This window comes from Arachis ipaensis, chromosome B5, assembly GCF_059453495.1.
Source record: "Arachis ipaensis isolate K30076 ecotype BB chromosome B5, ASM5945349v1, whole genome shotgun sequence".
NCBI lineage: Eukaryota > Viridiplantae > Streptophyta > Magnoliopsida > Fabales > Fabaceae > Arachis > Arachis ipaensis.
The window spans coordinates 89489573-89561661 of NC_142440.1; the positions used below are offsets into that span (position 1 = coordinate 89489573).

At 38.6% G+C, this 72089-nt stretch overlaps 1 non-coding gene and 1 pseudogene across 1 annotated transcript; both read left to right on the forward strand.

Annotated features, from left to right (window-relative positions):
* The first annotated feature begins 22776 nt into the window (after positions 1-22776).
* On the forward strand, positions 22777-22880 carry LOC148564907 (small nucleolar RNA R71). The gene has a single exon (XR_015885261.1). It is a non-coding gene; the product is annotated as a small nucleolar RNA R71 (small nucleolar RNA).
* A 6027-nt stretch (positions 22881-28907) lies between these two features.
* Positions 28908-30009, forward strand: LOC107640741 (pentatricopeptide repeat-containing protein At1g71460, chloroplastic pseudogene; annotated as a pseudogene).
* Positions 30010-72089: the final 42080 nt, after the last annotated feature.

The window sequence follows — 72089 nt, forward strand, 5'->3', positions numbered from 1 at the left end:
GGGGACTTTAGCAAAGCTGAGTCACTATCTGAAAAGGTTCACCCAGTTAAAGTGTATGTAGCATGAATGTATCCGGTGGTAATACTGGAAAACAGAGTGCTTAGGGTCACGGCCAAGACTCAGAAAGCTGTGTTCAAGAATAAAAAAGAACTTAACTAGGAAAATCAATAATATCATCTGGATTCTAAGTTCCTAAAGATGTCAACATCTCTAAGTTTCAATAGATAGTGAGATGCCAAAACAATTCAGAAGCAAAAAGCTACTAAGTCCCGTTCATCTGATTTTAACTAAGCTTCATTTGAAACTTAGAAATTTATTGTATCTTAATTTTCTTTACCATCCTACTATGTTTTTAGTTGCTTGGGGACAAGCAACAGTTTAAGTTTGGTGTTGTGATGAGCGAATATTTTATACACTTTTTGCCATCATTTTCATATAGTTTTTAGTAGTTTTTATTTAGTTTTTATTAAGTTTTTAAAGGTTTTATTGTTAAATTCACGTTTTAGATTCTACTAAGAGTTTTCGTGTTTTTGGGCAATTTTAGGTATTTTTTAGCTGAAATTGAGGAGTTGGAGCAGAAGTCTGATTCAGAGACAGAGAAAGCATTGCAGATGCTGTCTAGATCTTACCTGCCTGCATTCGGAAGACTTCTAGAGCTTTTCAGCAATATATAATAGTCCATTCTTTACTTCGGATTAGAAGGCCCAAAACTGGCGTCCAACGCCAGCTTCCTGCCCCCTTCCAGACGTTCAACGCCCAAAGAGCAGAGCCCAGCATCCAAAGGCCCAGAGAAGACCCCCCTAGCTGGAATTCCACACCGAAGAGACCTCAATGCACATGGATCTCATCAAAGCTCAGCCCAAACACTCACCAAGTGGGCCCTAGAAGTAGATTTTAACACTAAATAGACTGTTTTATCCTTACTAGTCATCTGTTTAGTATTTAAGGGATTAACTTTATGTAAGTTAAGAGACTTTTCACACTTTTTTAGAACCTCTTGCTGAGGAAGGTCTGCCATATTTAAGTTTTTCCATTTTTTTTACTTCAGCATGAGTTTCTAAACCTCCTAGGTTGAGGGGAAGAGCCCTGCTGAGTCCTATGAATAAATAAAAGTACTATTGTTTCTTCTTCGATCCGTTTCTGATCTATCTCTAAGATGTATATCCAATCTTCATCATGGTAAATAGGATGATCTAACAAATTAGCTCTATTCATCACATTAAGATAACGTGCTTGACATACACCTGCGTCTACTTGGGTTCGTGTGAATACTCGAAAGGAAAAGCACGAGCCAACAACTATGTTTATACATCTCTCAGACGGTTAATCACGACTTCGTTAGGGACTTCTCAAGACACCAGTTCAGCTGATCTCTAGGGAGATTAGGGTCTCCGTGGTATAGGCTAGAATCCAAAGAAGTAGTGTTCTCTGATCCAGAAGATTCGACTTTGTCTGTGGCATTTTGAGTAGGATCACCAAGAGAATGGACTGCTATGCGCTTCACCCTTCGTCAGATTGAAAATCACGACAACTGGCCACGGCCGTGTTCATTCTGTAACAAAGGAGATCAATGACCACGGGCAATGGCTTTGATCACTTACAGCCTGCCATAGAAGAAGATCATTCACAAGCAAAGAAGACAATAGTACCAGAGTAACTTCAGAAAGACAAAGCAAGTCCAACTCTCAACTCTATTCCCAGCATATAATTCCCAATAGCTAACTTCTTAATCCAACAACTTCTGATTCCGCCTGACTAAGACCTGAAAGACATCCATAAGCTTGCTTCAAGCCATAATCCTCGTGGGATCAACCCTGACTCGTTCAGGTATTACTTGGATGACCCGGTGCACTTGCTGGTATTGCTGCTGTTGTATGAAATAGTGTGGGTTTTACATACATGCGCACTAAATGCCCAGCTCTTGCTCCTGGCTGGCGTTAAACACCAGCTTGATGCTCCTCTTCGGTATTGAACACCCATTAGGGTGTTCCTACCTAGCATTCAATGCCAGGTCTCTGCCTCCTGGCTGGCATTTAACGCCAGCTATGTGCTCCCTGGCTGGCGTTCAATGCCAGCAATACTGCTCTCTATGGGTGTTGAATGCCCGCTCTGGGTTCCCTGGCTGGCATTCAATGCCAGCAGGGTACTGGCCCCAGGGTGTTCTATTTCCAGCTCTGACTATTTCTGTTTCTGTTCTAACTACTGCACATGATCATAACTTAAAGAAAACATGAAAATTAAACTGATATACTTTAAGTAAACTTAATGAAAAATAGAAATAACTTTAATTATGGTTGGGTTGCCTCCCAACAAGCGCTTCTTTAATGTCACTAGCTTGACGGTTAGCTCCTTACGGAGATGGGTAGGGGCTCAGAATCTTGTTCACAGCGTGTGGAATAAGTGGATTGTCAGTGAAGATAACTCTCATGCCAGGTGAGAGGCCTTCAGTGGGGATTTTCTTATCCCTCCAACCCTTGGGTACTTTCTTCTTAGTACCATTATTTTTAGTGCTTAACAATGGATGCCCAACACCAAACTTATAGTTGGTGTCTGGGGGCTCTGTATAGCTCTGCACTGAGAGAGAGGGTTGGAACAATAAGTTTTGCACAACTGTCTCCTTTTTGTCAGAGGGAGAGTTGGGGTTAAGAATCTTGAACAAGATGTGGTCCTCCCAAAACTGTAGAATCAGTTCTCCCTTTACTACATCAATGATGGCATTGGCAGTGGCTAGGAAGGGTCTTCCAAGGATGATGGGTTCATCCTCTTCATCCCTAGTATCCAAGATTATAAAATCTGCAGGGATGTAAATGTTCTCAACCTTTACTAAGACATCCTCTACTAGACTGATGACATGTCATCTTGTGCATGTTTTTTATGCTTTTTCATACAAGAAATTGGTGATTAGTGCTTAAATATTGAATGCTTTTGTGCTTAAATGGTATATTTCTTTGATCTTTTGATTTTATAAACTTTGTAGGAAATAAGAAGAAAAAGAAGCAAAAAAGCACAAAATAATCTCAAAAGAATAAAAGAAGAATTTTGGGGCACACTTTGAAGTTTGAGCACGCTTTGGAGCCTTAGACCACACTTTAAAAGCGTGGCCCATGATTTAAACAAGGAGAGCGATCATTTGCAATTTCATTTTCATTTTGTAACGCCTATATAAAGGCATCAGTTTCATTTAAAAAAGGAGAGCTTGGACAATAAGCCGCAGTAGTAGTAGACAGCAGTAGGAGTAAGAGTAGGAGTAGAATAGAAAGCTCTTAAAAACACTTTTACTTTTCTACAATTTCACATTTTAATATTGAATTCAGCTTATGGAATTTAAATTTCTGCAATCCTCTGCTACAATTTCCTTTTCTGCAAATTTTATATTTCTGTTCATGTTCATCAGCTTCATTTACTTTCTTACAATTTTAATCTTCTGCAATTGTTCTAAATTTTGATTTACTGCTTCATTTAACTTTCCAGCACCCAATCCCCTTTAAATTTACTGCAATTTACTTTTCTTGCTCTTTAAGCTTCTGCTAATTTACTTTCTGCAATTTAAATTCACTGCAATTTACATTCTATTGATTGAATTTTACTCAATTCACCACTGTTAGCTTAACTAAACTAATTACCTCACTAAATTTGCTTGATCCATCAATCCCTGTGGGATCGACCTCACTCCTGTGAGTTGTTACTTCTTGATGCGACCCGGTACACTTGCTGGTGAGTTTGTGTGGAATCGTTTTTTCCTCATCAAGTTCTTGGCGCCATTGCCGGGGATTGATTTAGATCGACAATGATTAAGTGGGTGAGAAGTCTAGATTAAGCATTTTCTTTGTTTTTATTCTTTTAATTTTCTATTTTCTGTAGAAACCAAGGTGTTTGTGTTATTGCCTCACTAAGCAAATCTCATCTGTGACATGAATTTTAAGTTTCATTGGTTGTGTGCTTTACAAAACTCAAATGGAGTTCAACTCATCTTTTGATCAAATAAATTTCATGGGATACTGCCTACCATCACATTATGATTCAATTCATTATCCTAATGGTGGCTGGGAATATCACCAAGAAACTACGAATTTTGAGCAATCAAATCATTGGGGATATGCTGCAGAGCCACAAGATTAGCAAGACAATTTCATGGGATATTACCCACCACCACAAAATAATTCATATCAATATCCTCATGGTGGCTGGGAATATCACCAAGGAATGAGAGATCATGAACAATCCAACCAGTGGGGATATGCTAATCAAGACAATTCCATGGAATACTGCCCAACACCACAAAATGATTCATGTCATTATGCTAATGGTAGATGGGAGTATCAACAAGGAATGAAAGAGTATGAACACCTCCCAGAGCCACAAGATGATTCATACTGCTATAACAACTACTCAGATTGTGATTGGGAGGGTTAAAATCAAAGAGATCTTGATGATCCATACCTTGTTCATCAAGAGACATCATCACTGGAGTGTGTTTTCAATAAATTCATACAAGATTGTCCCCCAATTCCACCAAATGATCCATACTGTGATAAATTCAACAAAGATTCAAGTTGTGGTTGGGAGGACCAAAATCAAAGAGCATTTGGCAATTCATACTCCACTTATCAAGAGCCATCATCACTTGAGCAAACCTTCGATTCATTTATGCAAACTTGTCCAACCTCACCTCCCAATTCCTCATTTGAAAATTCTTCATCACTTGATTTTGCCTCAACACAAAGTCTCCTTCAAGATCCATACAACTCATTTTACCAACCACAAAATTTATTCCATAATTCACAAAATTCACTCCATACCCCTCAAAATAACTTCACCACAATACATCCATGTCCACAAAATTACTCCCAACCTTCATCTCTTGGGCTAGTAGCTGAGGATCCCCTTCAAAAATCTAAAGAATTATTGGAAAGGCAAGAACAATCCTGGAGAGAATAAGACATCCTCTTCCAAAATATGGATGAGCACTTGGAGAAAATAAGGAAACACTCAGAACTGCTAAGCAAGGAAGATGAAGATCAATCTGTGGGTGTAAAGGAGGAAGTGGAAGAGCAAGAAGAAAAGGGCCCTGTATCAAGTGAAACTTCAATGGAGAATGAGGTGATGGAGGTATATGAGCCAAGGATCTCATATCCACAAAAGCTACTTGAGGTGACAAAGGAAGATGAAAACCCACAACCCACACAAGAGCTTAAGTTTGTGATTAAAAGATATGAAGAGAAAATGAAGAAATCTTGGGAAGATCAATAAAACTCTTCCATAGAAGTATTGTTAAACCAGATGTTGAGTGCAAGGAAGGAGGTGGTGGAGGTATTTGAACCCATAACTTCATATCCACCTAAGCTATGTGAGGTGACAGAGGAACATGAAACTTCACTCCCAAAGAACTTAATAGAAGAACATACAGAAGAAAGGGAGGAATCCAAACAGGGAAGTCCACACTTAAGTGAAGCAGAGAACTACATAGATGAAGGGCTCATTGAACCATCAATTCAAAATGCTCTTGATGAAGATAAAACTCCAATAATCACACAGCAACCAAATCTTGACATCCAATAAGTGAAGGCAACTAACAAGAGCACCGAGAATGGGATTGTGACCAATATACCAAGGACAACATTCAAGAAAAGGTCAAATGCAAACAATCCTACCCCTGATCCAGCAAGCAAGTTCAATCCAGCCATTTATAAAAGGAAGCTTGCTGAGGAGAGACCAAGAAAGGGGACACTGACTGGCTTTTCTCTTCCCTTGAGGTCATTCCTCTTAATAAACTGGAAGAAAAGGAAGAAAGTGAAGAACAACATGTCAAACTAATGACACTAAAAGAGCGCTTGTTGGGAGGCAACCCAACCTTAGGTAACATTTCATTTCTTTGCTTTGTTTACTTTCTCTGTTTGCTTTGTTTAATTTCAATAAATTGGCATATGATTACATTCTAAGTTTGGTGTTGCCCTGTAAAAATCTGTTTTCAATCTCTCTAGATGATTGCATCAAATTTAAAATGAAAAGTGCCACACTAAGTTTCTAAGTTTGGTGTGCCACTTATTCTTCAATGCAATTTATCCAGCAACCCCACTTGTCTGCATAATCATAATGCCTTTGCAGTGTTATCTTTCTTTTGGTTTGTCATTTATTTTATTCTCTTTGTTTTAGTCATTTCTTTGTTTTTAATGCTTCCTTTCTTTTGTTCCTTAACTGTTTTTGTTAATACCTCACCAAGAAATCCTTAGTTGTGAAAATTCTTCACTTGGTGATTATATTTAACAGATAATAGTTTCATTTGCGTAGTTTTACTTCAAATAAATTGACATGTGATTGAATTCTAAGTTTGGTGTTGCTTTGCAACAAAATTTGTTTACAATCTATACTAGATAGTTGCATCAATTTAAAGTGAAAGTGTCACACTAAGTTTGGTGTGCCACTTATTCTTTATGCAATGTATTATGCACACCCTCTTATTTTTACAATCACAATGTCTCTGTTTCTCTGTGCCTTCATAGTTATTTTTCATTTTGCTTGCTACTAACATTTCATTGTGTAAGACACTCATGATCCATCTTAGTCCCATCACCCATGTTCTAATTGTTGCTTGAGGATGAGCAAACACTCTAAAGTTGGTATGGGAAGAGTAAGAATAGGAGGAAAAGGACAACAACAGTGAAGATGAATTACAAGGTGGTAAAGTTCCTTTTCCACTCATTTGTTTCCAGCATTTTAAACTGCATGATTGTCTTCTATCTTCTCTGTAGGCATGTGTGTTATGAATAAGCATAGTTCGATTACTAAATTGTAACATCTTGCTGTGACATTATGACTACCATCTTGAATTTTGTGAGTTCAAAAGCAATGAAGCATCATGATCATAAACAAACAAGGTTATTAAAGAAGAATTTAGCATGAGCATACAAGTACTGGAAGGCTAGTATGATTAATTGTTGCTCAATTGCATTAGATTTTATTTAACTGAAGTTTTCATCTAGGACATTTTATGAAATTTTTGAAATCATGAAAACCTTGAAGAAGCAATTGCAAATTAAGGCAAGAAAAAAAAAAGGGAAAGAATGAGAAAGCTGAAGGCTCTGAGTACCAATGACAATTCAATTGTTAAGTACTTGTGATGTTTATATATCGGGCAAAAAGTTTGAAAACAAAACACTTAGAGTCAATGCTAAGCTCAAGTGCAAAAGCACTCCCTCAAATCTCAAGGCTCTAAGCATCAATGATTAGAGAGTAAAGAAAAGAAACAAATGATGCTTAAAGAAGTCCTCTAATTAAATGCTTGTGGTGCTTATGTATCAAGTGGTAATACTTGAAAACAAAGAATTTAGAGTCATAGTTTTGTTATCAACTCTTGGGGCAAAGCACCCAAAAGGAGAAGCTAATAGGTAAATGAAAAGCTTGTTTCAAGGAAGAAATATAAGGAAAAGATTTCATAAAATGAGCTAGATAGAAGCATCAATCATTACATTTCTTTTGTGATTGTAGTATACATAGAAAACTAGCCAACCATGAACATCAACTTACTACTCTTCTCACCCTAGTTTGTCAAAACTTACTGCATGATTATTTTCTTGCTTGGGGACAAGCAAGGTTTAAGTTTGGTGTTGTGATGACATGTCATCTTGTGCATGTTTTCTATGCTTTTTCATACAAGAAATTGGTGATTAGTGCTTAAATATTGAATGCTTTGTGCTTAAAAGGTATATTTCTTTGATATTTTGATTTTATAAAGTTTGTAGCAAATAAGAAGAAAAAGAAGCAAAAAAGAACAAGATAAGCTCAAAAGAAGAAAAGAAGAATTTTGGGGCACACTTTGGAGCCTTAAGCCACGCTACTAAAAGCGTGGACCATGATTTAAACATGGAGAGCGCTTATTTGCAAAAAGAGCGCTACGTTGGCTAAAGGAGAGTTTTCGGACAAATCTGAATTTGGGATTGAAGAATTGGTATCGACGCGCATGCGTACATGACGCGCACGTGTCGAAATTGCAACTTTGGAAGGCCACGCGTACGCATGCATGACGCGTATGCCTGGAAGTGGCATTTCAGAAGACCACGCGTATGCGTAGGTGACGTGTACGCGGGGGACAGCGTTGTCAAAGCGAGCGCTACGCTAACAAAGTGAACGCTAATATGGCCGCGCACGCGTACAACACGCGTACGCGTCACAAGCTCAAAATTTGAAGGTCACGCGTACGCGTGGATGGGCAAAAAATTCAAAAGCACGCGCAAGCATAGAGGACGCGTACGCGTGGGTGAATGAACGCTGAGCTCAATTTGAAAATGCTCCATTCTCCTGGAAGCTACAACTCTGGCTCAATTAATCTGATTCAAAGCCCATTGAAAACTAAAAGCAAGTAGAGCCTATTGATATCACTCAAAGGCACAAGACACAATTAGAATAGGAATTTCATTTTATTTGTAATTTGATTGCAATTTCATTTTCATTTTGTAAAGCCTATATAAAGGCATCAGTTTCATTTCAAAAAGGAGAGCTCGGACAGTAGGCTGCAGTAGTAGTAGGCAGCAATAGGAGTATGAGTAGGAGTAGAATAGAAAGCTCTTAAAAACACTTTTACTTTTCTGCAATTTTACATTTCAATATTGAATTTAGTTTATGCAATTTAACTTTCTGCAATCCTCTGCTACAATTTCCTTTTCTGCAAATTTTACATTTCTGTTCATGTTCATCAGCTTCATTTACTTTCCTGCAATTTTAATCTTCTGCAATTGTTATGAGTTCTAATTTACTACTTTATTTAACTTCCCAGCACCTAATCCCCTTTACATTTGCTGCAATTTACTTTTCTTTCTCTTTAAGCTTCTACCAATTTACTTTCTGCAATTTAAATTCACTGCAATTTACATTCTGTTGATTGAATTTCACTCAATTCACCACTGTTAGCTTAACTAAACTAATCACCTCACTAAAGTTGCTTGATCCATCAATCCCTGTGGGATCGACCTCACTCATGTGAGTTATTACTACTTGATGCGACCCGGTACACTTGCCGGTAAGTTTGTGTGGAATCATTTTTCCCTCATCACAGACCATATGCCTTCTTAATCGACTTTTTTGCCATCTCTAGCGAGATTCTTATAGCTTGTACCTCAAAGATTCCCAGCTTCTCTATTACAGAGAGTGGCATAAGGTTTATACTTTACCCTAGGTCACACAGAGCCTTCTAAAAGGTAATGGTGCTTATGGTGCAAAGAATCAGGAAGCGTCCAGGATTCGGCAGCTTCTGAGGTAGTTTTTGTTGAACCAAGGCATTGAGTTCCTTGGTCAGTACTAGAGGTTCTTCCTCTAATGGCTCTGTGCCAAACAACTTGGCATTTAAATTCATCAGAAGCCCTAGGTACCGAGCAACTTGCTTTTCCCTAGTTTTCTCTTCCTCATTAGAGGAAGAGTACCCTTCAGATTCTATGAGCTTCAACCAAGCATTCAAGGGAACTTTAATGGGCTCCTGGTGCACGAATTTGTATATGTCAATGTCAATATTACTATTTCTTACAAATTCGCACAACTAACCAGCAAGTGCACTGGGTCGTCCAAGTAATACCTTACGTGAGTAAGGGTCGAATCCCACGGAGATTGTTGGCTTGAAGCAATCTATGGTTATCTTGTAACTCTTAGTCAGGATATCAATTATATTCATCAGTTTGAATTGCGAAAAATAAGAGAGCATGAAATAGATACTTGTTATGCAGTAATGGAGAATATGTTGGAGTTTTGGAGATGCTTTGTCTTCTGAATCTCCGCTTTTCCCCTGTCTTCTTCTTCACGCACGCAAGGTTCCTCCTATGGCAAGCTGTGTGTTGGTGGATCACCATTGTCAATGGCTACCATCCGTCCTCTCAGTGAAAATGGTCCAGGTGCGCTGTCACCGCACGGCTAATCATCTGTCGGTTCTCACTCATGCTGGAATAGGATCCATTGATCCTTTTCCGTCTGTCACTACGCCCAACCCTTGTGAGTTTGAAGCTCGTCACAATCATTCAATCCCTGAATCCTAATCGGAATACCACAGACAAGGTTTAGACTTTCCGGATTCTCAAGAATGCTGCCAATGGATTCTAGCTTATACCACGAAGATTCTGATTAAGGAATCCAAGAGATACTCATTCAATCGAAGGTAGAGCAGAGGTGGTTGTCAGACACATGTTTAAAGGTTGAGAATGGTGATGAGTGTCATGGATCATCACATCCATCATATTGAAGCGCGAATGAACATCTTAGATAGAAACAAGCGTGTTTGAACAGAAAATAGAAATAATTGCATTAATTCATCGAGAGACAGCAGAGCTCCTCACCTCCAACAATGGACTTTAGAGACTCATGCCGTCAAAAAGTACAAATTTCAGATCTAAAAATGTCATGAATTACAAAATAAATCTCTAAAAGTTGTTTAAATACTAAACTAGTAACCTAGGTTTATAGAAAATGAATAAACTAAGATAATTGCTGGAAAGCCCTGGATGTCTACTTTCCAACGCAATTGGAAGCACACCAATTGGACTTCTGTAGCTCCAGAAAATCCATTCCGAGTGCTGAGAGGTCAGAATCCAACAACATCAGCAGTCCTTTTTCAGCCTGAATCAGATTTTTGCTCAGCTCCCTCAATTTCAGCCAGAAAATACCTGAAATTACAGAAAAACACACAAACTCATAGTAAAGTCCATAAATATGAATTTTACCTAAAAACTAATGAAAATATACTAAAAACTAACCAAATCATGCTAAAAGCTATATGAAATTAACCCCAAAAAGCGTATAAAATATCCGCTCATCACAACACCAAACTTAAACTGTTGCTTGTCCCCAAGCAACTAGACAAATAAAATAGAATACAAATAAGTCACGCAGCAATAATATCTCAGAGTTCTTGAGTGAAGCTCAGATTCTAATTAGATGAGCGAGACTAGTAGCTTTTTGCTTCCGAACAGTTTTGGCATCTCACTTTATCAATTGAAGCTCAGAATGATTGGCATCTATAGGAACTTAGAATTCAGATAATGTTATTGATTCTTCTAGTTCAGTATGCTGATTCTTGAACACAGCTACTTTATGAGTCTTGGCCGTGGCCCTAAGCACTTTGTTTTCCAGTATTACCACCGGATAAATAAATGCCACAGACACATAATTGGGTGAACCTTTTCAGATTGTGACTCAGCTTTGCTAAAGTCCCCAATTAGAGGTGTCCAGGGTTCTTAAGCACACTTTTCTTTTTGCTTTGGACCTTGACTTTAACCGCTCAGTCTCAAGTTTTCACTTGACACCTTCACGCCACAAGCACATGGTTAAGGACAGCTTGGTTTAGCCGCTTAGACCAGGATTTGATTCCCTTAGGCCTTCCTATCCACTGATGCTCAAAGCCTTGGATCCTTTTTATTACCCTTGCCTTTTGGGTTTAAGGGCTATTGGCTTTTTCTTCTTGCTTTTTCTCTCTCCTTTTTTTTTCTGCAAGCTTTGTATTCACTTCTTTTTCTTTCTTCAAGAATCATTTTTATGATTTTTCAGATTATCAATAACATGTCTCATGTTCATATTTCTTTCAAGAGCCAACATATTTAACATTCAAGAACATCAAATTCCAAAGACATATGCTCTGTTCAGGCATTCATTTAGAAGGCAGAAAGCATTGCCACCACATGTAAATAATTAGAATTTCTTTTATTAAAATTTCAAAAAATATTGCCTCCTTATTCTAAAGAAAATCTTCTATTTTATTCATGTTTAATGATGATGAGAAAAATAAATTATAGCTTAATTGGAGATAAAATAACTACTAATTACTACTATAACTTCTAAGGTAAAACTCAAATAAGAACAATTATCACAGAGTTAAGGCTAAGATTAGAACTCAACAACCTTGAGTTTGGGATGTGGATGTTCCTCTAGTCTATGGGGTGCTTGGTCCTTCAAGAGATAACTTCTGACGCTTCAGTTCCTTTAAGTCACGCCCTTGCTCTTCTTGTTCCCTGAGCAGTTTGCAGAGCATATTGTTTTGATTTTGCTGTTCTTCCTTTATTTGGTCCATAGATTCTTGCAACTTAGTAACAGATGCTTGAAGCTATTCCCAATATTCAAATTGAGGGATTTCCGGTAGAAATTCTTGCGCCCTCCTCTTGATGGGGTCATCATGCACTTGTTGTTTTTCCATTGTGATTTTAGTGATTGGTTGCTCCACTGAGATATACTCTGTTATTCCCATCCTTACTCCAGCATCCTTGCAGAGCATAAAGATTAGGCTTGGATAAGCCAACCTGGCATTTTTGGAATTCTTATTTGCAAGTATGTAAAATTCAGATGGAATCAGTTGGTGAACTTCTACTTCTTTTCCCAACATAATGCAATGGATCATCACTACTCTTTTAACGGTGACTTCAGAACGGTTGCTAGTGGGCAATATAGAACGCCCAATGAAGTCCAGCCATCCTCTGGCGACTGGTTTGAGATCTTCTCTCTTGAGTTGATTTGGGACACCCTTGCTGCTGGTGGTCCACCTGGCTCCAGGGATGCATATATCCTCTAGAATTTTATCCAGGCCCTTGTTTGTTCTCACCATTCTCCTATTGAAGGAGTCTGGGTCATCTTTCAACTTAGGTAGCTTAAAGATCTCCCTGATTTTGTTAGGGTGGATGTGAACAATCCTTCCTCTGACCACAGTCTGATAGTCATAGAGGGCAGTTCCAGATATTCTCTGCCTGTCTGTTTGCCATAGATTAGCGTAGAACTTCTGAACCATATTCCTTCCCACTTTTGTTTCAGGATTAGCTAGGATTTCCGAGTTCCTGTTTCGAATTTGCTCTTGGATCTCCGGATATTCATCTTCTTTCAGATCGAACTTGACTTCCGAGATCACTGATCTTAGACCCATTATTTTGTAGTAATGGTCTGAATGTTCTTTGGTTAAGAACTTCCCTTGATTCCAAAGTGGTTTTGGAATACTCTCTTTCTTGCCTCTTGGAGTGGGTTATTTTCCTTTAGGAGCCATGATCTTAGTGGGTATGGGTTAGTGATCACGGATAAACACACCAAACTTAGAGGTTTGCTTGTCCTCAAGCAAAAGAAAAGAAAGGAGAGGGATTGAAGGAGCTAGTGTCGAATGGTGGATGAGAAGAGGGAGGCCGAATGTGGCTTTAAAAGGGAAGGGGTGGGTTTTCGAAATTTTTTTAAAAAGATAAGATAGAAGATATTATTTATAAAAAATAAGTATGATATGAAAAGATGTGATTTAAAATTGAAAAGATATAAAAGATATTTAAAAAAGATAAATTTGGATTTTGAAAAAGATAATGTGGATATTTGAAAAAGATATTAATGAGTTGAAAAGATTTTAGAAGGAAAAGAGATAGATTTGTTTTGGAAAATTTGAAAAAGAGTTGGATTGGATTGAAAAAGAATTTGTGTTTATGGATTAAGATACATTTGATATTTTTAAAGTAGGGTTTTTAGAAATTAGGGTTTGTAACATGTTTATGCAAGAAATCATGAATCGAAACATGAAAATTAAAATTAAAATAAAAAATGTGAAATAAAAACGAATTTACCTCCTCCCCACCATCCTGGCGTTAAATGCCCAAATGCTGCATATTTTGGGCGTTTAACGCCCAAATGCTGCTTCTCTTGGGCGTTCAACGCCTAGATGTTGCTTCTTTCTGGCGTTGAACGCCAGGAACTCCTTTGTCACTGGGCATTTTTCTGAACGCCCAGGATGCTGTCAATCTGGCGTTAAACGCCCAGAAGCTGCTTCTTTCTGGCGTTTAACGCCCAGATGGCTATCATTACTGGTGTTAAACACCCAGTAGATGCTCTTTTTGGGCGTTTAACGCCCAGTTGTGCCTCTTACTAGCGTTTTCTTGCCCGTGAGCTCTTTTTCTGTGTTTTGTGTGCTGAATCCTTCTGTAACCCTGTGAACCTATGCAATTGACTTATTACCTTATTAATAGTGAACTTTATATAAACAAATAAAATCAAGAATAGGGCAAAACAACAGAAAAGGTTTTCCCAATGGCTTGGTTGCCTCCCAGCAAGCGCTTCTTTATTGTCTTTAGCTGGACCTTGCTAAGCTTTTAATCTAGATTCAGCCTTGAGCACTCTTGCTCAATATTACCTTCAAGATAATGTTTGATTCTCTGTCCATTAACAATGAACTTCTTATCAGAATCAATGTCTTGAAGCTCCACATAACCATATGGTGATACACTTGTAATCACATATGGTCCCCTCCACCGGGATTTCAGTTTCCCAGGGAATAGCCTGAGCCTAGAGTTAAACAACAGAATCTTTTGTCCTGGTTCAAAGACTCTTGATGATAGCTTTCTGTCATGCCATCTATTTGATTTTTCCTTATAAAGCTTGGCATTTTCGAAAGCAGTGAGTCTAAATTCCTCTAGCTCATTTAGCTGGAGCAATCTTTTTTCTCCGGCTAATTTGGCATCAAAATTCAGGAATCTGGTTACCCAGTAGGCCTTATGTTCCAATTCCACGGGCAGATGACAGGCCTTACCATATACAAGCTGGTATGGAGAGGTCCCTATAGGAGTTTTGAATGCTGTTCTGTAAGCCCACAGAGCATCATCCAAGCCTCTTGTCCAATCCTTTCTACGGGTACTTACAGTCCGTTCCAGGATTCTTTTTAGTTCTCTATTAGAAACTTTAGCTTGCCCATTTGTCTGTGAATGATATGGAGTGGCCACCTTGTGGTTAATCCCATACCGGACCATGGCAGAGTAAAGCTGTTTGTTGCAGAAGTGAGTGCCCCCATTACTGATTAGTACTCTAGGGACACCAAATCTGTTGAAGATATGTTTCTGGAGGAACTTCAGCACTGTCTTAGTATCATTAGTGGGTGTGGCAATGGCCTCAACCCATTTTGATACATAATCGACTGCCACCAGAATATAAGTGTTTGAGTATGATGGTGGGAAAGGTCCCATGAAGTCAATTCCCCATACATCAAACAACTCAATCTCCAAGATTCCTTGTTGAGGTATGGCGTAACTCTGAGGCAAATTACCAGCTCTCTGGCAACTGTCATAGTTACGTACAAACTCTCGGGAATCTCTGTAGAGTGTAGGCCAGTAGAAGCCACATTGGAGGGCCTTGGTGGCTGTTCGCTCACCTCTGAAATGGCCTCCATATTGTGATCCATGGCAATGCCATAAGATCCTCTGTGCTTCTTCTCTAGGCACACACCTACGGATTATTCCGTCTGCACATCTCTTAAAGAGATAAGGTTCATCCCACAAGTAGTACTTTGCATCAGTAATTAATTTTTTCTATTGTTGCCTGCTGTACTCCTTGGGTATGAACCTTGCAGCTTTATAGTTTGCAATGTATGCAAACCATGGTGTTTCTTGAATGGCAAACAAATGCTCATCTGGAAAAGTTTCAGAGATCTCAATAGAGGGAGAGGACGCCCTTTCTACTGGCTCTATCCGGGACAGATGGTCAGCCACTTGGTTTTCTATCCCCTTTCTGTCTCTTATTTCTATGTCAAACTCCTGCAGAAGCAACACCCATCTTATGAGCCTAGGTTTTGAATCCTGCTTTGTGAGTAGATATTTAAGAGCAGCATGGTCAGTGTACACAATCACTTTGGATCCTACTAAGTATGACCTAAACTTGTCAATGGCATAAACCACTGCAAGCAACTCTTTTTCTCTGGTTGTGTACTTTTTCTGGGCATCATTTAAAATACGGCTAGCATAATAAATGACATACAGAAGCTTGTCATGCCTCTGCCCCAGTACTGCACCAATGGCGTGGTCACTGACATCACACATTAGCTCAAATGGTAATGTCCAGTCTGGTGCAGAAATAACTGGTGTTGTGACCAGCTTAGCTTTCAGAGTCTCAAATGCTTGTAGGCACTCTGTGTCAAACACAAATTGCGTGTCAGCAGCAAGCAGATTACTCAGGGGTTTTGCAATTTTTGAAAAATCCTTTATAAACCTCCTGTTGAATCCTGCATGTCCCAGAAAGCTTCTGATTGCCTTAACATTAGCAGGTGGTGGTAATTTTTCAATTACTTCTACTTTAGCTTGATCCACCTCTATTCCCTTGCTTGAAATTTTATGCCCAAGGACAATCCCTTCAGTTACCATAAAGTGACATTTTTCCCAGTTTAAAACTAGGTTGGTCTCTTGGCATCTTTTCAGAACAAGTGCTAAATGATTAAGGCAGGAGCTGAATGAGTCTCCAAATACTGAAAAGTCATCCATGAAGACTTCCAGAAATTTCTCTACAATATCAGAGAAGATAGAGAGCATTCACCTCTGAAAGGTTGCAGGTGCATTACACATACCAAAAGGCATCCTTCTATAAGCAAACACTCCAGAAAGACATGTAAATGCTATTTTCTCTTGGTCCTGAGGATCTACTGCAATTTGGTTATAACCTGAATAGCCATCCAAAAAGCAATAATATTCATGACCTGCTAGTCTCTCTAGCATCTGGTCTATGAATGGTAAAGGAAAATGATCCTTTCTGGTGGCTGTATTGAGCCTTCTGTAGTCAATACACATGCGCCACCCTATAACTATTCTTGTAGGAACCAGTTCATTCTTTTCATTATGAACTACTGTCATACCCCTTTTTTTGGGGACAACTTGAACAGGGCTCACCCAGGTGCTATCAGAAATAGGATAAATAATCCCAGCCTCTAGTAACTTGGTGACCTCCTTCTGCACCACTTCCTTCGTGGCTAGATTTAGCCGCCTCTGTGGTTGAACCACTGGCTTAGTATCATCCTCCAATAGGATTTTGTGCATACATCTAGCTGGGCTTATGCCCTTAAGGTCATTTATGGACCACCCAAGAGCTGTCTTGTGTGTCCTTAGCACCTGAATTAGTGCTTCCTCTTCCAGTGGATTTAAAGCAGAGCTTATGATCACTGGAAAAGTGTCATCTTCTCCCAGAAATGCATATTTCAGGGATGGTGGTAATGGCTTGAGCTCAGGTTTAGGAGGTGTTTCCTCTTCCTGAAGAATTTTCAGAAGTTCTTTTAATTCTTCTGAATCCTCCAAATCAGGTTGAACATCTTTAAAGATGTCTTCCAGCTCTGATTCAAGACTCTCAGCCATGTTGATCTCCTCTACCAAAGAGTCAATAAGATCAACTTTCATGCAGTCTTTGGGTGTGTCTGGATGCTGCATGGCTTTGACAGCATTTAACTTGAACTCATCCTCATTGACCCTCAGGGTTACTTCCCCCTTTTGGACATCAATGAGAGTTCGTCCAGTTGCTAGGAAAGGTCTTCCTAGAATGAGAGTAGCACTCTTGTGCTCTTCCATTTCCAGCACCACAAAGTCAGTGGGAAAGGCAAATGGCCCAACCCTAATAATCATGTCCTCAATCACGCCTGATGGATATTTAATGGAGCCATCAGCAAGTTGGAGACATATCCGGGTTGGTTTAACTTCTTCAGTTAAACCAAGCTTTCTGATGGTCGATGCAGGTATTAGGTTGATGCTTGCCCCAAGATCACATAAAGCTGTCTTAGTGCAATTACCTTCTAATATGCATGGTATCAGAAACCTCCCAGGGTCTTTAAGCTTTTCAGGAACGCTTTTCAGAATAACTGCACTGCATTCTTCAGTGAGGAGAACTCTTTCAGTTTCTCTCCAATCCTTCTTATGACTCAAGATCTCTTTCATGAACTTGGCATAAGAAGGTATTTGCTCAAGTGCCTCTGCAAACAGAATCTTTATTTCAAAAATCATGAGATAATCTGCAAAGCGAGCAAATTGCTTATCCTGCTCCTCTTGGCGGAGTTTTTGAAGATAAGGTATCTTGGCTTTATATTCCTCAACCTTAGTTGCTGCAGGTTTATTTCCTACAGAGGTGGTTGGAGAAGCCTTTTTAGAGGGGTTGTTATCAGCATTTGTGTATGTCTGATCCCTCACTGGCATTTGAATGCCAGGATTAGAAGCTGGAGTGACGTTGGATGCCAACTCCTCACCTGTTCCTAGCATTTGAACGCCAGAACTGTGCATCTTTTGGGCGTTCAACGCCAATTCCTTGCTTGTTTCTAGCATTAAACGCCAGGACTGAGCATGGTTTGGGCGTTCAAAGCCGGCTTTCCACCCAATTTTTGGCGTTTGATTGCCAGAATTATTCCTCTCCGGGCTCTTACTGTCTTCAGATGGATTTTGGGTAGTTTGCTCATTTCTTGACTTCCTGCTACCTTGAGGTGGGGCATCTAATGTTTTTCCACTTCTCAATTGAACTGCTTGGCACTCTTCTGTTATTTGTTTTGACAGCTGCTGCTTTGTTTGCTTTAATTGTACTTCCATGTTTATATTAGCCCTTCTTGTATCTTGTAATATCTCCTTGAATTTGGCCAACTGTTTTGTTAGAAAATCTAATTGCTGATTAAATTCAGTAAGTTGTTCTGCAGGACTAAGTTTAGCAGTTACTGTTTTAGCCTCTTCTTTCATGGAAGATTCACTGCTTAGGTACAGATGCTGATTTCTGGCAACTGTATCAATAAGCTCTTGAGCCTCTTCAATTGTCTTTCTCATATGTATAGACCCACCAGCTGAGTGGTCTAGAGAAGTATGAGCTTTCTCTGTAAGCCCATAATAGAAGATGTCTAACTGCACCCATTCTGAAAATATTTCAGAGAGGCATTTTTTTAGCATCTCTCTGTATCTCTCCCAAGCATCATAAAGAGATTCATCATCTTCTTGTTTAAAGCCTTGGATGTCCAGCCTTAGCTGTGTCATCCGTTTGGGAGGGAAGTATTGATTCAGGAATTTTTCTGACAGCTGCTTCCATGTCTTTATGCTAGCTTTAGGTTGGTTATTTAACCACCTTTTAGCTTGATCTTATACAGCAAATGGAAACAGTAATAGTCTATAGACATCCTCATCTACTTCTTTATCATGGACTGTGTCAGCAATTTGTAAAAATTGTGCCAGGAACTCTGTAGGTTCTTCCTGTGGAAGACCGGAATACTGGCAATTTTGCTGCACCATGATAATGAGCTGAGGATTCAACTCAAAGCTACTGACTCCAATGGAGGGTATACTGATACTACTCCCATATGAAGCAGTAATGGGATTAGCATATGACCCCAGAGTCCTTCTGGACTATTCATTTCCACTTAGATCCATGATGGAGAAAGGGAGATGATTTAAAATAGAGAAAAAATATTTTTATTTATTTATTTATTTATTTCAAAAATAAAATTAAAATAGAATAAATAAAAATGGGTGAAGATTTTCGAAAAATAAAGAGAGAGAAAGAAAAAAAAATTGTTAGGAGGTTTTGAAAAAGATATGATTGAAAGGATTTGATTGGAAAAGATATGATTTTTAAATTTAATGACTAATTTAATGCTAATTTTTCGAAAATTATGAGTGGAATGAAGAAAAGATATTTTTTTTTTGAATTTTATGATGAAAGAGAAAAACACACAAAAGACACACAACTTAAAATTTTTAGATCTAATGCTCCTTGTTTTCGAAAATTTTGGAGGGAAAACACCAAGGAACACCAAACTTAAAAATTTTAAGATCAAAACACAAGGAAGACTCAAGAACACTTTGAAGAATCACAAGAACAACAAGAACATGAAGGTAGAACACCAAACTTAAAATTTTTAGAAAACCAAACTAAAATTTTCAAAAACCAAAGAAAAATCAACAAGAAAACACCAAACTTAAAGTTTGGCACAAGATTTAATCAAAGAAAAATTATTTTTGAAAAAAAAAGAATTTAAAAAGAAGATACCCAATTACCAAGAACATAGACCAACGCTCTAGCCAATTGGGTAGTAAATGTAACACTTGTTTTGAAGAAGTATTTTTTTTTTATAATTAAGAAAAAAAAAATTTTTTTTGAAAGCTGATGTTTTGAAAAAGCACAAGAAAAACAAGAAAAATCACAAAACAAGAAAAACTAAAGATCAAACAAGGAAAATAAACAAAAACAACTTGAAGATTAAGAAAGAACAAAGAACACAGTTTCAAAAATTTAAAAGAAAATAAAAACATGCAATTGATACCAAACTTAAAATATAAAACTAAACTCAAACAGAAAAACTCAATTATTAGTAAAAATAAAAATAAAATAAAATAAAATAAAAAATAAAGTTTCGAAAAATTTTTGAAAAAGAAAATAAGGATTCTAAAATTTTAACAAGAACAATAATAAAAGACTCTGACCCAAAAGACAAAATCTTCCTAATCTAAGCAACAGGATGAACCGTCAGTTGTTCAAACTCGAACAATCCCTGGCAACAGCGCCAAAAACTTGGTGCACGAATTTGTATATGTCAATGTCAATATTATTATTTCTTACAAATTCGCACAACTAACCAGCAAGTGCACTGGGTCATCCAAGTAATACCTTACCTGAGTAAGGGTCGAATCCAACGGAGATTGTTGGCTTGAAGCAATCTATGGTTATCTTGTAACTCTTAGTCAGGATATCAATTATATTTATCAGTTTGAATTGCGAAAAATAAGAGAGCATGAAATAGATACTTGTTATGCAGTAATGGAGAATATGTTGGAGTTTTGGAGATGCTTTGTCTTCTGAATCTCTGCTTTTCCACTGTCTTCTTCTTCACGCATGCAAGGTTCCTCCTATGGCAAGCTGTGTGTTGGTGGATCACCATTGTCAATGGCTACCATCCGTCCTCTCAGTGAAAATGGTCCAGGTGCGCTGTCACTGCACGGCTAATCATCAGTCGGTTCTCACTCATGCTTGAAAAGGATCCATTGATCCTTTTGCGTCTGTCACTACGCCCAACCCTTGTGAGTTTAAAGCTCGTCACAGTCATTCAATCCTGAATCCTACTCGAAATACCACAGACAAGGTTTAGACTTTCCGAATTCTCAAGAATGCTGCCAATGGATTCTAGCTTATACCACGGAGATTCTGATTAAGGAATCTAAGAGATACTCATTCAATCGAAGGTAGAATAGAGGTGGTTGTCAGGCACATGTTCATAGGTTGAGAATGGTGATGAGTGTCACGGATCATCACATCCATCATATTGAAGCGCGAATGAACATCTTAGATAGAAACAAGCGTGTTTGAATAGAAAATAGAAATAATTGCATTAATTCATCGAGACACAGCAAAGCTCCTCACCCCCAACAATGGAGTTTAGAGACTCATGCCATCAAAGAGTACAAAGTTCAGATCTAAAAATGCCATGAGTTACAAAATAAATCTCTAAAAGTTGTTTAAATACTAAACTAGTAACCTAGGTTTACAGAAAATGAATAAACTAAGATAATTGGTGTAGAAATCCACTTTTGGGACCCACTTGGTGTGTGCTGGGGCTGAGACTTAAGCTTCTCACGTGCCTGGGCAGTTTTGGGCGTTCAACACCAGGTTGTAACCTGTTTCTGGCATTGAACTCCAACTTGTAACTTGTTTCTGGCGCTGGACGCCAGACTGCAACATGGAACTAGCGTTGAATGCCAGTTTACGTCATCTATCCTTGAGCAAAGTTTGGACTACTATATATTGCTGGAAAGCCCTGGATGTCTACTTTCCAACGCAATTGAAAGCGCGCCAATTGGACTTCTATAGCTCCAGAAAATCCATTCCGAGTGCTGAGAGGTCAGAATCCAACAACATCAGCAGTCCTTTTTCAGCCTGAATCAAATTTTTGCTCAGCTCCCTCAATTTCAGCCAGAAAATACCTGAAATTACATAAAAACACACAAACTCATAGTAAAGTCCAGAAATATGAATTTTGCCTAAAAACTAATGAAAATATACTAAAAACTAACCAAATCATGCTAAAAGCTATATGAAATTAACCCCAAAAAGCGTATAAAATATCCGCTCATCAGCTCCTCATGAATCTTTGGTTCCATCAGTTCTTCAATAGGAGAGTTCTCTATGGGCTTGGGATACCCAACTACTCCTATTGTGGCATTTAATGCCATGACTTGTGTTTCCTTGGGCGTTGAACCCTAGCTTGAATACCTTCACTGGCGTTCAATGCCAGCTTTTGTGCTGCCTTGGGCATTGAACGCCCAATAAAGACGCCAGCGATGGTGGCTGGTTGGGCGTTGAACGCCCAATATGGACTTCCTTACTAGCGTTCAATGCCAAACTATCCCCTTCAGATTCGGCCTCCAATTCTACAGTGATGGCATTGCACTCTTCTCTTGGGTTCACTTCAGTATTACTAGGAAGAGTGTTAGGAGGGTCAAAGACTATGTTTGCTAAGTCAGAAAGGCTCTGCTTAGAAGTCTCCACCTGTTGCTGAGAAGGTAGGAATGGTGGTCTGTTATCAAACCTATTCTAAGTTCTTCCACCTTGATTATTGTTGAAACCTTGCTGAGGCTTCTGTTGATCCTTTCTTGAAATGTTAGGATGATTCCTCCATGAAGGATTATAGGTTTTTCCATAGGGTTCTTCCATGTAATTCACCACTTCCATCATGGGTTGATCTAGATCATAGGAATCTCCATCATAGGAGGTGTCTTGAGTGCTGCTGGTTGCAGCTTGCATTCCAATCAAATGTTGAGAGATCATATTGACCTATTGGGTCAAGATCTTATTTTGAACCAATATGGCATTTAGAGTGTCAACCTCTAGAACTCTTTTCTTCTGAGCTACCCCATTATTCACATGGTTTCTCTCAGAAGTGTACATGAATTGGTTGTTCGCAACCATTTTAATGAGCTCTTGAGCCTCTGCAGGTGGAGTATTCCACCAGCAGAATGATCTAAAGATATCTTGGACATCTCAGATAGACCATCATAGAATATCCCTAGGATAGACCATTCTGAGAGCATGTCAGGAGGACATCTCCTGATCAATTATTTGTATCTTTCCCAAGCTTCATAGAGGGATTCACCCACTTTTTGTCTGAAGGTTTGAACTTCCACCGTGAGCTTGTTCATCTTTTGAGGTGGAAAGAACTTGGCCAAGAAAGCATTGACCAACTTTTCCCAAGAGTCTAGGCTTTTCTTAGGTTGAGAATCCAGCCATATCCTAACTCTGTCTCTAACAACAAAAGGGAAAAGCATAAGCCTGTAGACCTCAGGATCTACTCCATTGGTCTTAACAGTATCACAAATTTGCAAGAATTCAGATAAGAACTGATGTGGATCTTCCAATGGAAGTCCATGAAATTTACAATTCTGTTGTATTAGAGAGACTAACTGAGGCTTAAGCTCAAAGTTATTTTCTCTAATGGCAGGTATGGAGATACTTCTTCCACAGAAGTCAGTTGTGGGTGTAGTAAAGTTACCCAGAACCTTCCTTGCATCTCCTCCATTATTCTGTTCGGCTGCCATGTCTGTACTTTTAGTTTCTTGTTCAAAAAGATCTATGAGATCTCTTCCGGAGTGTTGTGCTTTAGCTTGTTGTAAACGCTTCCTTAGAGTCCTCTCAGGTTCAAGATCAAGATCAAAAAGAGGTTTTTTATCTCTGTTTCTGCTCATAAATAAGAAAAAATTATGCAAGAAGAGAAGGAGAAAATGATTCTCTATGTCAAAGTATAGAGGTCCTTTATTAGAGAAAGATAGATCAAGAAGAAAAGAAAAGAAGATATCCCTTAATAGAGATAGTTTTCGAAAATTAATAAAGGAAAAGGAGAAGATATTTTCAAAAATAGAGAGGGAGAAGGAGATGGGATTTTCGAAAAAAGAAGAGAAAGAAAGTAGTTAAAAGGTTTTGAGAAAGAAGAAAGAGAAAGGAGAATAGAAAGAGAATAAGATAAACATGCAATTAGTTAACTAACAATATTTGAAAATGAAAGATTTGATTTTGAAATTCAATTAAAAAAGAAGGTTGAGATTTTAAAATTTGAAAGTTTTAAAATTTGAAATATGATACGTAAGTTTTGAAAAACAAGGAAGAGAAAACAATTAACTAATTAAGAAAGATTTGAAAATAAGATAAGATAGAAGATTAGAAAAAGATTTGATTTTAAAATTTTGAAATTAAAATTGGAAAGAAAAAGTCAACAAGATAAGATAAGAATTAAAAAATATTTGATTTTGAAATTTGAAATTTGAAATTTTAAAATTGAGTTTTAAAATTTTAATTTGAAATAAGATAAGATAAGATTTGAACAAGATATGGAAAAGATAATATTTGAAATTTAACTTTTGAAAAATATTTGATTTTAAAATTTGAAATTAAGAAAAGATAACATAATAATTCAAAATTAAAATTTGAATTTTGTTGGAATTTTCAAAAATATTTTGAATAAAGATAAGAAAATATTTTTTTTATTTTTTTGAATTAATGAAGAAAGAGAAAAACAACCAAAAGACACCAAACTTAAAATTTTTAGATCAAAAGACACTAGTCTTTTGAAAATTAAGAAAACAAACACCAAAAGACACCAAACTTAGAAATTTTAAGATCAAAACAAGAAAAGAAACAAGAACAACTTAAATACCAAGAAAGAATACTAAGAACAATTTCGAAAATTCGAAGGAAACAAAGAACACACAAAGGACACCAAACTTAAGAATTGACACTAGACTCAAATAAAAGACACTATTTTTGAAAATTTTTTGAAAACAAAGCAAGAAAGTTCGAAACTTTAACAAGAACAAAAACAAAAGACTTAAACAAAAGATAACGATTAATAAAAAAAAGAAAAGATTTTTGAGAATGGTTGAGACTTCAAAGATGGTTATCTTGCAGGTCATAGTTAGGAGGATAGAAAATATAGTTTGTCACAAAAAAGCGCATAAAATAGATAAATAAATAAAGCGTTACTCGATAGCTGTGAAATCAATGGTATGAGAATGGTTGAGACTTTGAAGATGCTTTGTCTTTTTGAATGAAGTTTTCTTACTATCTTCTTCAATAACTTTCTGATTCCGTCAATGGCAGCCGTAAGTGATTAACTCATGTCCTCTCATCAAGTTAACCTCCTCTACTGCAGCAATCCACCATGTTGAAGTGACTCATGTCCTCTCATCAAGCCACCTCTAGGTTTCTCACTATAGCAGAAGATGAAGCTCTAAGCAATCCACTCCCCTTCACGACCTTACTTAAGGTGCCACAGATAAGTGCTACTTCTCTGACTCTAGCCTTAACGCCACAGAGACCTCACTTACCCACGCTCAATGGAATTTTATGTCGCATATCCAAAGTTGCCCAGGTAGTCTATTGGAATCCACAATGCAATCTCTAGCTCTAGTTCAACACTATCCGGGTCAGGACTCGCACGGAACCCAAGTAGAACAAGGGTGATTGTCACGGGTCACCCTCAATTCATAAGATGAAGAATGAGGTTGCATAAGAGAATAGAACCAGACATATTGAGATAGAACAGTAATATTATTATTCCATGAAACTCAGCAGAGTTCCTAACCTTACCCTTAGGAGGTTAGTGACTCATACTGTACAAAAGTGATGTGAAATGTAAAGATATGCTGGAGAGATCAAAAGTTCTTAAATAAGGGTGATCTTCTCTTATATATACTAATCTGCTAACTAAGAATTACAGAAATAAGATAAACAAGTCCAGTAGTGCGAAAATCCACTTCTGGGGCCCACTTGGTGAGTGTTTGGGTTGAGCTTCGAGTGTTTCCACGTGCTAGGACTCCTTAGGGGCATTGAACACTGGCTACAGACTCCTTTTTGGGAGTTGGACGCCAGCTGCTCCCCTGTGGGCGCTGGATGCCAAGAATGGGGCTGGTGGCTATTGTTGAATGCCGGTTTTGAGCCTTCATTTTCGAAAAAAAGTATGAACTATTATATATTTCTGGAAAGCTATGGATGCTAGCTTTCCATAGCCATTAAAAGCATGCCATTAGGACTTTTGTAGCTCTCAAAAAGCTCCTTCAAGTGCACGAAAGTCAAATCCTGACAGCATCTGCACTGCTTTCTCTGTCTCTGAATCAGACTTTTGCTCAAACTCCTCAATTTCTGCCAAAAAATACCTGAAATCACCTTAAAACACACAAACTCAAAGTAAAATCTAAAAATGTGATTTTTTCACTAAAACCTATGAAAACATAATAAAACTTAAACAAAAACATAACAAAAATATATAAAAATGATGTCAAAAAGCGTATAAAATATCCACTCATCAAGTGACTTTGAGTAATGCTTACACCGATTTGGAGTTTCACCTAGGAAGGAATATTGTAGAGGAAGTTTTATAAAGTTGATATGGCTTCAAAACCTGAAAGATTGTTTAGATTTGACTGATAAAAATGGAATTCACAGATACGTAAAATGCTGCATCATGTTATTATTTAGGACAATCTTGTTTTTATAGATAAGTTGATGCATGAGCATCATTGGTATCCTTTCTATGTGATTTATATGATTTTTCTGTTGATTTGTTAGAAGATTTTAGTAGATTAGCCCCATTGGACAATGGACAATACTTTGAGTTTTGTGACTTTCGATAGATTTCAGGTAGCATTCTGGTGAATAATTGGTAAAAAAGGCATTGAGAAGCAAAAGAGGATCATGTATACACATCATCTATGCATACACATCACTAGAGCAAAAAGGGAGATCATGCATACGCATGACCACAAGAGCTTAATTGGATCAATTCTTCTCTGGATGCCTGGCACTAAATGCCACGACCCGGCGTTTAGCGCCCAGAGCTTCGTAAAATGTGCCTCGTTTTAGGAGACCTGGCACTAAACGCCCAGCCACCGTCATTTAGCACCCAAGCCCACAATTCACTTGAAAAGCTCACTGCTTGGGTGGAGCCAATGCCCAAAACCTGGCGTATGGCGCCGAGTACGTGCAAAGGAATGGGGACCATATAGTGCAACAAATCAACAAGGATTTTGAAGATTTGATTTTGTAAATCACATGACTATTAGAAAGATCTCTTAGGGATTTGTTTAAGTTTTAAATCTATTTTAATTAGGACTATAAATAGGATTGAGATCCACCCACGCAGAGACTTCTCTTCTCCTAATTTTCATTCCGCACTTTTCATACTTTTTTTCTACTAGGGTTTTTTACACCATGAGCAACTAAACCTTCATTGTTAAGGTTAGGAGCTCTGTTTACTTGAATAAATTAATAAATATTTATTTTTGTACTCTTGATTAATGCCTTGATTATTATTTAAGGATTGGTTTCATTTTTCATCCTAGGGATTAGTGATTATTGGGAAATAACTCTAATTCTACTTGAATTCTATTTGAGTCTTGAAAATGTTATATCATTGGAATTATAGGTTGAAATCAATTTCTCAGAACTTCTAATTATCTAGACTTAGTATGGGACGTGACATATAACTACATTATGCTTTGGGATTCTTAGGGCTGTGTGGCGTGTAAACCGGATTTTGAACTTAACCCTCTAATACAATTGAGTGATCAAGGAATTGACGGTCAATTGGATTAGAGAAGATTGCATTTTCTAGGAGTAGGAATTTAATCATATGGGGTTTGCTATAAACATAATCATTGCATGATCAAAATAGTTAATAATTGATATTAATATGGACATTTAAACATCTCCAAAGTCTTAACTCTATTCTCATACCGTTTCCTCAACTGTTCATTGTTTGTTTTCTTAATTTGTTGCTTCTTATGCTATTCGAACATCAACCTCCTTATTTCAATTTGTCTAACTAGAATAGCTAATCAACCATTGCTTGCTTAGTCCATTAATCCTCATGGGATTGACACTCACTCATCTGAGTTTATTACTTGGTACACTCCGTTGCACTTTCCGGTAAGTTGTGGTTTTAGAAATTCCGCACCATAAGTCTTGAACAGCAGCGCACTGAAATTTTTTGCTGTTATTCCGCAACTTTGTCAAAATTAGAGAATTTCGTTAGAAATCGACATGCCTAACGCACATGTATAGAACGACATGCCTACTGTACTTGTATAGAATGTTATGTAGTACATTAAAATTAAATTTATTTTTAGAATATTAGATAGATTTTGAACTATGTTATTATTTGTTACCTTTATTATATTGCTTTTGCAAGCATATGTACATTATATATATATATATATATATATATATATATATATATATATATATATATATATTATGAAGGGCAAAATTTTTAAAATTTTAAACTAACAATGGTCGAGTACGATAAGAGTGACTTACATTTTGGTGTTTAATAATTTAAAAATATAATTTAATATGATTAGTGGTTGCTTGACTGGATCTTATTTTTAACTTTTTATGTTGATAAAGTGTCTTTAGTTTACTTGATTTATGATGAAATTAGTAACAATGGAATGATATGTTAAGAAATATGAAATTAAATATAATTATTTTAGGCTATTTATTGTGATATTAAAATTAACAATATAATTTCAATTTAGTCATGTTATGAAAATGTTGTATAATAATCTATTGAATTAATAAAAATATATGATAACAAATAAGGAACAAGATGAAACTTCAATCACTTGTGTTGATTGCGAAAGTCTTTGAATGATTTTTGGGGTAAACATCCATTTAACTTTGATAGAGAAGCCTCAAATCCAAAAGCAATGGCTATTGGGTGCATTGTTTTGGCTTTTGAAAATCTAACCGGGCTGGCTAGTAGAACCAGTTCAACTACGAATCAAAGCTTAATTTAGTTCGGTCACATATAAAAATTGAAAAAAAAAATTGGACTTAAACGGTAAAAATCGACCAAAAACTAGTGAACAGAAAAGAATTGAAAACCGGCCGATTTTCAGCTTTTTTTTTTTACGAAAAAAATCAAACTTCATCCTTTACCATTTATAAGAGAAGAAAAAACAATCCAAACAAAATATTGAAGAAGAGAAAAATACCAGTGGAAAGTTCCACATAGGGATGGCAAAAAAATCTAAATCTGCGAGTATTTATAGGGATTATTCTTGACGAGGAGAAAAATGAAGATTCGCTAACAACCTGTTTGGAATGCATCTGATTCGAAGTTATAGATGAATTGAATTCTATTCCTTGCTTTGGAATAGAAAAAAAACATGAAGTTGAATTCCGGTGAGAATTTCAATTCTCATTTTACCCCCATTTACAAATCAGACCTACTTTGGTCTGATTTCAAAATCAATTCTCACTTAAATCTCACTTAACTGTGCAATATCAAAAATACCCATGTCCAAATTATAATATTCCATAATCCCTTTTCAACCATGGCAGCCTCTCTCTCCCTCCAACTTCACTCGTTTCCTCCAAATCCCACCTCACCTTCGCCATCCTCCAACACCAAAATCACCTTCCAACTCTTCAACTTCAAACCACCACTCCCAAAGAAACCCACCACACAACAGAGCCGTCCCAAATCCCCACCACCAAGAACTACCGCCATCACTATCACCACCACTACAAGAAGCTAAAACATTTCAAAGAGAAAGATGCATTTCCATCCACCTTACCCATCCACACAAAAAATCCACGCTCCATCTACAAAGACATCAAACGATTCGCGCGCCAAGACAAACTCAAAGAAGCACTTACCATTCTCGATTACGTTGACCAACAGGGAATCCCTGTTAATGCCACCACTTTCTCCGCTCTCATCGCCGCCTGCATTCGCACTAAGTCGCTACAACACGGTTTCGAAAACAACGAGTTTTTGCGAACGAAGCTTGTTCAGATGTACACCTCTTGCGGCGCTTTGGAAGAAGCCAATCAAATCTTTAACGAGTTACTCTGTAACAGTGTGTACCCATGGAATGCGTTGTTAAGAGGGTCTATGATTGCGGGTAAAAAACACTACCTTGATGTGCTTAAAGCTTATACTGAGATGAGGGCATTGGGTGTTTAGTTGAATGTGTATACTTTCACCACTGTGATTAAGAGTTTCACCGGTGCACCTGCCCTTTTCCAGGGCCTCAAGGCTCATGGGTTGTTGATCAAGAATTGTTTGGTTGATAGTTCAATTATTAGGACAAGTTTGATTGATTTATACTTCAAGTGTGGGAGGATCAATCTTGCGCGCCGCGTGTTTGACGAAATTCCCAACAGGGATGTTGTGGTTTGGGGAGCAATGGTGGCGGGTTTTGTGCATAATAGGCTGCAGAGGAGGCGTTGGAATATGTGAGGTGGTTGGTGGACGGCATCTAGTTCTTCCTCTTGAAGATCTTATGGAGTGCTTGAGCTACTCTATGTCTTTTCCTTGCCTTTGTTGCTCATCCCTCATGGCCTTTTGGTCCTCTCTGATTTCATTGAGGATAATGGAGTGCTCTTGGTGCTCCATCCTTAGTTGCCCCATGTTAGAAGTCAAATCTCCTAAGGAAGTGTTGAGTTGCTCCCAATAGTTGTGTGGAGGGAAATGCATCCCTTGAGGCATCTCAGGAATCTCTTGATGAGGGACTTCCTCATGCTCTTGTTGAGGTCCATGAGTGGGCTCTCTTATTTGCTCCATCCTCTTTTTAGTGATGGGCTTGTCCTCATCAATGAGGATGTCTTTCTCTATGACAATTCCAGCTGAATTGCATAGGTTACAGATGAGATGAGGGAAGGTTAACCTTGCCAAAGTAGAGGGCTTGTCCACCACCTTGTAGAGTTCTAGAGGTATTGGTGCACGAATTGTGAATCACACTTTTCACAACGCGTACCACTAACCAGCAAGTGCACTGGGTCGTCCAAGTAATACCTCACGTGAGTAAGGGTCGAATCCCACGGAGATTGTTGGTTTGAAGCAATCTATGGTTATCTTGTAAATCTTAGTCAGGAAGTCAATTATGTTTATCAGTTGAATTGTGAATAACCAAGAGAACATAAATTAAAGATTACTTGTTGTGCAGTAATGGAGAATATGTTGGGGTTTTGGAGATGCTTTGTCTTCTGAATCTCTACTGTCCTCTGTCTTCTGATTCACGCACGCACGCCCTCCTATGGCAAGCTGTGTGTTGGTGGATCACCGTTGTCAATGGCTACCTTCCGTCCTCCCAGTGAAAACTACGCTCACGCGCTCTGTCACAGCACGGCTAATCACCGGTTGGTTCTCGATCCGGTTGGAATAGGATTTACTATCCTTTTGCGTCTGTCACTAATGCCCAGCCTTCAAGAGTTTGAAGCTCGTCATAGTCATTCAATCCTTGAATCCTACTCGGAATACCACAGACAAGGTTTAGACTTTCCGGATTCTCATGAATGCTGCCATCAGTTCTAGCTTATACCACGGAGATTCTGATTAAGGAATCTAAGAGATACTCATTCAATCGTATATAGAACGGAGGTGGTTGTCAGGCACACGTTCATGATTTGAGGAAGGTGATGAGTGTCACAGCTCATCACCTCCATCACAGTTAAGCGCGAATGAACATCTTAGATAGGAACAAGCGTGTTTGAATGGAAAACAGAAATACTTGCATTAATTCATCGAGACACAGCAGAGCTCCTCACCCCCAACAATGGGGTTTAGAGACTCATGCCGTCAGAGAATACCAAGTTTAGATCTGAAATGTCATGAGATACAAAATAAGTCTCTAGAAGTTGTTTAAATACTAAACTAGTAGCCTAGGGTTACAAAATATGAGTAGACTATGATGGATGATGCAGAGATCCACTTCTGGGGCCCACTTGGTGTGTGCTGGGCTGAGACTTAAGCAATTCACGTGCAGAGGCCATTTGTGGAGTTGAACGCCAGTTTTTATGCCAGTTTGGGCGTTCAACTCCAGCTTTTGATCCTTTTCTAGCGCTGGACGCCAGAATTGGGCAGAGAACTGGCGTTGAACGCCAGTTTACGTCGTCTATCATTGTGCAAAGTATGGACTATTATATATTGCTGGAAAGTCCTGGATGTCTACTTTCCAACGCAATTGGAAGCATGCCATTTCGAGTTTTGTAGCTCCAGAAAATCCACTTTGAGTGCAAGGAGGTCAGAATCCAACAGCATCAGCAGTCCTTTTTCAGCCTGAATCAGATTTTTGCTCAGCTCCTTCAATTTCAGCCAGAAAAATACCTGAAATTACAGAAAAACACACAACTCATAGTAAAGTCCAGAAATATAAATTTTTCCTAAAAACTAATAAAAATAGACTAAAAACTAACTAAAACATACTCAAAACTATATGAAATTATCCCCAAAAAGCGTATAAAATCCGCTCATCAGGTATGATCTCATGAACTTCTACTTCCTCTCCAATCATGATAATATGGATCATGATAGCCCGGTCTATTGTAACTTCAGACCGGTTACTAGTAGGAATGATAGAGCGTTGGATGAACTCCAACCATCCCTTAGCCACGGGTTTGAGGTCAAGCCTTCTTAATTGAATCGGCTTGCCTCTTGAGTATCTCTTCCATTGAGCTCCTTCCACACAGATGTCCATGAGGACTTTGTCCAACCTTTGATCAAAGTTGACCCTTCTAGTGAAAGGATGATGATCTCCTCTCATCATTGGCAAGTCAAATGTCAACCTCACATTTTTCGGACTGAAATCCAAGTAATTCCCCCGAACCATTGTGAGCCAATTCTTTGGGTCCGGGTTCACACTTTGATCATGGTTCTTAGTGATCCATGCATTGGCATAGAACTCTTGAACCATTAAGATTCCGACTTGTTGGATTGGGTTGGTGAGAGCTTCCCAACCTCTTCGTTGAATCTCATGTCGGATATCCGGATATTCACTCTTTTTGAGCATGAAGGGGACTTCAGGAATCACCCTTTTCTTGGCCACAACTTCATAGAAGTGGTCTTGATGGACCTTTGAGATGAATCTCTCTATCTCCCATGACTCAGAGGTGGAAGCAATTGCCTTCCCTTTCCTCTTTCTAGAGGTTTCTCCGGTCTTAGGTGCCATTAATGATTATAGAAAAACAAAAAAGCAGAGCTTTTCCCACACCAACTTAAAAGGTTTGCTCGTCCTCGAGCAAAAGAAGAAAGAAAGGAGTAGAAGAAGAAGAAATGGAGGAGATGGAGGGGAGTAGGGAATTCGGCCAAGGGGGTAAGTGTGTATGAGGTGTGAAATTAAAGGTTGTAAGGATGGGTATTTATAGGGTAAGAGAGGGAGGTAATTCGGTTATGAAGCGGTGGGTTTGGGAGGGAAATGGTTTGAATTTGAATGGTGAGGTAGGTGGGGTTTTATGATGGATGGAAGTGAGTGGTGAAGAGAATATGGGGAAGAAGGTAGGATTTCATAGGTGAATGGTGTTTGTGAAGAGGTATTGATGTGATTGGTCAAGGGTATTTGGGTAAGAGTGTTATGAAAAGGTGTGAAGAGGAAAGAAGAAGAGGTGGGGTAGGTAGGGATCCTGTGGAATCCACAGATCCTGAGGTGTCAAAAAATTCTACTCCCTGCACCATTCTGGCATTTAAATGCCCTCTGTGTGCCAATTCTAGCATTTAACGCCAGCTCTGCTACCTTTCCTGGTGTTAAACGCCAGTCTACTGCCCCTTTCTGGCGTTTAACGCTAGCCAGACACCTTTTTCTGGCGTTAAACGCCAGTCTGTCTACCAATTATGGTGTTTAACGCCAGCCAGACACCAGACACCCTTTTCTGGCGTTAAACGCTAGTCTGCCTGCCATTTCTGGTGTTTAACGCCCAGAATGCTGCCAGACCGGCGTTAAACGCCCATTCTACTATCCTTACTGGCGTTTAAACGCCAGTAAGCCTGTCCTCCAGGGTGTGCTATTTTTTATGCTATTTTTAATTTTGCTTTAATTCTGCAGCTGTTTTTATGACTTCACATGATCATCAACCTAAAGAAAATATAGAATAACAATGGAATATAAATAAATATAATTAAATAACATTGGGTTACCTTCCAACAAGCGCTTCTTTAATGTCAATAGCTTGACAGTGCGCTCTTAGAGAGCCTCACAGAGACTCAGATCATGATGATGGCCTCCCAACACCAAACTTAGAAGTTGAGTGTGGGGGCTCTATTTTACTCTGTATTGAGAGAAGCTTTTCATGCTTCCTCTCCATGGTTACAGAAGAAGATCCTTGAGCCTTGAACACAAGGTAGTTCTCATTCAATTGAAAGACTAACTCTACTCTGTCTACATCAATAACAACTCTTGCTGTTCCTAGGAAGGGTCTTCCAAGGATGATGGATTCATCTTCATCCTTCCAAGGGTCTAGGATTATGAAGTCAGTAGGGATGTAAAAGCCTTCAACCCTCTACAAGTCCATAAGCCTATTTTATTGATTTGTCTGCCATCTCTAGTGAGATTCTTGCAGCTTGTACCTCAAAGATCCCTAGTTTCTCCATTATAGAGAGTGGCATGAGGTTTATTCCTGACCCCAGGTCACACAGAGCCTTCTTAAAGGTCTTAGTGCCTATGGTACAGGGTATTAAGAACTTTCCAGGATCCGGTTTCTTTTGAGGTAATTTCTGTTGAACCAAGGTATTCAGTTCATTGATGAGCAATGGAGGTTCATCCTCCCAAGTCTCATTACCAAATAACTTGCCATTCAGCTTCATGATTGCTCCTAGATACTGAGCAACTTGCTCTTCAATAATATCTTCATCTTCTTCAGAGGAAGAATACTCATCAGAGCCCATGAATGGCAACAGTAAGTTCAGTGGAATCCATATGGTCTCTATATGAGCCTCAGATTCTTTTGGTTCCTCAATAGGGAACTCCTTAGTGGTCAGTGGATGTCCATTGAGGTCTTCCTTACTGGAAATTACTGGCTCTTCCTCCTCTATAGGTTCGGCCATGTTGGGTATATTTATGGCCTTGCACTCTCTCTTTGGATTCTCTTTTGTATTGCTTGGGAGAGTACTAGGAGGGATTTCAGTAACTCTTTTACTCAGCTGACCCACTTATGCCTCCAAATTTCTGATGGAGGACCTTGTTTCAGTCATAAAACTAAGAGTGCTCTTAGATAGATCAGAGACTATAGTTGCTAAGTCAGAGAGGCTCTGCTTAGAATTCTCTGTCTGTTGCTCAGAAGATGATGGAAAAGGCTTTCTGTTGCCAAACCTATTTCTCCCACCATTATTATTATTGAGGCCTTGATTAGGATTCTGCTGATCCTTCCATGAGAAATTAGGATGATTCCTCCATGAAGGATTATAGGTGTTTCCATAGGATTCTCCCATGTAATTCACCTCTTGCATTTCAGGATTCTCAGGGTCATAAGCTTCTTCTTCAGAGGAAGCTTCCTTAGTACTGCCGAATGCAGCTTGCATTCCAGTCAGATTCTGAGAAATCATATTGACTTGCTGAGTCAATATTTTATTCTAAGCCAATATGGCATTCAGAGTATCAATCTCAAGAACTCCTTTGTTCTGAGTATCCTATTATTCATAGGATTTATTTCAGAAGTATACATGAACTGGTTATTTGCAACCATCTCAATGAGTTCCTGGGCTTCTGTAGGCGTTTTCTTCAGATGAAGAGATCCACCAGCAGAGTGGTCCAATGACATCTTGGACAATTCAGACAGACCATCATAGAATATACATAAGATGCTCCATTCTGAAAGCATATCAGAGGGACACCTTCTGATCAATTGCTTATATCTTTCCCAAGATTCATAGAGGGATTCTCCTTCCTTCTGTCTGAAGGTTTGGACTTCCGCTCTAAGCTTGCTCAACTTTTGAGGTGGAAAGAATTTGGCCAAGAAAGCATTGACCAACTTTTTCCAAGAGTTCAGGCTTTCTTTAGGTTGTGAGTCCAACCATATCCTAGCTCTGTCTCTTACAGCAAAGAGAAAAAGCATAAGTCTGTAGACCTCAGGATTAACCCCATTTGTCTTAACAGTGTCACAGATTTACAAGAATTCAGCTAAGAACTGATGAGGATCTTCCATAGAAGTCAGAAATTGGTGCAGTAAAGTCACCAAGCATCTTCCTTGCATCTCCACCATTGTTATTTTCGGCTGCTATGTCTTCTACTTTTTCGAAAATTTCTGTAAGGTCCTCTCCAGAGTATTGTGTTTTAGCTTCTCTTAGCTTCCTCTTCAGAGTCCTTTTAGGTTCAAGATCAGCTTCAACAAGAATGTTCTTATCCTTGTTCCTGCTCATATGAAAAAGAATAGAACAGAAAAGAAGAGGAATCCTCTATGTCACAGTATAGAGATTCCTTTATGTGAGTAGAAGAATAGAAGAATAGAATGAAGAAGGGAGAAGAAGAATTCGAACACAGAGAGAGGGAGAGGGTTCAAATTTTTAAGAAGAGAAGTGTTAGTAAATAATTAAATAAATAGAAAGAGATAAGAGAGAGGGAGTATTCGAATATTAATTAAAATAAAATAAAAATATTTTTGTTTTTATTTTAATTATTAGTTATAGTTTGAAATTTAAGAAGAGAAATAAAATTAAATTAAAATTTAAAACAATTAGTTAATTAAAAGGAATTTTAAAAAAGTTGTTAGTAATTTTTGAAAATTAGGGAGAGAAAAGTAGTTAGGTGGTTTTGAAAAAGATAAGAAATAGTAAAACAAACAAAAAGTCAAATAGTTAATTGAAAAATATTTGAAAGTAAATTTTGAAAAGATAAGAAGTTAGAAAAAGATTTTGAAATTAAATTTTGAAAAAGATATGATTAATTTATTTTGAAAAAGATTTGAAAAGGAAATTAAAAAGATTTGATTTTGAAAATTAATGTTGATGACTTGACTAATAAGAAACTAAAAGATATGATCCTAGAATTTAAAGATTGAACCTTTCTTAACAGGAAAGTATCAAACTTGAAATTTTTGAATCAAAACTTTAAATGTTAGCCATGAATTCGAAAATTATGAAATAAAAATAAGAAAAAGATTTTGAAAATTAATTTTTGGAAAGTTTTCGAAAAAATGAAAGAAAAATGATAAAGATTTGATTTTGAAAAATATTTGAAAAGATAGAATTTTTAAATTGAAATTTTGACTTGACTAACAAGAAACAACTAAATTTTAAAAATTTTTGACTAAGTCAACCCAAAAATTCAAAATTTATGAGTGAAATAAGGGAAAGATATTATTTTTGATTTTTTTGAATTAATGCGGAAAGAGAAAAACAACAAATGACACAAGACATAAGAATTTAAGATTAAAACAAATAATGCATGCAAGAACACTTTGAATGTCAAGATGAACAGCAAGAACAGTTTGAAGATCATGATGAACATTAAGAACATATTTTTGAAAGATTTTAAGAAAAGAGACACATGCAAGACACCAAACTTAAAAATTTTAAAACTTTAGACACTATGAATTCGAAAATGCATATGAAAAACAAGAAAAGACACAAAACAAGAAAATTTAAAGATCAAACAAGGAAAATCATCAAGAACAACTTGAAGATCAAAGAAGAACACAATGCATAAATTTTTGAAAATTTTAAGAAAATTAAAACATGCAATTGACACCAAACTTAAAATTTGACACAAGACTCAAACAAGAAACATAAAATTTTTTTGGTTTTTATGATTTCATTAATTTTTTTTTGTATTTTTCGAAAATACTTTGGAAAAAGAAAATAAAGAGATTCAAAATTTTTAATAAGAATTCCAGGATTCGTGCAATGTTAGTCTAAAGCTTCGGTCCAAAAAAATTAGACATGGCCAAATGGCCAGCCAAGCTTCAGCACAGAATTTTATTTGAGAATCCAAAGGCTCATGCAATGTTATTCTAAAGCTTCGGTCCAAAAGATTAGACATGGCCAAATGGCCAGCCATGCTTTAACATAACACATACAAGCATGTCCTCTTTACAATGGAAAGTGGAAACCTCAGTCCAAAAGATTAGACGTGGCTTAACAGCCAGCCAGGTTTCAACATATCTCATGAAGCTCTAGAATTCATTCTTAAAAATTCTGAAGAACTTTTCTTTTGAATTTTTCAAAAATTAAAAATAAAAAGCTTAAACATTAAATAAAATTACCTAATCTAAGCAAAAAGATGAACCGTCAGTTGTCCAAACTCGAACAATCTCCGGCAAGGGCGCCAAAAACTTGGTGCACGAAATTGTGATTTACACTTTTCACAACTCCGCACAACTAACCAGCAAGTCCACTGGGTCGTCCAAGTAATACCTTACGTGAGTAAGGGTCGATCCCACAGAGATTGTCGGCTTGAAGTAAGCTATGGTCATCTTGTAAATCTCAGTCAAGCGGATTTAAATGGTTATGAGGTTTCGATAATTAAAAGATAAATAAAACATAAAATAACATAAAGTTACTTATGTAATTCATTGGTGGGAATTTCAGATAAGCATTTGGAGATGCTTTGTTGCTTCTGAACTTCTGCTTTCCTATTGTCTTCTTCCAATCATGTGTGCTCCCTTCCATGGCAAGCTGTATGATCCTCTCGGATGAAAAATACCAGGTACGATCTCTGCACCGCTAATCAACTGTCAGATTTTTTGTCTCGGATTAAAAATACCAAGTACAGCTACCGCATGGCTAATCATCTGTCGGTTCTCGCTAGCGTCGGAATAGTACCCTTGTCCTTTTTCACACTGTCACTGCGCCCAACATTCGCATGTTTGAAGCTTGTCATAGTCATCCCTTCCCAGATCCTACTCGGAATACCACAGACAAGGTTTAGACTTTTCGGATCTCAGGAATGGCTACCAATTGGTTCTAGCCTATACCACGAATATCCTAATCTTATGGAGTCAGTTCGTGTATTAGAGACCCAAGAGATACGCACCAATGACTACGTTGAGCTCAGATAGAACGGGAGTGGTTGTCAGGCACGCGTTCATAGGTTTGAGAATAATGATAAGTGCCACGGATCATCATATTCTCTATATTAAAGTACGAGTAAGTATCTTAGAATAGAATCAAGCATGATTGAATAGAAAACAGTAGTAATTGCATTAATTCATGAAGAACAACAGAGCTCCACACCTTAATCTATGGGGTTTAGAAACTACACCGTAGAAAATACATAAGTGAAAGTAGTCTAAGCATGGCCGTGTGGCCAGCCTCCAATGTCTAAGGACTAAACATCCAGAGATGATAAAGTATGATAAAGTCTGCAAATACAATAGTAAAAAATGCTATTTATATTAAACTAGTAACCTAGGTTTACAGAAAATAAGTAACTAAGTGCAGATAGTGTAGAAATCCACTTCCGGGGCCCACTTGGTTTGTGCTTGGGATGAGCATTGAAGCTTTCACGTGCATAGGCCATTCTTGGAGTTAAACACTAGCTTGGGTGCCAGTTTGGGCGTTTAACTCCAGTTCTGGTGCCAGTTCTGGCATTTTACTCAAGAAAAGGGTCTTAGGTGGGCGTTTGGACGCCAGTTTGGGCCATCAAATCTCGGACGAAGTATAGACTATTATATATTCCTGGAAAGCCCAAGATGTCTACTTTCCAAGGAAATTGAGAGCACGCCAAATGGGCTTTTGTAGCTCAAAAAAATCCACTTCGAGTACAAGAGGGTCAGAATCCAACAGCATCTGCAGTCCTTTTTCAGCCTCTGAATCAGATTTTTGCTCAGGTCCCTCAATTTCAGCCAGAAAATACCTGAAATCAAAGAAAAACACACAAACTCATAGTAAAGTCCAGAAATGTGATTTTTTCATAAAAACTAATAAAAATATAATAAAAAGTAACTAAAACATACTAAAAACTATGTAAAAATAATGCCGAAAAGGGTATAAATTATCCACTCATCAGTCGGCCAGTAAAAACCAGCTCGGAGTACCTTTTTGGAAAGAGCTTGTGCCCCAAGGTGGTTGCCGCACGTGCCATTGTGAACTTCCTCTAAGACTTCCTTTGTAGCGGAAGTCGGGACGCATTTTAGGAGGGGTGTAGAGATTCCTCTCCGATATAGGACGTCGTGCACTATGGTGTAGTACTGTGCTTCTCGTACTAGCTTTTTTGTCTTCTTTTTATCTCCGGGGAGTGTTTCAAACTTGAGGTAGTTGATTATGGGAGTCATCCACCCTTGGTTCTGACTTGATATGGTTTGGACCTTCTCTTCCTCCGAGGTTGACGGATTTTGCATTGTTTCTTGGATGAGGCTTCTATTATTGCCCCCGGTTTGGTGTTGGTAAGTTTTCAAAGTGCGTCAGCTCGGGCATTTTGTTCACGAGGTATATGATGGATCTCGTATCCCATGAATTTTCCGAGCTATTCCTTGGTCTTGTCTAAGTATTTCTTCATGGTGAGATCCTTGGTCTGGTAGCTCCCTTCTATTTGTGAGGTGACTACTTGCGAGTCGCTAAATATGATAAGCTTTTGAGCTACAATTTCCCTAGCCAGTTTCAAACCAGCCAGTAGGGCCTCATACGTGGCTTGGTTATTTGAGGCAGGAAACTCGAACCTTAAGGAGAGTTCGAGTTGAGTTCCCTAGTCACTTTCTAAGATGACACCCACTCCACTCCCAGCTTTGTTCGATGAGCCCTCAACGTAGAGGTTCCAATTAGTGGGGGTGCCTGGGGTATCGGTGTATTCTGCAACGAAGTCAGCTAAGTATTGAGACTTGATGGCAGTACGAGCTTCATACTTAAGGTCAAATTCAGACAACTCAATAGCCCACTGTAGGATTCTTTCAGCTAAGTCGGTTTTCTGTAAGATACTTTTTATGGGTTAGTTGGTCCGTATTCTGATTGTGTGGGCCTGAACGTATGGTCAGAGTCACCGGGAGGTAAATATAAGGGCGTAGGTGATCTTCTCTATCTTTTGGTAGTTTAGTTCAGCCCCTTGCAGAGCCTTACTGATGAAGTAAATGGGTTGTTGGCCATTCTCGTCTTCACGGACTAGGGCTGAGGCTATCGTCCGACTTTCCACGGCGAGGTATAGGATCAGTGCTTCTCCTTACCGGGGTTGAGTTAGGATGGGTGGCTACCCTAGGAATGTCTTGAAGTCCTAGAAGGCTTGTTCACATTCTGGGGTCCATTCAAACCTCCTTCCTTTCCTTAATGTTGCATAGAAAGAGAGGGATTTCAAGGCCGACCCGGCTAGGAATCTAGACAGGGCTGCTAATCTTCCATTTAGTTGTTGTACCTCTTTAACACAGGTCGGGCTTTTCATGTTGAGTATGGCTTGGCATTTATCTGAGTTTGCATCAATTCCTCTCTGGGTGAGCATGAAGCCCAAGAATTTGCCAGCTTCTACCGTGAAAGTGCACTTTGTGGGATTTAGTCTCATCCCATCCTTTCTTATGGTTTCGAACACTTCGTCTAGGTCAGGTAGTAGCGCTTCTTCTCTTTGTGTCTTTACCAACATGTCATCCACGTAGACCTCCATCAGCTTTCCGATGTGGTTAGCAAAAACTTTGTTCATCAACCTCTGGTATGTAGCCCCTGAATTTTTAAGTCCGAATGGTATGACTATAGAGTAGTAGTTTGCCCTTGGGTTTAGGAATAAGGTTTTCTCTTGGTCGGGTTGATACATCGGGATTTGGTTGTACCCCGAGTAACCGTCCATGAAGGAAAGGTACTGGTATCCTGATGAGGCGTCGACTAGGGTGTCCATATTTGGGAGTGGGTAGGGATCCTTTGGGCAGGCTTTGTTGAGGTCGGTGTCATCAGTGCACATCCGCCACTTTCAATTTGACTTTTTGACCAATACGACATTGGCCAGCCATAATGGGTACTTGACCTCCCTTATGAACCCCACCTCTAGTAAGACCTGTACCTGTTCTTCCACGGCTTGCGATCTCTTTGGGCCGAGCTTTCGGCGCTTCTATTGTACTGGTCAAGATCCTGGGTATACTGCCAGTTTGTGGCACAATAGTCCGGGATCTATGCCGGGCATGTCTGTAGCCTTCCAAGCGAAGAGATCGGAGTTGTCCTTTAGGAACTTTATAAGCAGCTCTTTTAGGTCTCCTTTTAGATTTGCCCCTATTTTTATTATTTTGTCTTGAGTATCTCCGATCTGAACTTCTTCGGTCTCGCCTTTTGGTTGGGGACGAAGTTCTTCATGAGCTCGGGTTCCCTCGAGTTCAATAGTGTTGGTTTCTTTTCCTCTGGGGTCGCCTTTAAGGCTCAAACTTTCGTTGTAACAACGTCGCGCGAGTCTTTGGTCTCCCTTTATGGTGGCGATCCCTTATGGAGTTGGGAACTTCATACATAGGTGTGGAGTGGAGACTACCACCGCGACCTGATCTAGCGTTGTCCGACCTATGAGGGCCTTGTACGCGGAGCTTACGTCGACTACGATGTAGTCTATACTTAGCGTTCTAGACCACGTTCCTTTTTCGAAGGTTGTGTGCAGTGCGATGTACCCAAGTGGTTGGATTGGGGTGTCTCCGAGCACAAATAGGCTATTAGGATATGCCCTGAGTTCTGTTTCTTGTAGGCCGAGGTTGTTGATGACTTTCATTATTTACCTCTTTTTCTTATCTAAAAGGACCATAAAAAGAGCATAATCTCATTGAATCAATGCAATTTCATGAACCAAATGATAGATATTATGGTACATTGCTTTGAAATAGGGTTGTGTTGAATTTCAGGTAAAAAGAGCAACAAAAAGGGAAGAAAACAACAAATAAGCCAAGGCATGTAAAGTTGGGCATGCCACTTGGAACAAACGCCATGAAAGTGTATGGGCGTGGTACGCCAGCATCAGGGCGTGGCACGTCAGTTGCAATTTCCAGAGAAGAATCCTTGAAGCCTTAACAAGGGCGTGGCACGCCAGGAGCCAGGCGTGGCATGCCAGTTACATTTTCCAGAGAGCAAGGTTGAAGGCCACAAAGGGGGGCGTGGCACGCCAGGCTAGGCGTGGCACGCCAACCCCATCACACACCCTAGGCGTGCCACTTGAACTTGTGGGCGTGTCATGACAGTGCACTAATTTAGAATGGGGATACATTGGGCGTGCCGCTTGGTATCGAAGGCGTGGCACGCCAACTATCAACCAATACTTGGGCGTTCCACTTGGGAACCTAGGCATGGCACACCAGGCCTGAAGGAGTGCAAACCAACATGGGCGTGCCACTTGAACACCAAGGCGTGGCACGCCAGTACAAATTTCCAGAGGAGGAGGCAAAGATTCAAGTCCTGGGCATGCCACTTGGTGTTGAAGGCGTGGCACGCCAAATACCAATCTTGACTTAGGCGTGCCACTTGAATCTTAGGCGTGGCACGCCAATGCTTGAAGAGGCCTAACCACTTACTTTGCGTGCCATTTGGTGTCGAAGGCTGGCACGCCAGCCTCATCAACCAAAGAAGAAGAAGACTGGGCGTGCCACTTGAGCTTTAAGGCGTGGCACGCCAAGGCCAGATAACCCTGGGTGTGCCACTTGAATGCTGGGAGTGGCACGCCAGCTACTGGGACAAGGAGACCATGCACACAATAGGCATTGCACGCCAGCCACTTGAATACATAGGCATTGCACGCCACTTGCTGGGCGTGGCACGCTAGCTATGTTTTCCAGAGAAGTAGAAAAGAGGCTTACCATGGGCGTGGCACGCCACTTACTGGGCGTGGCACGCCAGTACAAATTTCCAGAGAGGATGAATGAAGAGCACACTATGGGCGTGGCACGCCAGACCCTAGGCGTGCCATGCCAGTTCAAAAGTCCAGAGAAGAGGAGCAAGAGGGAAGAGCCTGGGTGTGACACTTGAGCTCAAAGGCGTGGCACGCCAGGCTAACCAATATTGAGAAGACCCTAGGCGTGCCACTTGGGTTCGAAGGCATGGCACGCTAGGGAGGTTAAAGCAGGAGGCGTGCCACTTGAGGAGTTGGGCGTGGCGCCTCAAGCCAAACTTAGTGGCTAGGCATGGCACGCCACTCAGATGCCAGCCACACGCCAAGCTTGTGGAGTCATGTTTATTGAGTTTTCTTTCCCTCCAGCTGTAATTTTCTTTCTCTTTTGTTTCTTAATTCTAGTGATAGGAGCAGTATAAATAATCCTTAGAAGTACTGAAAAAGGGGCTGGTTGTCAAGTAGTGGAGTTAGCTTTTGGATTTACAAGTTTTAGTTTTACTTTTCACTTCATCTCTCCCATCTCTTATACTTTTCTCTAAGCTCTGAGCAGCTAAACTCCCTCTCATTGGGAGAGGGAGCTCTATTGTACTTGATGGATTAATGATAGTGAATTTCTTCTTCTCTTCATTTTCTCTTTGATTTGATAGAAGGAATTTTGTTCTTCATGCTAGTATTCAATCATCTTGGGAAAGAGGTTGAATAAAAATTGGGTTTCATGGGAGCCTTGGAAAAGGAAACATGAAATCATACTTGAAATCACTTCTCACAATTGAGTACATATGGGTTTTGGTGATTGAATATGGTGACATATAATCCACCCACTATTTGGATCTATGAGGATGTGTGGTATAATCAGGGACCAAGCATATCTCTCTTCATGAGCAATTAAACCAAGGAATTGGCTGATTAACAAGATTTGAGATATTGAATCACCAAGGGATTGGGGTTCAATCAATCATGATTGCAAAGAGGTCAATGAGTTGTATGATTCAAGATGAGATGAGCTGGATTTAATCCAAAGAGAGCAACATCTCCTAATCCCAATGAATTTTCCCTATTCTTATCTTCCATATTCTTTATAGCTTTCTTTACATTCTGTCATTCCCTATTCCCATTTATCATTCAGTTATTTACATTTCAGCACTTTACATTCTTGCCATTTACTTTTCTGCACTTTACTGTTTTTTTTTTTTACTTTTGAGTCATTTACATTTCTGTTCATTTAGAATTTCTGTAATCACAATCTATATTGCTCAGCTTGACTAATTCACCCGTAAATTAAAATTTCTCAAATCTACCAATCTCTGTGGATTCGACCCTACTCCTAGTGGGTTATTACTTGACGATATTTTTGGTGCGCTTGCCAAAAGAACGGATTGATTATTTTATATGGGGAGTGAATTCCGGTCATCACTTGTCAAAGGCGGATTTGAACAGGATATCCGCATAGCTTCCTTGGCCTACCAATGTTCAATGGAGATTGGCATTGGCAAGTATGATCGTAACGACCATGGGGTCATCATGGCTCGGGATGATGCCTGCGGCGTCTTCTTGAGTGAAGGTAATAGTGGGGAGGTCGGGCGACTTGTCCCCTTCTCCGACATGGTACATGATAAACCACTATTTTATGGTTTATATTGTGTTTAATTGTGTGGTTTTATCATGATCCTTACCCACATATTCATTAAATTAGCATGCATTTAGATTTCCTTCCTAAATTTATTACATGTTTGAAAACTGCTTCCTAGAGACTTTAATTATTTATTTTTAATTCTCCTTTATTCCATTCGATGCTGTAATCTGTGTGTTAAGTGTTTCAGACTTTATAGGGCATGAATGAGTTGGAGATTGGAAAGGAAGCTAGCAAAAATGGAAGAAACACAAGAATTTTGAGGAGATAACTAGCGAGAAGTGACGCGGTCGCATGGCTCACGCGACCGCGCGAAGGAGAGCAAATCGCAGCGACGCGGCCGCATAGCTCACGCGGCCGCGCAGATTGGAGAGCCCAAGCGATGCGGTAGCGTGGACGACACGAACGCGTGGCGAGGAAAAAAACGCGAATGACGCGTCCGCATGGATGACGCGATCGCGTGACATGTGCGATCTGCAGAATTCGTTGGAGGCGATTTTGGACCCTATTTCGGCCCAGTTTTCGGCTCGGAACAGCAGACTAGAGTCAGAGAACATCCAGAAACAAATAACACATTCATTCAGAGACAGTTTTAGATCTAGTTTTTACTCTCTTAGGTTTTTCTCTCTAGGTTTTAGAATTTTAATTTTCAATTGGTCTTAGCATTGGAACATTGAGAAGAGTTATTTCCTCATCAAGACTTCGTCATTCTTGTTCGTTTTCTCAACTTGGTTTTATTCTTCCATGTTCTTTGTTTTGTTCAATTTTTCTATTTGAATACTTTTATGATTAATTAATGCAAGGATTATTTCTTTTTAATTCAATTTCAATTCCAATAATCATGTCTTCTTTTAATTCCCTTTCATATGCTATGAATTTATTATTTACAATGTGTGAGTAGTTTCTTTACTTGATGGGGAGTTGATTAAAAGGAACTCTTGAGTTGGAAGGATTGAAGGAAAAATTTGTAATTGGGTTAAATGTTAGATTGTTATCCTGTCACCAACGCCAATCCCTTTGAACTAAGTGGGTTGCAACTTGTGAACAGATCTGGCATTCCAACTTGTTTGACTTTCCCTTACCTAGTAAAGGATAACCAAACAGAACAACCATTAATTATAAATTAATCTTACAATCACTCCATCAATAGTAGAAATTCCAACCAATCAACTCCCAGTCAAGGCTTTTATTCATATTATTTAAATTTCCTCAATTTACATTCCAATTTACTTAGCTCAACTTCTTGGAACATCTGATTAATAAGATAGCACACTTTTCTGCAACTTGTTGGGAGACGACCTGGGACTTAAAACTCCCAGTAATTTTTAATTGAAATTCTCTGTGACATACTTTTAAATTGATAGGCAGATTTTTGGTGAGTTAAGAACTATACTTGCAACGTAACCATTTTAATAATTTTTAATTCACCAGCTTCTGCGTCTCATCAATTTTTGGCGCCGTTGCCGGGGAGTTGCAATAGAGTGCTAATTTTATTAATTCGAATTTATTTATTTACATTTTATTTTATTTTGCTACTATGAGCTGCATGTTTCTTCCATCAAATGACGCGTTCACTTCCTGATCCGCGCTTGCTAATATTCGATCCTGAAATTGAAAGGACAATTTCACAAATAAGGCGAGAACAGCGTCGGTTAGCCCGCTCTGAGGGCGGATCTGAAAGTGAATCTGAGGAAGAAACCAGCCCCCGTTCTATTGATTTGGTTGTTTTACGTGTAGAAAACATGGCAGTTAGGAGAGTTACCATCCAGGAGGAAGGAGCCCCTGATTTTACAAAGCAACCGTTTCAAGCGCATCACCCAGCGGTGGCTACAGATTTTGAAATAAAGCCCGCACTGCTAAGTTTGATGCCCAAGTTTCATGGCCTACCTGCTCAAGAGCCTATCAAGCACTTGAGAGATTTCCAGGCAGCCTGTTCTACTGTCAAGCATGATGGCACTGATGAAACTTCAATTCTGCTGAAAGCTTTTCCGTTTTCTCTTGAGGGAAAAGTGAGAGAGTGGTACTACACCTAACCTCTAGCAAATGTATCCAACTGGGATACACTCAGAAAGGAGTTTCTGGAGAAATTCTTTCCATCTGAAGTTACTGATATGCTAAGGAAGGATATCTCCACAATTGTTCAGGATGACAATGAGACTCTCTTTGAATACTGGGAGCGCTTCAATAATCTTCTGGAAGCATGCCCCCACCACATGATTGACAAGATCATGCTACTCAGCTATATTACACAGGGTATGAGGCCCCAAGATAAGACCTTACTGGAAAGTGCCAACAATGGGTCTATGAAGAAGTACAAGACCACTGATGAATCTTGTCAATTGATCAGTGATTTAGCTGAATCCACTAGGAACCACAGACAAAAGCAAGGCCGTTCAAAAGCTGTTGCAAAAGTATCTTCTAGCAGAGAGACTGCTGCTCTAACTCAAAGCATCTGTGAAATGACCAACTTGCTGAAGCAAATACAGTTGAATCAACAAGCTCAGCAAGCTCAACCTCCACCACAGCAAAACCAACAACTAGTCCCACAAAGAATTTGCGGAATCTGTGCTGATTATAGCCATTACACTGATGAATGCCCGCAGCTCCAACAAGAAGACAACATGGTGGCATCCACTCACAACTTCTATGACCGCCCCAACCAAGGGTACAATCAAGGTGGAAATAATAACCATGGATGGTAGGACAATTCAAACCAGAATTGGAGGGACAACAATAATAGAGGAGGCAGAGATAATCAGGGAAACCAGAGGTGGAACAATAACAATAACAGGGGCAGCAAAATCAACCTTACAGAGCACCTCACCTGAGGCAGAACCAAGGACCACAGAATAATCAGCAGCAGACCTCTCAATTTACCCATTCTTCTTTACCTTCTACTGAAGACCTACTGCAATCTTTTGAGAAAAGACAACAGACCATGGAAAGTAACATCATGAATAGTATTAATGCCAGTCTGAATGGTTTCGCCTCTACTATGCAAGCTTTTATGACACAGCTTGGATCAGCACAAAATTCAAGTAACCAACCTTCAAGCACCACTGGAATCCCCTCTCAACCATTACCCAATCCAAAGGGAGGCATTAATGCTATCACCCTGAGGTCCGGAACCACACTGCAGGAGAGGATTCAAGAGGAACCAAGCTCACCAGAATATGCCTCAGCTGAAGAGGTGGTAGAAATCGAAGATGTTGAAGAGGAAGAGGATATACAGGACATAGCTGAAGAAGAGATAGCTCAACCACAGGAGGAAGCACCAAAAAGCGCAGGCACCACAGAAAACACTACTCCCATTCCATTTCCACAACTTGCAAGGAAGCCCAAGAAGCAGCTGGACCCCGATCCTAAAATGGTAGAGATATTCAAAAAGGTTGAGGTAACTGTTCCCCTTTTTGATGTTATTCAGCAGGTACCTAAATATGCAAAGTTTCTAAAAGACTTATGTATCCATAAAGACAAAATTAATGAATTAGAAACTATTCCTTTAGGTAGTTCTATATCTACTTTAATGGGAGGATTACCTGAAAAATGTAGTGATCCAGGTCCTTGCATAGTTAGTTGTACTATTGGTGGTGTAGTAATTTATGATTGCATGTGTGATTTAGGAGCATGTGTCAGTATGATGCCTTTGTCTATATATGATGTTTTGAGGCTCCCTCCCTTAAAAAGGTCGGCAGCTCATTTTGTGTTAGCAGATAAAAGCACTATTACAGTGGCTGGAGTTGCTGAAGATGTTTTGGTGAATATTAAAGGGCTCACATTTCCACTGATTTTTATATCTTGGAGATACCCCACAATGATTCAGATAAGCCATCATCAATCCTACTTGGAAGACCATTCCTGAAGACATCAAAATTCAAATTGGATGCTTTTTCAGGAACATACTCCTTTGAAATAGATGGCCGCATAGTAATCTTCAATCTGAATGGAGTCATTGACAACCCCCCAGAAGATCGTTCTATCTTCCAGTGTGATGTCATAGACAAAAGTGTGGCTGAAATTCAAGAGGAAGAGTTTCAAGAGAGGCACACCGGACAAGGTCCAAGTGTGGGGACCCTCTTAACTGACAATGGGAGCACTTCACCATTTTCACAAGTCCCAGATAATCCAGAGCCCGCCCATGATCAAAAGTTAGAATTGAAACCTCTCCCTCCACATCTCAAATATGCTTATCTTGAGGATGAGCAGAAGCTTCCGGTTATTATTGCAAGGGAACTGACTTCTCAATAAGAAGAGCAGTTACTTGATGTACTGAGGAAGCATAAGAAGGAAATTGGGTGGAGTTTGGCAGACATAGTGGGAATCAACCCTCAAGTATGCGAGCACAGAATATTTCTAGAAGAGGGAGCAAGACTTGTCCGTCAACCCCAAAGAAGATTAAATCCCACCATCTTGGAAGTTGTCAAAAAGGAAGTGACCAGACTATTGGAAGTAGGTATCATATATCCCATTTCAGACAGTGAATGGGTAAGCCCAGTACAAGTGGTGCCCAAGAAATCTGGAGTCACTACAGTGAAGAGTGAGCATGGAGAGCTCATAGCAACTAGAGTTCAGAATGCTTGGAGAGTCTGCATTGATTACAGGCGTCTCAACCAAGCTACCCGTAAGGATCACTACCCACTTTCATTCATTGATCAAATACTGGATCGCTTGTCAGGTAAATCACATTATTGCTTTTTAGATGGTTACACAGGTTATTTCCAAATTCATATAGCTCCTAAGGATCAGGAAAAGACTACTTTTACATGTCTTTTTGGGACCTATGCTTATAAGAGAATGCCCTTTGACTTGTGCAATGCACCAGCCACCTTCCAAAGGTGCATGATGAGTCTTTTCTCTGATCTTATTGAGGACTGTATGGATGTTTTTATGGATGATTTTAGTGTTTATGGTGATTCTTTTAGCCTTTGCTTAGATGGATTATCTCGAGTATTAGATAGATGTGTTAACACAAACCTTGTATTGAATTTCGAAAAATGCCACTTTATGGTAAAACAAGGGATTGTATTAGGACATGTGGTATCTAATAATGGTATTTCTGTAGACCCAGCAAAGGTGAATGTTATTTCTAGTTTACCTTACCCCTCTTCTGTGAGGGAAGTCCATTCGTTCCTTGGCCATGCAGGTTTCTACCGGAGATTTATTAAGGACTTTAGTAAGGTGGCACTCCCCTTATCCAGATTACTGCAGAAGGATATTAAGTTCGAGTTCAGTGACGATTGCAAACAAGCATTTGATAAGCTGAAGACTGCTCTAACTCAAGCCCCAATTGTGAGAGGACCAGCCTGGAGTCAGCCGTTTGAAATCATGTACGATGCTTCCAACCATGCAGTAGGAGCAGCGCTGGCTCAGCGCGAAGGTAAGGATCCTTTTGTTATTGCCTATGCGTCTAAGACTTTAGACACTGCCCAGTCCAATTATACTACTACTGAGAAAGAGCTCCTTGCTATTGTTTTTGCTCTGGATAAATTCTGGGCTTATTTACTTGGTACTAGAGTAGTAGTGTATTCGGACCATGCAGCTCTAAAGTATCTATTAGCTAACAAGGAATCCAAACCAAGACTTATACGTTGGATACTGCTGTTACAAGAATTTGATTTAGAAATAAAGGATAGGAGTGGTAATCAGAATTTAGTAGCAGACCACTTGAGTCGCCTTGAACATATTAAGGATGATTCTACTCCTATAGATGATAATTTTCCTTTTGACAACCTGCAAGCAGTATCTGAGGTAATCCCTTGGTATGCACCTGTTGCTAATTATTTAGTTAGCCGCACATTTCCTCCACATTTTTCTAAACATCAAAAAGACAAGCTGAAAAGCGAGTCTAAATATTATATATGGGATGACCCATATTTATGGAGATGTGGCGCTGACCAGATAATTAGACGTTGTGTGCCTCAATCAGAATTCCAGTCCATTTTAGAGGCCTGTCACTCATCTGAGAGTGGAGGACATTTTGGCCCTCAAAGAACAGCTAGAAAGATCTTAGACTGCGAATTCTGGTGGCCTACTCTTTTTAGAGATGCTGCTGAGTTTTGTAAATCATGCCCCCCATGCCAAAAATTTGGTAATATATCCAGGAGGGATGAGATGCCTCAACAATATATGCTCTTCTGTGAAATTTTTTATGTTTGGGGCATTGACATCATGGGTCCATTTCCAAATTCTAATGGATATTTTTATATATTGTTAGCTGTGGATTATGTTTCCAAATGGGTGGAAGCAATTCCTACCCGCACTGATGATGCTAACACTGTTGTTTCCTTTGTGAGAAACCATATTATATGTCGCTTTGGATCACCACGAGCGATCGTGAGCGATCAAGGCACCCATTTTTGTAACAGGAGACTAACAGGATTGATGAAGAAGCATGGGATAATCCATAAAGTTGCAACCACTTACCATCCCCAAACTAATGGGCAAGCCGAGGTGTCGAACAGAGAAATTAAGTGTATTTTGCAAAAGATAGTAAAGCCTCATAGAAAAGACTGGAGCACCAGGCTACAAGATGCACTGTGGGCGTATAGAACAGCATACAAGACACCCATTGGGATGAGTCTCTTCCGCTTGGTTTATGGAAAAGCTTGTCATCTCCCAGTTGAAATAGAACACAGAGCCTTCTGGGCAGTTAAGGAGTGCAACATGGGAATTGAGAACGCCGGAGCTGAAAGGAAGTTGCAACTGCAGGAACTGGAGAACCTTCGCCTAGAAGCTTATGAGAACTCCAGAATTTACAAGGAAAAGATGAAAGTTGTGCATGATCAAAACATCAAGAAGAAAGAGTTCCAACCTGGAGATTTTGTCCTCCTTTACAAATCTCGACTAAGGCTCATGCCCGATAAGTTGAGATCAAAATGGGAAGGTCCATACAGAGTAGAGAAGGCTGAACCGTACGGAGTTTATCACCTAAGCCATCCTTCAAGCTCTGAACTTATTAAGGTTAATGGAAAATGCCTGAAGCTATACCATGGTGAGAAGGTGTAGAAAAATAAGGAGCTTGAGATCTTCCTCTTGGAAGATCCCCACATCGCAGCAGATTGAGCTAGTGGAGCGTCCAACTTACGGACGTTAAAGTAAAGTGCTTGGTGAAAGACAACCCACCGCGGTATGATCGTTCTTTTCTTCACTTTTAGTTTTTCTTCTTTAATAACTCTTCTTTAATAACTCTTTTCTTTCATTTACATGTCTTTATATTTCCCCAAAAAAACAAAGGGTTTTTTCGCCACGCAACGCGATCGCATCAGCAACGCGTCCGCGTCACAGAGCGGGTGGAGAAAAAAAATAAATGAACAGAGAGTCCGGCTGGAGCGTGGCTGGAGGCGTGCCAATGGCAAAAATCGACCCACGCGACCGCGTCGCTGACGCGTTTGTATCACATGGGAATCATGGCCTCCCACGCGGCCGCGTGCCCCACGCGGCCGCGTGCTTTGAATTTTCGACGTAAAAGGGTGCACACTGAGATATTGTGCAAGAGTAGTGCTGGATTGGTGCTGGAAGCACAATCCTTTTCACGCGACCGGGTCATCCATTTTCTGATGCACCCTCATGCGATCGCGTGCCCCACGCGATCGCGTCACCCCAATTTGGCAATTAAATTAAATCGAACAAAGAGTTATGCTGGAGTGAGGCTGCACTCGCGCCAGCAGCGTAACATGGGTCACGCGACCGCGTGACCGACGCGATCGCGTCCCCCTACCTGACGCACACCTACGCGAACGCGTGCCCCACGCGGCCGCGTCGCATGCGCCGCACAGCTCAACCTAAAATTGCCACATATCTTATCTTCCTCTCCCCCAAATCCTAATTTTTCTTTTCCCTCCTTATTTCTTCCTTCCCCCTTCTATCTCACCTCTCACTCTCTATCCCTCCCACCACCATTAACGAGGTTTTACTTTCTTCTTCCTTCTTCTCTTTTTCATCATTCTTATTATATTATATACATTTTTATTTTCTTTTTCTTTCCTTTTTCTTTTCACTTTTGTATTTTATTTTCTTCTTTCCCTTTTTACATGGTGCTAGAAAATTTTTGAGTTATCATCCCTCATTATATGCTTGTGGATTATTGCAAATTGTTTGACAATTATTTTTCTCCTATTTAAGGGATTGCTTGCATGTTCATCTTCATATTTTCTATACCCTATTCACCATGCATGCTATGTGTTTGTGAAAAAGCTCATGTGGCATTATGCACTTCTCTATGATTGCTATATTATTAATTGCTTGCTTTTCACAACATTCCCTTATTATTTTATTAATTAAATTCAATTGTCAATACAAACGTGATAGTTTGTTACGAAGTAATGCTTGGTCTATGCTACTCATGCCCTTTTCCGGCATGCCAATAAATACCTTGCATTCACTTGACTTTGTATGCACTAGCTATTTTCCATTGATGGCTTTTCATATGTACTCGAGAGCATGTGTTAATGTCATCTACATTTTGTTGTGCATCATTCACCCTCTTTTCCGTTTCCTTCCTTGCTGTATATCTCTTTAAATTTAATTTTCTTTCTCTTCCCTTCTTTCAGGATGGCCACCAAGAAAGGAAAGGAGAAAGCAACTTCCAAACCACCAGCAAGAAGTGGAACTAAAAGAGCATTAGTGGCAGAGCCTTCTTCCACCGCAGTCAAGCCCTCAACAAAATGAGTCAAGAGGATAATAAAGGTTGACGAAAAGGAGAAAGCCTTTCCAGCAAAGGACGCTGCGCGATTTTCCAATCGCTACTGTGAGCAGATGTTCCCTATCCTGGCAGAAAGGAACTATAACAATGAATACCTTCTTATCCTCCCGTCCAATATTGCCACCTTTGTTGAGCCGCAAATTGAGCGAAGACAATGGGGTTTCCTACGGAGGCAGCCAAGGCAGGCCAATCTTTCTTAGGTAATTGAGTTCTACTCCAACTTCTACATACCGACCCTGCAGTCTGTTTATGTCCGGCAGAAGGAAGTCCCCATCACAGAAGAGGCCATTCAGCAAGCTCTAAGTCTTCCCCCTATTCCAGCAGGAATGGACGCTTTTCAAGAAGCCACCCATCAGCGCCAGAGATACCAATTTGACTGGGACTCCATTCTCGGAGTCATCGCATTACCTGGCAACCGTTGGATCTACGGATACCACCGTACCCGCCCTAAGGGAATCTTGGCTTCAACACTTACCTTGGAGGCTCGCGTATGGGCACAGATCATGTCCCATTACGTCTTTCCGAGCACTCATGAGTCATCCTTCACTGCCGACATGGCTGTTCTACTATGGTGCATCCTTACAGACCAACCTCTAAATCTCTCAAGACATATCCGGAATTCTATGGAACACGTACAAATTGCGAGAAACTTACCTTTCCCCGCCTTGGTCTCAGATCTTGTCTTAGCAGCCAGAGTCTCCTACAGAGCTGGGGACACCAAAGCTATACTTCCACGGGATGATTAGTATGTCCCTAACGGAAAATACCTCAGACTCTCAGCAGCCACTACAAGCCTTCCTACTGCTCCAGTTGAAGATAATCCTTCTTCGACACCACAAGCATCTACAACTGAGAACTTACTCCGGCAGATAATCGAACGGTTGGATCGGCAGGAACAGAAAGCAAAGATGAGAGAGCGTCGTAACGAGCACCGATTCAAACACCTCAAGGAGCTACTCAAGGGACACTTCAGAGACTCAGATACCCTGGACTCCACTTCCTTTACCAGCACAGGGAGCCATGACGGCCCCGACTGTGGAGATACTGCTACCAGCCCACCCCTGTTCCTGACAGATGGCACCGAGGACGGTGCAAAGCCTTAAGTGTGGGGAGGTCGGTCAGTACCTGACTTCGGGAGGTAAATTCTCTTCTCTAGCATCAATAATTAGGATATTTTAGTTACATTTTCTTTCCTTTATAGAATAGAATAAATTGCATAGGTTAGGACAATTGCATGCATGTTCTACTTGATTGAAAAGACAATAAGTTTCTTTTAAAAATCTATCTTTGGAACAAAATTTCACTAATTTTTCGAAAGTTCTTAGGATAAATTTGCTTGAGTTGTATTTGGAACATGATATTCTAGTTAAAGAACACACAACCTGTGAAAGATTTGAGCCTTTATGAATGGTTACATTATTTAACCATAATTATTTCATTCTTGTGTGTTTACTTCTCTATGATTGTAATCTATATTTTGTTTTATCTTATATGTCCAATAGTTATTATATTTGCATGCTTGCACATGATTGAGGCCATTATTTGTTTAAACTCACTCATCCAAATTAAGCCTACCCTTTTCAATTACCTTTGTTAACCACTTTGAGCCTTTAATTCCCATTTGTTCGATATTTTACCACATTACTAACCTTAAGCCAAAAAACAATTGTATATCCCAATTTGAATATTTGGTTAGCTTAAGATAGAATTGTGTGTGCTAGTTAAGTATGGGAAATTGTTGGAACAAAAGTTGTTAAGGGAATGTATCATAAAAAATTTAAGGGGAATTTGGATACCTACTCATGTGAAAATATAAGAATGAAAAATATATGTGCATTGATAAGTTTTATTTATTTAAAAAAATTATGAAAAATTAATAAATAAGGGAACAAAATTACCCAATGTTAAATTCAGAATTCAAAGATCAGTGCACATATAATAGAACCAAAATATAAGTTGATACATGAGTATGGATTAAAAAAGGGAATTCTGAGTAGCTAGGTATGAACTTTAAAGATGACATTAAGTGTATACAAGTTATGTTAGAGCTTGGGTTAATTAAAGATTCAATTTATTAGCTCACTTGACCAAATATACACCCCTACCTATACCTTAGCCCCATTACAACCTTGGAAAGACCTCATGATGTTTGCATTGGTATATTAACTATTGTTGATTGGTTAGGAGAAGAACAAAAGTTAGAAAGCATGATTAGAGAAGGATAGAGTGACCACCCTATACACTAGAGATTAGAGCGTACATACATTATCAGTGAGGGTTCAATACTTGAATTTTCAAGTTCCCTGCTTTCATGAGCTATCTTCTTGCACTTTTACCCAATTTATTGTGTAATGATAAAATTAGTGGAATTTGATTTGTAATTGTTTTGAAGAGCCTATTTACTTTTGATCAAGTGGACAAGAACCATATAGTTATATATATATATATATATATATATATATATATATATATATATATATATAGGTTTGCATTGCATTTCATGAGTTTCTACATGTTCATACTTATTTCCTTATCTCCTTCAATTAAGCATGAGGACATGCAAATGTTTAAGTGTGGGGAGGTTGATAAACCACTATTTTATGGTTTATATTGTGTTTAACTGTGTGGTTTTATCATGATCCTTACCCACTATTCATTAAATTAGCATGCATTTAGATTTCCTTCCTGAATTTATTACATGTTTGAAAACTGCTTCCTAGAGACTTTAATTATTTATTTTTAATTCTCTTTTATTCCATTCGATGCCGTGATCTGTGTGTTAAGTGTTTCAGACTTTATAGGGCATGAATGAGTTGGAGATTGGAAAGGAAGCTAGCAAAAATGGAAGAAACACAAGAATTTTGAGGAGATAACCAGCGAGAAGTGACGCGGTCGCATGGCTCACGCGACCACGCGAAGGAGAGCAAATCGCAGCGACGCGGCCGTATGGCTCACGCGGCCGCGCGGATTGGAGAGCCCAAGCGACGCGGTAGCGTGGACGACGCGAACGCGTGGCGAGGAAAAAAACACGAATGACGTGTCCGCATGGATGACCCGATCGCGTGACATGTGCGATCTGCATAATCTGCATAATTCATTGGGGGCAATTTTGGACCCTATTTCGGCCCAGTTTTTGGCCCAGAACAGCAGACTAGAGTCAGAGAACATGCAGAAACAAATAACACATTCATTCAGAGACAGTTTTAGATCTAGTTTTTACTCTCTTAGGTTTTTCTCTCTAGGTTTTAGAATTTTAATTTTCAATTGGTCTTAGCATTGGAACATTGAGAAGAGTTATTTCCTCATCAAGACTTCGTCATTCTAGTTTGTTTTCTCAACTTGGTTTTATTCTTCCATGTTCTTTGTTTTGTTTAATTTTGCTATTTGAATACTTTTATGATTAATTAATGCAAGGATTATTTCTTTTTAATTCAATTTCAATTCCAATAATCATGTCTTCTTTTAATTCCTTTTCATATGCTGTGAATTTATTATTTACAATGTGTGAGTAGTTTCTTTACTTGATGGGGAGTTGATTAAAAGGAACTCTTGAGTTGGAAGGATTGAAGGAAAAATTTGTAATTGGGTTAAATGTTAGATTGTTATCCTGTCACCAACGCCAATCCCTTTGAACTAAGTGGGTTGCAACTTGTGAACAGATCTGGCAGTCCAACTTGTTTGACTTTCCCTTACCTAGTAAAGGATAACCAAACAGAACAACCATTAATTATAAATTAATCTTACAATCACTCCATCAATAGTATAAATTCCAACTAATCAACTTCCAGTCAAGGCTTTTATTCATATTATTTAAATTTCCTCAATTTACATTCCAATTTACTTAGCTCAACTTCTTGGAACATCTGATTAATAAGATAGCACACTTTTCTGCAACTTGTTGGGAGACGACATGGGACTTAAAACTCCTAGTAATTTTTAATTGAAATTCTCTGTGACATACTTTTAAATTGATAGGCAGATTTTCGGTGAGTTAAGAACTATACTTGCAACGTAACCATTTTAATAATTTTTAATTCACCAGCTTCTGCGTCTCATCAGTACACCTCTTTAAGGTATCTTTTGCGGGATTACTTAGAGATCCCTCCTCCTGCGAATCCTCCATTTATCATGTGAATATGTCTCTCTGGGGTGTGAGGGGGACGTTCAGCTCATTCGCCCTCTTCGCCCCTTCTTTTCTTTTTTGGTTCGTTCACTCTATTGGCTAAGATCCAATCTAGTCACCCTTCTCGTGCCAATTTTTTTATGACATTCTTCTGGTCGTAGCACTCGTTGGTAGGATGCCCGTAGATTCGGTGGTATTCGCAATACTCTGTCCGACTTCCTCCTTTCTTGTGTTTAATCGAGTGAGGGGGTGGGATCTTCTCAGTGTTGCATATCTCTCAGTAAACATCCACAAGGGACACCCGAAGAGGGGTGTAGTTGTGGTGCTTTCTGGGTTTCTCAGTAGGTTGGCCTTCTTTTTTCCTTGATTCTTTATCCTTGTCCCGAGGTGGGTAGGAAATTCTGGTCTTTGAGGTTTCTCCTAATCGGGAGTTCTCCTCTATATTGATGTACTTTTCCACCAGTTCTTATACCTCGTTTAGAGATGTTGGGTGTTTCTTAGATATAGAGTGGCTAAAGGGTCCTTCCCACAGACCGTTGATGAATCTTATAATTACTGCTTCTGTAGGAAGATTCTGTATGTCAAGGCATGCTTTATTGAATCTCTCCATATAACTGCGGAGGCTTTCCCGATCTCTTTGTTTAATCCCTAGCAGCCTTGGAGCGTGCTTGGTTTTGTCCTTTTGGATGGAGAACCTGCCTAGACCTTCTTAGCAAGGTCACCGAAGCTTGTAATCGATCTTGGTGGCAGGCTGTCAAACCACTTTAACACCGTCTTGGTCAGGGTGGTCGGGAAGGCTTTGCAACGGGTCGCATCTGAGGCATCTGTGAGATACATCCGACTCCTGACGTTGCTGAGGTGATGACTTGGGTCGGACGTACTATCGTATGGGGTCATGTCAGGGGCTTTAATGTCCTTCAGGACTTTAGCCTTCATGATTTCTTTCATGAACGGGTCTTGGTCCTTGTGGGGGCTATCTTCGCGATTGGACCGAGCGGCTTTAGTTTTGAGGTCGGCTTCGAGCTTCAAGAGTTTGTCTTCCAGCTCTCGACGCCGTCTTGTTTCTCTCCGAAGATCTCGCTCGGCTTTGTGCTGCCATTCGGCTTCTTGTTCAAGTTGTTTGAGGAAAACTTGCTATTCACGATGGCCTCTAAAATTTATGTGTTTTGAGTCTTCTTGTATCCCTTGGATTGGTGTGTGTCCTTTGGGGACTTTGGTGCGGCATTCGTGTTCTTAAGTGGCATTCCTTCTTCTAATCCCGAGTTGAGGTCGTTGGCAGGGTTGTTTGCCATGCTGAGGGGATGACTTCTAGATTCCCCGGCAATGGTGCCAATATTCCGAGGATTACCTGAAACAGGAAGGTCGATCTCGGATGAGATCTTCTGGTCTGGCCAAGGCTGCCGTGCCCGACTTGTTAGAGCTTGAGATGCTGCTAGTCCTCGATCACCGGAGGAGGGTGGTACCTACAAGAGACTCCGATGCTTAAGTCAGTACGGGATTTAGGCAGGTTTTTAGTAGAATTGGAGTATGAGTTATACCTGGGTGCTCTAGTGTATTTATAGTAATGCTTGATGATCTTCCTTTGAGATAAGTTGGTTATCTTATCTTATCTTTTTGTAAAGGACATCTTTATCCTTTGGTCAACCGCCTTTTGGTGAGCGGTGATCCTTTCGCTTTGGGCCAACCTTTCATGAAGTCAATCCCTTTGTCTTCATCCAACTCGGCCTTATAGCTTGGACCGGTGTATGAACACTAGTCGATTTCAAAAAGTCATGTGAAAGAGTTTTCAAGCATAATTCGGATATTAATTCTGTCGAAGCAATAAACAAATTCAAAACGGGATTAGCATACCTTTCGATACTACTAATCCTTTAGGAATGAAGAATAAAAAATTCAATCATGAAATAGATCAATGCAATACTTTAAAATAAAAGAAAATTTAGATTAATAATGCATAAAAACATAAACAAATCTCCTAAACCTTTGACAGAGGGATTAGTTACTCATGGAGAATTAAAAACAAAGCAAAAAAGAAGAAGAAGATGCGGAATCGGATGTGAAGATCCTCTCCCGGATGCTCCACCTCTGTGAACGTCACTTATTTAAATTATAGGTTTACCTAATAATTCAAATTCAAAACTAAATCTTATCTTTTATGAAGAATAAGATAAATAAGAATAATAATTCAAGTCCTAAAACTAAAACAGAATCAAATCAAATTTAAATCATAACAGAATCTTCATTAATCTTCAGTCGGAATTGCATTTCTGGGAGTGGGCCTTGTTGAGATTACTTGTTGGCATTGCACTTGGGCTTAGTGGTGTGTAACTTGAGTTTGGAATTGAGCTTGGGCATTTAACACCAAGTGGTGGCATTACATGATCCATGGCATTACACTTGTTGTCTGCGCGTGTAAACACTTGCCCTTGGCGTTAAACGCCAAGTTTGGGCGTTACACACGATGCTTTCATCTTCCTTGGGTCGCTATTTTTTTAGCTTAAAGGTGAGGGCCATTCGCAGCCCAAACTGAGCGTCCACTATAGATATATGCATATCGATTTGATGTTCTAGATGTTAGCTTTCTAACGCCACTAGAAGTGCCTCATTTTGACCACAATAGCTCAAGTTATGACCTCTTAACTATGAAGAGGTTAGGATTAACAGCATTTGCAAATTCTCTTCCAAGGCATTGCACGCCAACTTTTCTCCATAAGGGCGTTACACACCCATTTCTTCTTCTCTTAGTGGCGTTACATGCCTTGTAATGGCGTTATATGCCACCATATGTGATTGTTCTCAGGGGTTGAGTTTCTTCAAGGCGTCGCACGCCCATAGTGTAAGACCCATAATTTTCAAAAAAATATTATTGAGTTAATTTCAATTTATTTATTCATCAAAGACTTTATTTTTAGAAATTATTTTATTAAAAGTAATTAAATCAACTTTTGACAATTAAATTAGAAATTTTACTTAATTTTATAATTATTGAATAATTTTCTATATTTAAGTTATACAGCTTAACAGTTGCAAAAGAATAAGAATTTTATACAATTTAGTTAAATAATAGAGATTCTAGAATTTAATACTTTAATTTTAATAACAAAGAAAATTAATTATATTATCTTTAATTTTAAATTAAAATATTCGATTAAAAGTCAATTAGTAAATTAATAATTAAATAACATTTTTAAAATAATTTTAATAGAATAAATTAGGTTTTTAATTAATACTCTATATCCCTAATTTTGTTAAAATTACCAAAACTACCCTAATCCTAACCTTCTACACCCACCGTCTTTCCCTTCCCCAAACCCTAATAATACTTTCAGACAAAAAGGAAAAAGAAAGAAAAAGAATGAAGAAAAGAGAGAATGAATGAGGGAGGAAGAGAGGGAGATCCGAGGGTGAGAGAGCGTCAGTGGAAGGGCGCCGGAGTTTCTAGGCAACACCGTCGGGTTGCCTTGGCCGTCGTCCGGAGCAGAGACGCACGCAAAGGAGAAGCCGCCACTACCTCGCATTCATCGTTGTCTTCGCAGGTCCCTGTTGCCGCCGTTGTCCTCGCCGGGAAGCACGTCGCCGTTGCTGCTGTCCGTCCAGCCCGAGCCGTCGCCTCACTGCTGGTCCGCCTTGGAGCCGCCGTCGTCACCATTAAAGCTGAGGAGAGAGAGAGACGTGGTGAGAGGAGGGTCACGCTCAGCGTCGTCACCACCATTCCTCCGCATTCACCGAAGCTACTAGGCTCGCTATCGATGCACCTATGTTGTTACTGCATCGCTAGAGCTTCACGCCGCTGTGCTGGCCGCCGGAGAACGCAGCTGAAGCCTCTGTCTTCTAGGTTTTTTATTTTTGCTAGTTTCTTGACTCTACGCTGTCGTCGAAACCGGGCCAGATTTACCGATAACCACCTCCTCTTTTTTTGAATCTGTTCCATTTCTATTTTGCTCCACTCTTCTAATTTTGTTGGTGTCTCTGCTGTCTTACTGATCAGAATGGTGTTATTGCCACTAGGACGGATGCACAAGTCCCTGATTCTATTCTTTGTTGCTCCATCGTTCTGTTTTCTATAGCTGCAGTAAGTTATTCTGACCTTGATATCCTTACCACTATTATTCTGCTATAGACTTTTGAGAATTTTGTGATGTTGACATTCTAAGATCGAGTTCCAGTAATTGCATGGTTGAAATAAAAGCCGTTTCTGTTGGTATGGATGTAAACAAAGCGGCGGATACAGCTGCAGTTGAGTGCGAGTCGAGAGAAAAAGGTTTCTTTGACGTATTTGATCTATTGATTTTGATTATTCGAGGTAGGGGCGCTTTTCTTAAAACTTGTTTTACTTTCCAGAGTTGTTATAAATCGATATTAATGTGTAAAATACATTTTTATGATTTCGTAAGTCTTATGAATTGAAATGAGTTGCTTTGGATGAATGAGATTATTAGTTTGATTAATTGATTGATCGATTGAGAAAGTTGAATATTCTGATTAGTTCACTGATGTTGTTAAAGTGGTTTTCCTTGAATTATTGGAAGATATTTAATATTGGCATTTAGTTTAATTTTGGAAACGATTTGATTTTAGAAAAGATTTAATATTGAAATTTGATTTGATGTTGAACCCGATTTGATATCGGAATTTGATTTGAAAACAAATTTGGAAAGGACTTGATATTTGAAAACGGTTTGTTTATTGAGAATGATTTGCTATTTTGGAAATAGTTTGAAAAGGATTTGAGGAATGGTTTGGTTTGAAACTGTTTGAGAAGACCGAGAATTCTTAATTATTGATTGATGTTGTTGATTGAAGTTGGTTTAAATTGCGATTTGTAGGATTGGTTGATTGAATTCTGGATTTTGTAATTTCCTTGGGTTGAGTGTTGTTGTTGTGATTAATGGTAATTGGAAGTGATTTGAATGATTAGCAGGCATTTTGTTTGGTTTGGTTAGGACCCGAAAATGGTGGCAAAATCCAGGAGATGCTGCCAAAATTTTATAAAATTTGAAGTTTCATTTGAAGTAATTATTTAAAAATATTTGGTTTTAAACATTACATGTTTTAAGATTGATTTATTTATCAAAGAAAGAATTATGTTTTGAATTGGGGTTGTTGATGAACGGAATGGAAAGAAGGATGATGAGAATTGACTTTGATATATGATTTTTGAATGAATTTGGAGATGAGATATGGATTGACGAATAATGATGATATTGAGAAGGACTTAGATATTATTGAATGTTGAATGAATTATTCATATGGCTTATGAATTTGAATTATCTAAGACACGAGTTTCCCTGGGTAGATGCAGTGGCCTGCCACCACTTGCTCCAGGTTGAGACTCGATACTCTATTGACCCTACGACGTAAAGCTGACCGGGCACTTATAAATTCCCGGGAATGGTACCCCCATTGAGCGATTTAATATATATATATATATATATATATATATATATATATATATATATATATATATATATATATATGAGAAAAAGCTATGCATAGACTCATGGGGATGCGCATCAGGGGACAGTCCAATGGTTTTTGCTTGGGTTTGAATTTGTTTTGGTTTGCCTAATTGTTAAACAGTTCTTAACTGCTACTTGAACTATTTGTTGTAACTGCTACCTAATCCTGTGCTTTCCTTGTCTGTTTTGCCTGTTTTTGTCCTGGTGTCCTACTTTTGAGAATGAACTTTGGTGCTGAATTAATGATTGTGTTGATTGATTGCGTGGTTGGTTTCTGATTAAGATTTTCTTATAAGAAAAGAAATGTTTTGGAATTCTGAAAGATTAAATATTGTTTCTTTGAAAAGGGTTTGAATGATTAGCTATTGGTTCTTAAAAGATTCATAAGGCTATGATAATCACTAAGCTTGAAAACAGTTTTCTTATTAAATATCTTCTTATGACAAATCTGTAACTCCGTGGTAAGACCGTGTGATTAGGTTCTCACCCCCCTACAGCTTTATCTTTTCAGGAATTGGATGAAGGAGTATTATGAAGAGTTATGCTGCATTTTGGTTTATATGATATTGTATTAATTAGATAATTTTTCTTCCCTCGTCTTTGTTATTACAATTTTATAAGAGGGATAGGAGTTGTATGTTTTATATGCATATTACATTATAAGCTATTATGTAAGAAGTCTTATATATGAATCTATGTCTGTTTGTTTTTTTAAGGTAAAGTATTTATTTTAGGTTTTCAAAAAAAAATCAGCAATACTGTGCCGAGTCATAGGTTCCTATTTTAATATTAAGTATATAAAGTAGTCGTAATACTTATTTCTATCAGAGTGGCGTAGCTGAAAGTGTGACATTTTGGTAGTGAGGGTATTACACATAGGTGGCATTGTACGCCACCTCCATCTCTGCCTCAGGGAGTTACACGCCCCTTTTATGGCGTTGCACACCGCTCCAGCTTCAGAAAGGCATTGCATGACCTATGTATGGCATTGCATGCCCCTGCTTCTTGATCCAGGGCATTAAACGTACTATCCCTTGCATTAAGCATCTAGCTATGCTGCATGGTTTGCATGGCTTTGATACTTAAGCACTTTGATTGCATGCCTTTCTCTATGCTTTGCTCCTTGGTTATACTTTCTTTTGCTTCTTGATTTTTTTTTCTTAATCCTGTATTTTCTTTAAGAACACTTAGAAAATACCATAGTAGTAAATGATACTTGAAAATGATGAGATTAGAAGAAGAAACTATGATTAAATCTAAGAAAACAATAAATTAAAGTAAGAAAAAGTACTAAAGATGCGAATGCATCAGTTAAAAATTTTTCTATTTCATTTTATTTTAGTTTATGTGTTGGAGATTTAGTTTAATAATGCTAAATTGGGTTTAGTACTGGTGAATGCGTTTGAATTGGGTTTGATTTGATACATTTTAGATGATTAAAATTTTATCATGGTTAAATTTTTTTTTAAGTTTAATATTCACGGATAACCACGAAGAAGGTAGAACTAGAATTCTAGATTGGAAGCAAAACTAAGTAGAATAAAATGGACGCTAAAAGTAGTAGAATGGTTGAAATATTGCGGCTATAAGGACTTAAGGGGCAGTAGAATAGCTGAATAAATGATATTAGGGTTAGCATTTTATGGGCCAGTTTCATTTGAGCCCAAAAATATTTCTCTTTTTTTTTAAATATTTATTTTTGATTTCTTTAAGATTAATTCTTGATAACACATTTAATTTTTTATCATATGTTACCATAATGTTTAAGGTAATAATATAATACATTTAATTCAAAATATATATATGACAACAAGATATTTATTTTTGAAAAAAACCTTAAAAAATAAGATATTATTAAATAAATAAATATTATTTTTTGTTTAAGAGGCAAAAGTCAAAAATATTATTTCCTTAAAATTTAAGTATCCCAGTTGAACTGATTGAACTATTAAATTGTTCAACCAACGATTAGAATGATTTTATAATCGATTCTTTTTTAAAACCTTGATTGGGAGCAAGCACATCTAACTAGAAATTGTAGTTTGGTTTGGTAAAATTTTTTGAAGAGGTGCAGTACAAGCATTTTATTTTGTGTTTGGTAAATAAGAAAGCTCATGTACTTGTGTTTTTACCTTTTAAAAATTAGGGGTATTTTTAAAAGCATCTAAAGAAGAATTTTTTTAAAAGTTGGCTTGTACTTATTAAAATTAAAATATTTAATATAACATCATACATTCGTTAATATTTAAATGGAATTTTTACATTAATATTTATTATAGTATTTTTAAAAGCTATTTTATCAAATGAATTTGTTGTTACTTGTGCTTATTAAAAGTTATTTTTAACTTAATTTACCAAATATATATAGATGCTATAACTTTTAAAAAATTAATTTTTAAAAGCTAGCTTCTATAAACTAATTTTAAAATCTAAAATTTTTAGCAAACTAAGTCTATATCTAATCATTCTAAAATCATTACAATATTTCTGGCCTATAGCCACAATTTTTTTGTCACAGTCACAGTTTTTGGCCGTAACCTAAAAAAAATCTTTTAGTCACAATTTTTTAAAACACGGTGATTATAGAGTATCTATGGTCACGATTTTTTAAGAAAAGATTACCTAAAAGGGTCTATAGTCATAGTTTTGGGAGGTGACGTACACGGATCTATAGTTATGATTTAAAGAGTGACTTAAAAGGGTATATGGTTACGGTTTTCTATAAAAGGATGACCTAAAAGGGTCTATGGTCATGGTCTCAAGGGTGATCTAAAGGGGTCTATGGTCACAGTTTTGAAGAGTGACCTAAAATGGTCTATAGTCATGGTTTTGAAGAATGACCTAAAAGGGTCTATGGTCAGATTTTACAAAAGGTGACCTAAAAAGGGTATAAGGTTATAATTTTATAAAAAGGTGATCTAAAAGGGATTTATGGTCACAGTTTTGGAGGGTAATCTAAAAAGGTCTATGGTCACAGTTTTCAAGAGTGACCTAAAAGGATCCACGGTCACGGTTTTATAAAAAGGTGACTTAAAAAGGGGTCTATCGTCATAGTTTTTAGAGGTGATCTAAAAGGATCTATAGTCACGGTTTTAAAGAGTAACTTAAAAGGGTCCATAGTCACGGTTTTAATTAATTACTATTGTTATATAATTTTTTTAACAATTGGTCAATGTACATAATTAGAATTAAAATTTAAATAATTGTAAAATAATAAAAAAATTAATTTAAATCATTCAAAAATTTAAAATTTAATTTTATGAATAAAACAATTAATTAAATAATTTTATATTTTAAATTAAAATAATTATTTAAATTCATTAATAAATTAATAAATAAATATTTTATTTATTCTTAAATAATTTTTTTATATTAAAATTATCCTAAATTACTATACTATCTCATTTTTTATAATTTGAAATAAAAAGAACTCCAACCTCAAAACAACATTGTTGACGTTTAAAAACAAAACTTAGTTACTCCTTCCTCAAGCTCTCTCGTCTCTGGTCTCTCACTGTCTTTGGGCTCACACTCAAGGTCGTCGTCTGTAACACTCTACCACATAGAGCTTTATGCTTAAGCTGTAAAACAGAGGTGGGGTGGTATTACGACCTCTAAAATAAAATATATACATAGTAATATTAGAAAAGATACAGTATACGAGGAGCCTTGAAAAAAGGGAATAAAGTGAAATCGCAAAATAAAAAGCGCAACACTCAGGAAACAAGATTACTTGCGTGTGAAGAAAACTAAGGTTCATAAGCATAACTAAATAGTATGTAGGAATAGAAGAACAAGAATACAGAATAACAAGCTCCTAACGAAGCTTATGAAGCTAAGGCTGGCTAGAAAATATTTACATACAAGATATACAATCTTTAGCCCAAAAGTACATGTTCAGAAATCCTAGTTTTCCATAAAACCTCTAAGAGGTACAAAAATAAGGTATTCTTATTCACAAGAGGAGAAACTATATATATATAAAGAAAACCCCAAAGTAAACCACTTCGTTGCAGAAGCTCCAGACGCCTACCGAGGTGCCTCTCGACCTGCATCTGAAAAATAACAACATAGTATGGAATGAGAACCGAAGGTTCTCATCATGGTAAAGGTGCCACGCACGTAAGATATAAGGTCCTGGAAATGCCAGAGGTAATCCTAAAATGCCGACACTCAGAATATAAAACTTAAAGAATTAAAACAGAAACCATGAATCAGGGTAGTTTTCTAAGGCTTTCTAAACTTAACCATATCCTTAAATCTAACTAAAACTTAAATAGAACACTAAATCTTTTCACCTTTCCTCCGCACCTCCATCTTCGGAAAAATCGCACAGATAGACAACCAAACAAAGGCAACCACAGGTAAAATACAAATAGCAAGTATAACAATTAGCATATTATAGTCACTTAGGCAATCCCAATTAATGCATAAACAAATGAAATCATATAAATGCATATGATGCCTGCCTTTCCTACTGGTCGTGAGCTCACGTGTCGGTTAACTGCCTGAACCCGACACACCCGGTAGCTAATCCGGATAACGTTTCTCAACTGTGCATCTCCAGGAGGTATAAGATTGGGGGATTCGTGCCCTACTAATTTCTCCAGGAGGCATACACTAGGGGGAAATAAATCGGGAGATTAGTGCCCTACCACCTTCCCCTAGTAAGGCCATGCCATACCGGTCGGGGGATTAGTGCCTTACGACCTTGCAGACAGAGAGAAAAAGAATGTGAGGGAATACATCGGGGAATTAGTGCCCTACCACCTTTCTCATATCCCGTAAAACACCATCACAATAAATGTGGGAGAATGAATCGAGGGATTAGTGCCCTACCGCCTTCCCCACATTTCACAAAACACAAAAACAAGGAATATGGGGGAATAAGATCGAGGGATTAGCGCCTTACCACCTTCCCCGCACCCAACACATCAAATATCATCTCTATGTCCATTTATTCTAAAAATTCATCATCATTATTCCATTACATTCATTCATTATAACCATGGTCTCACACATACATCTCATATCTTTACATTTTTATAGATAATTCATTATTTGAAAGTTTTACTTCACCCCCAAGTTATCACCATTTCCTAGTTTCATCCCATTACTAGGCCTAATATTGAGATCTAGGGGTAAAAGAGTGAAAATCGATGTTTAGAGGTTTAAATTCATCTTTAAAATGCAAAAATTTTATTTGCTGAAAATAGGGGTCACGCATACGCGTGGGTACGCGTTTCGACCAAGACGCGTACGCATACCTCATCTCGCGTACGCATGCAAGCCAGGCAGAATCAATTGGTCGTGTACGAGGAATTTCGCATACGCTTAAACCCCGGGTCACGCGTACGCCTGAGCCACGCGTATGCGTGGGCGTACATCTTGGCCTTTTTCACGTACGCATCCCCCTTTACTCGTATGCATGCATGTCAAACAGAACCGCATGGTCGCGTAACGGTGGTTCGTGTACACAAAAATCCCAGGTCACGCGTACGCGTGGGCGTACGTTTTGTAAAAAATTTTACTAAGTCTAAAACCTGCAAAATTTCACATTTAAGTCCTGAACTTCCGACGCGCATAACTTTTCCGTTTTAAATCATTTTCCTTTCGTTCTTTTAACCGCGTAAACTTCATGGACCCAATTTTCTTATGAAACAAGTTTAAAATCATTCGGAGGTTTGAAAGCCATGTTATAGCCTACCGAAGTTTGGCCAAAAACCAATTTTACACAAAAAACTCCAACCTCTATTTTCATAAAAAACCAAACTCAATTCCCACTTCCTTTTCACATATCCAACACAACAATCTTTATCAATACTACATCAATCTTCACATCCTACCATTTCTCAATTCAACAATATCATGTTTTATCGTCTCAAATACATTAACAAGATTCTCATTTTACCTATCCAATATATATACATACACATATTATCATCAAATCATCATTCATTATTCATCCAACAAACAGCAAATCCATATCATAATCCCTATCAAGGTTACTAAGCATTAAACATATTCATACGTTCCAACCTATCCTATGGTCATCTAGCCTAAGTTTTCACAGAACATTATATATTAAATACGTGAAACCTAAACCATCTTGGTGCACGAATCCCCATACTCCGTACAGCTGTACCAACAAGTGCACTGGGTCATCCAAGTAATACTTGAGTGAGTCAGGGTCGATCCAACGAGGATTGTGGTTTGAAGCAAGTTATGGTTATCTTGCAGGTCTCAGTCAGGCAAAATCAGAAGGTTATGTTGGATTGAGACAAGGGCAATAAGTAATTGGAATATGGTTAAGGATTGGAATTGCCATGTCTTTCTGAATTAACTCTGGCATTACTGTCTTCTTTGCTTTTGAGTGATTTCTTCTATGGCAGGCTCTATGTGATCAATTCCATGGGCCGCGGTCATCAATCTCCTCTGCTCCAGATCAAACGCCATTGGCCATGGTCATTCAATCTGATGGAGGTTGAAGCTCTAGCAGTTCATTCTCTTGGCGATCATACTCAAAATGCCACAGACAAGGTTGAATCTTGTGGATAAGAGAATGCTGCTTCTTTGGGTTTTAGCCTCTACCATAGAGACCCTAATCTCCCCGAAAATTGGCTAAACTGGTGTCTCGAGAAGTCCCCAACGAAGATATGGATTAGTCGTCTGAGAGATATATAATCAAGCTCGAGGTTCGCATTTTCTAGTCACGTATTCATACGAACCCAAGTAGACACGGGTGGTTATCAGGCACGCGGTCCTAGTATGATGAACAGAGTTAATTGTCGCTGATCATCCTATTCACCATGTTGAAGAATGAGTGTACATCTTAGAATTAAATTAAACACGGATTGAAGAGAAACAATAATACTTTTATTAATTCACAGGACTCAGCAGGGCTCTTCCCCTAAACGTAGGAGGTTTAGAAACTCATACTGAAAGGAAAATACAATGGTGAATGAAAATAATGTGTGTAAAGTCCAGATGTTGTTTGAATGATTATGTAAAATAACTCTTAAATACTAAACTAATGACTAGTAAGGGTAAAACAGTCTGTTTAGTGCTAAAATCCACTTCTGGGGCCTACTTGGTGAGTGTTTGGGCTGAGCTTTGATGAGATCCACATGCTACGAGGCCTCTAGGGTATTGAACACTGGCTAGGGGGTCCTCTCCAAGCGTTTGGACATTGGTTTCTGCTCCTTGGGCACTGGAGGCCTGGAAGAGGGCAGAAAGATGGCGTTGGACACCAGTTTTGAGCCTTCTAATCTGAAGCAAATTATGGACTATTATACCTTGCTAGAAATCTATAGAAGTCAGCTTTCCATAGCCATTGAGAACGCTCCATTTAAACTTCTGTAGCTCCAGAAAAGCTCTTCCAAATGCAAGGAGGTCAGATCCAGACAGCATCTGTAGTGCTTTCTCTGTCTCTGAATCAGACTTTTGCCTCCAGCTCCTCAATTTCAGCCAGAAATTATCTGAAATTGCATAAAAACACACAAACTCAAAGTAGAATCCAAAAATATGAATTTAACACTAAAACCTATAAAAACTAAACAAGACATACTAAAAACTATATGAAAATGATGCCAAAAAGCGTATAAAATATCCGCTCATCACATACCTTGCCCGATTTCCACGTATTTTTCAAGGCAACTTGCAAATACACCGAACACAGCCCCAAGAGGTCCATAATTACCAAGGCAACATCACCCAACCTCCACCAAGATCCAAAGCTCACAATTCAAGTTCCTATATATATACACACCTAAACTCACATATATCACAAAGATATACCCAAATTCAATACCCAATACACCAATTAAAGAAATTAGCTGGAGTTTTAGTATGCTCACCTTATCCAAGCATCATATAAGCAAGAGTAAATATTTTCCTCAAGCTAATCGGGTCCTATAACATCAAGGAAGCAAAATCTCAACACCACTTTATTAAATTTCAAAAATATAAAGGGGGTAGAGCAACTGGGTCTATAGAGTGACTTACCTATAAAATTGTTCCGATAGATTCGTAGAGCTTGACGCGGTGGATGCGTGGCCGCAAACGGCGCGGCGATCGAAACTTGGAGTGAGGAGATATGGTGGTTTGAAATGGAGGTGAGGGTTGGGGTTGTCACTTGTTCTTCCCCCTTTCCTTGAATGTTTCCAGCGTGAGTGAGGTTGAAGGGAGAAGGGGAGCTGTGTTCCTTATAGGCTAATGGGATGAATTGGGCCTTGGGCCCATTTTGAGCCGGTTAGCCCGGTTCGGCCTGTTCAGCCAAATCTTAGGCCAACTTCTTTGTAATTAGTGTCAAAATTTTCGTTTTAGTTAGCTCTATCTTATTTTACTATTAAATTATATTTCTAATCTCTTTTATTAAAATTAATTTATTGGTTAATTATTTGCTAATTTTACGGGGTTTACATCGTCGCTCTTTGTTTCGCCACTATGTTTCACTCAGTCGCATGCCGTTACTACGCTTGTCGTCGGTGGCGGAAAAAGTAGCACATACCAACACTAGCAAAACTACAATTATTTTGTAACAAAATATCCGTTGTGTTAAAAACTCCAATTATTTTGTAACAAAAAATTATTTTGTCAGAAAATTCAAATTGTTTGTAACAAGTTACTCGTTTGTTATAAAATTCAAGAAAGACAGGGAAGGTTGTCACTACTATCGAGCTAGAGAGGAAGAGAGAGAGACGAACAAGGAGAGCTACTAAGGCTCGTCGCCAAAGCCATGGCCATCTTCATCGAAGGAGCTCGTCGGCTAGCTGCACCACTACAAGAAAATGGAGTATTTGTAATAAAAATTTTGTAACAAATTTAAAATTGTTACATAATAATAATGTTTTGTAACAATAATATAATTTGTTACAAAATGTTTTGTTATTTTGTAACGATTTAATTTTTGTTACAAATTATATTGGCTTTTGTAACGAACCGGTATTTTGTTGCAAAA